The sequence below is a fragment of the Pezoporus flaviventris genome, unplaced genomic scaffold (genome assembly GCF_033815535.1).
Source record: "Pezoporus flaviventris isolate CSIRO_AGI_PZ_B2104156 unplaced genomic scaffold, CSIRO_AGI_Pfla_v1 ptg000002l, whole genome shotgun sequence".
Lineage (NCBI taxonomy): Eukaryota > Metazoa > Chordata > Aves > Psittaciformes > Psittacidae > Pezoporus > Pezoporus flaviventris.
The window spans coordinates 50,875,047-50,946,678 of record NW_026892550.1 but is presented as its reverse complement, the minus strand read 5'-3'; the positions used below and the strand labels follow the sequence as shown (position 1 = coordinate 50,946,678).

General features: G+C 41.7%; 2 protein-coding genes across 5 annotated transcripts in view; one reads left to right on the top strand and one right to left on the bottom strand.

Annotated features, from left to right (window-relative positions):
• The window catches only part of INTS12 (integrator complex subunit 12), a 17,053-nt gene extending 2,001 nt beyond the window's left edge, over nt 1-15,052 (top strand). Inside the window, exons 2-8 of one of the 3 annotated variants that reach the window (XM_061478044.1) lie at nt 2,008-2,114; nt 3,621-3,784; nt 5,751-5,900; nt 6,431-6,618; nt 10,375-10,534; nt 11,909-12,061; nt 14,102-15,052. In XM_061478044.1, coding sequence (XP_061334028.1) covers nt 3,629-3,784; nt 5,751-5,900; nt 6,431-6,618; nt 10,375-10,534; nt 11,909-12,061; nt 14,102-14,683 — 1,389 coding nt within the window. In that variant the 5' untranslated portion in view covers nt 2,008-2,114; nt 3,621-3,628 and the 3' untranslated portion in view covers nt 14,684-15,052. Of the gene's footprint in view, nt 1-1,712; nt 2,115-3,620; nt 3,785-5,750; nt 5,901-6,430; nt 6,619-10,374; nt 10,535-11,908; nt 12,062-14,101 lie in introns of those variants that run through there. The other 2 variants (XM_061478034.1, XM_061478028.1) reach the window with 2 other exon arrangements.
• Nucleotides 15,053-30,378: 15,326 nt separating this feature from the next.
• On the bottom strand, nt 30,379-70,513 carry ARHGEF38 (Rho guanine nucleotide exchange factor 38). 2 transcript variants are annotated; one of them, XM_061478009.1, is made up of 13 exons: nt 70,292-70,513; nt 60,093-60,283; nt 57,939-58,062; nt 52,934-53,081; nt 49,965-49,982; nt 44,924-45,123; nt 44,294-44,427; nt 42,526-42,630; nt 41,222-41,344; nt 36,559-36,879; nt 34,804-34,944; nt 33,384-33,582; nt 30,379-33,202 (listed from the first exon to the last, which is right to left on the bottom strand). In XM_061478009.1, exons 1-13 carry the CDS (start codon nt 70,485-70,487, stop codon nt 32,895-32,897), a joined length of 2,208 nt encoding a protein of 735 aa, XP_061333993.1. In that variant the 5' UTR covers nt 70,488-70,513; the 3' UTR covers nt 30,379-32,894. The 2 variants fall into 2 exon arrangements, with proteins under 2 accessions (XP_061333993.1, XP_061333999.1); XM_061478015.1 differs by lacking the exons at nt 30,379-33,202; nt 33,384-33,582; nt 34,804-34,944; ... (4 more) ...; nt 44,924-45,123; nt 49,965-49,982 and having other exon boundaries at nt 52,823-53,081.
• Between the last annotated feature and the right edge of the window lie 1,119 nt (nt 70,514-71,632).

Sequence of the window (71,632 nt, the reverse complement as noted above, 5' to 3'; positions counted from 1 at the left end):
GTCTCAGGAATAGGAGCTCAGAAATAGATGAAAATACGGTCATGTCTGAAAATGTAATGTGAGTAGATCCATTTAACTGAAAGTTATGATAAATAAGATAATACATGTGTAGGCATGCAAAATAATAGTTGTCAAATAAATTTTTTTAAAAAAGGGACTCTCACACCCTGGAAATCTAAGAAGTCTATTAAATTGGAAGGCCACATATTCTGCATAGTGCTCAATTAAGCTTATGTGTATTTGGCAGAAGACAATAATATGTTCAAGAAATGAGAGACTCAAAAAAGTTCATAGATGTTTTAAGAATAACAACCCACTAACATTTTTCACTCACAGTGATTTAAACCACTTAGTTTGCTCACTGGGAGGTTGCTCCATGATCGTCTATTGTAGGATTTTTCATGTTATCACAGATACTTCAGAGGGGTTTGTTACCTTATATTTGGTCTTGTCTATCCATCATTAAAAGTTCTCATATAATAGTGAAGAAGTGTCAGACAGACACCTAAGTTAAGAAAGATCATAGAATCATAGAATAGTTAGGGTTGGAAAGGATCTTAAGATCATCTAGTTCCAACCCCCTTGCCATGGGCAGGGATGCCTCAGACCATGTTGCTCAAGGCTGTCCAAGCTGGCACTGAACGTTGCCAGGGATGGAGCATTTACAACTTCTTTGGGCAACCCGTTCCAGTGCCTCACCACCCCCACAGTAAAGAACTTCTTCCTTATATCTAACCTGAACTTCTGTTGAAGTTTAAACCTGTTACACCTTGTCCTATCACTACAGCCCTTGAGGAAGAGTCCTTCTTCAGCATCCTTGTAGGCCCCCTTCACATATTGGAAGGCTGCTATGAGATCTCCATGCAGCCTTCTCTTAATGGGTTAATGCTTAGTTGCAAGAGTGTGTGCTTGAGTTCCTGTCCCTGCTCCATGAGTTGCCTTCATGTTCACTTCAGTTACTGCTTTGTGCAAAACAGTTCTCCTCTGGGTTGAAGGATTATAACACAGCTCTCTGATCTTAGAGCTGCATTATCTAACTGATACACAAAAAACATCATACTACTCACTTTTTTTCCTAGGCAACATTTAAATTACCTTCTGTATGAAGGTACCACTTCAACAGGAAAGTCAAGGAGTCCTCTTGCACAGAATAACATATGGCAGCATTGTTAAAACACTGTACTACAGCTCCAAGGCTATCAAGTTGCTATATGCTGACTTCAGTACCAGAAGAGCAGTTTTTGAATGAAAAGATGAATGAATACAATTCGGTCTTAGGTTTATAAGTGTCAAACCAGTGTTCTGGTCTGTAAACCTGGAAAATTCCACTAGCAAAAGCAATAAGATGACTTTTGTAGCCAGCCACGTAATGGTATTAGCCTTGTGTCAATTTACTTTTTTTCAGATTATGGCAATTTTAAAACACATCAATTTTAATTGATGTGTTCATCTTTCCATTAAATATACTTACCTTCTTTAACTTACAGTAGATTTTAATTTTAAAATATATGCCTAAACTGAGCATACTTGAGCTGTTTAATAAGCCCGGTTCCTTCCCTTCTCATGATAAATTTCTTGTGATATGCCAGTTATAACTGCAATAGCTTATGATATTATAATTCACCCTTAGGAACAGAGAAAGAATTGCTCAATTTGGTATGCAAATAAAACAAGAAATACTGAGAACCTTTTTGAAATTTGGGCTTTAACAGTTTCTTTACAATATATGTCTTTAAAAGGATAGAGCTAGAAATAAATCTGGGAAGTGTTACCGACAGAAAGATGAAAATGGAATTAATTTGCTTACACTTGCTGTCTAAATACTACAGGCATCCTGAATTGGCTGCTAATGACTGTTGAGGTTACCTGTTCCTTGCATACACAAATATATATTCCTAGAAGAAGGCTCAGAAAGGAAGCTGAAAGGTTGTTTGGTTTTTGTTTTTTAACAGGGAATTATTCCACATTTCTGAAGGTTTTTTTAATTCTACTGTTTTCATTCAGCAGAGGGTTTAGCAGAGTCCTAATTTAAGAAATGGAAGAGAGAACCTACCCACAGAACTCAGGAGCAGCAGCCTGAAAATTTATCAGAGGTAGATGCATTAAAAAAGAGGGTATGTGCTTTCCATGCGCATTGAATTCACTTCTTATAAACATCAGAAAGAGACTGTATTGTCTGCATGGGGCTCACACCACAGTCTCTGCTTGGTCATTGAAAAAGCAGGATAGCTGGTGTGTGGTACTTACTAGAAGTTCTGTGGCCATCAAAATGCGATTTGACAAGTAGCAAAGATGAAGGAAGAGAGAAGAGACTCTTGAGGAAGATTCGTAGCTCTCTGCTGGGTCCATTGATAAAATCCCTATGAAATCTGCTGTATCTCAAACTCCTTGATGTTTTCAGTCAAGCAGTTCTCTGGTGTCTTGTAAAAGCTCAGCGTGAGATAAAGGCTCCTGGAGACTTCTAGGGAAGTGCTGAGGGAGCAGGCTGCCACTGCTGGTGTTTTGGCCAGAGAGGTAAAAGTTCACTGCCTTGAATGTGAAAAGGAATTCATCAGACAAAACCTTGGAAGCTCCAGCTGAACAAGCTGTCCTGGCAGTTTGAGCAGAACTGCTTTTGAGCAGAACTAATAAAAGCCTTTTCAAGAATGTTTTCTAGATAACTGTATTAAAAAAAAAAAAAACAAAAAAAAAAAAACAAAAAAAAACCAACACCAACAGCAAACCACTGATGTGTTTCACATGGGATTTGAAGGGATTATTAATACCATTTATCAACCATTTTGGAAGAGGGCAGGAAACTTTTCTTCCCTCGTTATTTCTTAAATTATTGTTAATTCCTGATTGAGTTAGAGAGCTGTCTATCTTTGTAGGTCAATTTCTGATGTAAATGGACTACTTAGAGCTTCCACAGAGAAGACTCTGCAGTGCAGGCATCTTAGAGCTCTGGATAATCATTACTTGATATGAAAACCTGGGCTGTTACAAGGGGACTTGGGTAAATCACAGTCTGACTTATAAACTTTCTCACTGTTTCAGCTGAATTTAAAAATGGACAACATTTTTTTTTTCCCAGATTTTTAATTGTAATGTAAAAATCATACACTAGCTGGTTTATATATTTTATATTATATGTTACAATGAGCTGTTCTTTTCAGAAGTATCAAAAGTTATTTTTTCTTCAAGTAAGATTTTCCTTTGTAATTCTTAAATGAGCAACAAGCTAAAAATCACTGTATATGCAAATAATGTGAAGGAGAAGGGTAGTAACTGCTTTATTTTGAAGTTTACACTTACTTTACATACTTTTCAATATTCTGTACTTAAAGAATATTAAGAATAGGGAATATTTGTACCATTTATGAAAGTATGATGAGTTTAGTTTCTGAGCATCAGATATGCGAAAGAATGAGTTTGACATCATTTTGGATATAAAGCCAAATTCAAGTTCTGCAGCTCTGAGGTTCACAGTCGGTTATTTTCTAATGATGATAATTAATTCACCTATCATCCTTGCTGTGATTTAATATAATTTCAATTAAAACAAAAATCTGTGAGATAGTTAGCCACATGCTGTTTGAGTTATGCTCCATATAAGTTGTCATTATTTTTCCTTTCCAAAGATAACACTATGGCTGCTACAGTGAATTTGGAGCTTGATCCCATTTTTCTGAAAGCCCTGGGCTTCTTGCATTCGAAGAGTAAGGACTCTGCTGAAAAGCTGAAGGCCCTTCTTGATGAGTCTTTGGCCAGAGGAACTGACTCAAGCTATCGTCCCCCTCAGAAGGTATTGGTATAAGAGAGCATGTATTTTTTTGTATGCCTTTTTAAAGCTCTTGCTATTCCTCGTCTGTCTTCTATAGCTGAAAACTTGAAAGAGAATCAGAAATGAAGGAAAATATAATTATGGAATGTTCATCATTCCCCTTTTATGCAACATAATCCATTAAATTAAAGTTAATAGAAAAAAAAAAACAACCCTTCTTTACCTTTTTAGTGTACCAAGATCTGTACTATATTGTGGTTGTCATGATTTTGTAATAGTATTTTTTGTGTTCACTTTTATATCAGTTTTGTCATTTTTGTATGTAAGCCATCATACACACTAAGGTGAACCCAGAAATATGTATTTCTCCAGTTACAGTCAGAGCTAAAAGGTCTTTAAAATTCAGATTATTTATGCCACAGATAAATATGCAACAAAACAAGCTATTTATTGATAAAGCTGGATCTGTTTTCTTGAAATTCTGTTGATGAAGTCATATGAGAATGAAGAACACCAAATGGTTCAAAGCAAAAATGATTTGCAGGCTGAAACCATTGCCATCCAATGGATAAACATTATTTTTCATCTCCTGGAAATCACTAAACACCTGCTAGAGAGAATATTTGAATCTGAGATTAGTGTATGGAAATAACCAAGCAGGGACATCCTCATATTGCTACATATTGCCATATGGATAATGAGGTAGTGTTCTCCCTTAGGATGCCTAGAAGTCAGATGGGTATGTGCAAATGATGGTCTATATGCTGATATATTAGTAATATTTCATTTCTACATGTACATGGTTCCAAATAACTAAAAGGCATTATTACTGTTACAGCATACATCATGCTTGTACTGTTTGGTCTAACTCCTTTCTATTCAAATTGTTAACTCCCTGAAACCTAAACTGCAGTTCCTTCTAACACAGGTCTCAAAACTCTGAGGTGCCCTCTGTGTCAGAACTCAAAGAAGCATTAGTTTGTGGTTCAAAGAGGAAGCAGGGAGCCAAATCATAGTGCAGAGAGGCTTGGAAGCCAATTCTGATAATAGCTTGGCTGGTAATTGCCTGTCCTTAGGTGAGACTGAAGCTCATGCCAGAGGAAGAAATCTTTTGTTCTCCTCTTTTCAGTGTGTCTTCAGTATCAGCTGGGCTGCAAAGCTCAGAAATGGAAAAAAAGTACAAGAATTCCTTTCCTTGCATTCTTAGGTTGTAGGGTTAATTTATGGTTGACCATGAAATCCAAGAACAGAGTAAGGAGCACAGGATAACCACTGTCGAGTAGATGAGGAAATCCATTTCTGATTCTGGATGCAACAGGAAGTCAGCAAACTTGGTGGCGATGCGGCTGAAGCTCAGGGCTCAGGACCTGTCCCAGTAAACAGCAGGCAATTATTCCCTTCTTACCAGGCTGGGGGGGCTATGTATATCGGTGTGATTAATCACTCATTTACAGACTCGCTTGGTGCTTATCCGCTGCTGCCACTAATGCATCATGAATAACTATTGGTTTCTGTTGAGAGCTAAATTTATTAATCTGATAGGTGAATGTGGACTGAGATTAAGCAGAAGTCAATGTTTTTCGCCATGAGGGAATGCAGTATTGCTGTCTAGTGACATCAGATGTCAACTTAAGTTTTCAGCTTATATGGAATTTTGACCTGAGAATTAATTTGAAAATTTGTGTTCATTCTTTCTTTGAATTTTCAAAGCAGAAAAGTTTTCCTTTTTAATAATGTTCCAAAGAGCATCTGTTTTTGGAAAAGGAGTCCTTTTCCCTTGGAAGGTGACTGATAAGGGGAGGTTTTAATAATTGTCTGCAGCTTAAACACACTAAATTGTCAGTGTGATATGAAGACATTTAAGAAACGTTAAATCGATGATCATGTTGTATGACATGTTATTTGTATATCCTGTTTTCTAAGTAATTGCAAACTAGGAATTAATTGAAATGTAGGATTTACCTTCAATTTTTGTTTCTGTTTTTAGGAAGTAGAGCAACCGAAAGTATCTGTTACCAAACCTATTTCCAGTAAGCAAGAGCCTAAAGCTTCTAGTTTGCCTTCTGGCAACAACAATGGCAAGCCCACTGCATCAGAAAAGGTGAAAAAAGAAGCAGAAAAAAGGTCTGCTGATAAAGTAAGTAATTTTTGTTAAAAATAACTTCGTTAATAAACTTGAAGGCGTTTTAGGCAAAAGCTCTCCTTTTTAACCTGTTGACTTATCTAATGGTGCATAGTCTGGGAGCTGTGTTATCCAGTCACATTGCCATTTAGGCAATCCAGCAGAAGTCTTGTCATAATTATTCTGTGAATGTTTTCCCTGATCATTGCAGGTGGTTTGAACTAGATGAGCTTTAAAATGTCCCTTCCAATCTGAGATCCTATGTTTTAAATGTCCTGGTAATGAGAGGTTACTGGTATGCAGCAAGATGAAATGTGGGATTCCCAAAACTTTTTTAGAGATGTTGAGGTGAAGTACAAAAAGTGGACTTGAGCTTCTAGCTCATAAATATTTTGATGAAAATACATATCTGAGGAAAATGTTTTGTGTATGCTGTGTAAAGTACATCTTCTTATACTGCTAGCCTAATTTTTCCAGTAGTTTTTTCATTTTGATAATATCCATTAGCTTGTTGCATTTTCACATTCTCTGTGTGTGTGTTATAGATAAAAGGGGATTCCACTGAAGGAGCTGATACACCAAAGAAGCCCAGAGTAGAGAAGCCAGAGGCTCGTTCCTCTCCTATTACGGTTCAGACAAGCAAGGATTTGTCCATGCCTGATTTGTCTAGCTTTGAGGAAACCAGTGCTGATGACTTTGCTATGGAAATGGGATTAGCCTGTGTTGTTTGCAGGTCAGTCAACATTGCTTCATTGAAATTGTCACTTTTTTGTTCATGTTTGTATTAATACTTTCTGTAGTTTTTATTCTGAAAATCACTTAAGCACATATCCAAAATTGATAATACATTTAAGCAGCCTTCATGAATAAGAATGTTTTTTTGAAAATACAACCCTTAATGAGAAAACCAGCTTTTCTTCTTCAGGAAAAGGTAAGTGACAAATAAAATAACTAGACATGGTGCAAACCTATCATGACAAACACTAATTTTTAACTATTGGAAAACAAGTTAAAATATTAATGGCAATGATAAGCATTTTTAAACAAATCAGCTGAAATTAAAACCTTTTAAGAGGCGTTATTACAAGATCGGTATGTGTTGGTCCTCTTCGTAATCATTTGACTGTAGTTTACACGTAGCAATGTTTTTTTCAGTTAATAGTGTAAATACGTCTTGCAGTCAACACAGGTTCTTTTTACTTTTCAGTAAGGGCTCTAAAATTGGATCTTAGTAGCATTCCACTAACAATATATTTAGGGTTAAGAGAAGTGTAAAATACGCTTTTGAATATCCACCCTGGGATCAAATCACATTAGGCTTTGGTTTCACAGATTATTTATATCGTTGTATGTCCTCACTGCTGCCAAAAGGAAGAGTTTGGCTATCCCAGTTGTACCTCCTTCTCTGTCCTGTTTAGGGGATGTATTACCCACTTAGGTTTGTGATCAGCTGAATCAGCTTCTGGATCATCTCTCCACTTGGGTTTTTCAGTTGGTTTAGTTTTCAGTCAGTTTAGTGTGTATAAATGCTTATGCTGGCACATGTGTGGATGCAGCAATGGAGAGCCAGGACAGATGAACATTGGACTGAGCTTCGGGGAGCAGTATGTATTTTAGTTCAGCTTAAGTCAGTTAGGAAACTGTACTTCATAACTTTGTTCTTCACTCATTTCTATGGTCATTCCTGTTCTACAGATAAGGAGGTTTCTCCAATGCTTGGAGAAGAATTATTACAACTAGTTATACTGTTAACCAGTCGTGGACTGATGATATTTCATGTCCCATTATTCCCTTGTGTTAGCACAAATGTTTAATTTCTTATTATAGACATTGAAAAAGGAAGAACAGTTACAACATTTGAAGTATTAAATATTCTTGCAAATTCCATTTTTGCTGTGTCCTAAAGGGGCAAAGCCATGTTCAGCAGTACGTTAAAATGCCACTAAAACAGCATGCTATTAACTTATTTGGCAGGACGGGACAAAGAAAAGTTTTGTTTAGATAGTCTTGAGCTGCTGTGGATTATTAATTCTGCATCTTCCCTGGCAAAGGGAAAATGACAGGCATAAGGACAAATGCCTGCGAAGTACAAAAAGAAAATGCAATTACTGTGCCTAGCATAGCCAAGACTTTGCTTTAAAAAGCACCAGCAAGGTGTATGGTTCCATTAGCTGTTACTTACTCAGCATTTAACCAGGCAGCCAAAGGTGTTGCTTCTGGCTAGTCATGGTCACAAATTCATAGTGCTCTTGCAAAAGATACATTTATCCTGGCTAACTAAAATATCTCTCATTAAGCTGGTGCAAAAGGGAGAAGCACATCAGGGAAAGAAACAACCCATTATAGAGGGCTGGCAATAGCTACCCACCACTCAGTATTTGTTTTCATTTTACATGAAACCTGCTGGAACTGATGTCATGTGGTTTTCAGTCTCCAGCTCATGCTGGACAGGATGTTTTTGAAGTACTTATACTTCAGACTTTCCAAATCCAGCACGCTAGTTAGACAGTATTCCACTATTTACTGCTCGGCAGTCAACATGTGGGCTGTCTTTGGGGTTGGCAGTCTTAAGCTGAAATTATAACATCCCAGTAAATAGGAAATACAAAAGCACTTTGTAAAATAACTCAAGTATGAGTAGTATTTAGAAAATGGCATGTTTTAATAACTCAATACATTATTCAATCGTGAATAAAAACATTGTGTCTGATTGCAGAGTAGGTGAGGTTCACAGCAAAAGAGTTTATATTTTAAGTTGCTTAAGATGACAAATTAACAGGAATCCAGCTCTGGGTTCACAAATGCAAAAAGAGTGCATCTGGATATTAGCTATTCCTTTTCTATAGATGTAAAAACTAGAGAAATCAGATGTTTCTTCAAGATTTGCCAAGTGTGAAATGTATTTTCATAGTGATTAGGAGTATCAAATGTTGATGCCTGTGGTGTTTTTCTTCTTCATTTATACCAAGTTAGGAATAAGGAGAGAGAGAGTATTAAAATAACTCTAATACCTGCAGATCTTAGAAAAACAAGACTCGCCAGTTACATGTCTGCTCAGTTATAAATACTACATGCAATTTGCTGGTGATAGTGAGCTCTGTCTCTCACAACAAAAAAAAAACAAAAATGTCTTTTAGAAAGCCTGGTTTTGAAAGGACAACCTTATTTTTTATTAATACTGTTTTGTCTATTTGTTTTCTGAAGGTAAAAAATCATCAGGTTTGTTTCTCTGTTATCATATAATTTTAAAATATCTCCAGTTTAACTTGTTTCTGGGAATGAAGAGTTCATGTTTTTTTAATCAGTCTGGGATTGTTCTTTGTAATTTTAAAATAGGATGAGTATCTCCCCTTGAGACTTGGGGTTGAAACATCATTGCTTTGTTCTGACCCGGTTTACTTAGGAATAAGAAACAAACATGGCTTTTTGAAATATCCTGTGTCTAAAATAATGGGCCCTGGAATTTCAGAAAGGTTTCTCCCTCTCTTTCTATATAACCCATTTAAAAGAGAAATATTTCTTAGAAAATGCTCTAGTATCCATATGGACAATGCCTTCAGACTTCATTTTCCTGTTATATAAAGAAATAAGGGATTACCTTTCCCCACCCATGTACAAATAGAGTTTCCATGGTTACCTGGATACCTGCTCCTCGGGGATATGAGCAAAAGCAGCTTAGCAATTAAATAGCTTGATTTGTCATCTGAAATCATAAGGAAAATGGTATTTGGCTAATTCACAGACATATTCGCAGTCATGTGTGTATCACTAATTTGTCATTCATACAGCATGATTACTTTCACTAGAAGCCCACGCAAAATGAAGTCCTCATCAACAGCTTATATGTTTGCTTCAAGGCAGGACTGCACAGTTAATCCTTTCTATTCTATCTTTCCATGGTGCTGGTATTATCTCAAATTCCAAGTATCTCTCTATGTAGTAGGGACCAAAAGGATAGCTACTAAAATATCTTTAAAGTACTATACAGCTCAGATGATGATGGTTTTAAATCCTGTAGCAGAAAGCACTCTTAAAGGCTTGTAATTGAGAAATTATTTGTTCTCGAACTGTACTGCTGTACAGCCTATAGCAAAATTATCCAAATGTAGACTAGGCCTTCATATGCTAACATAATGAGGAAGTCAGAATTGGTATACAGTGAGGTACCCATAAAATGCCCAGGTGAAGTAAAGCATGTGAGACATTTCTAATACAAAAGTCAAGCAGGGAAATCAAAAGTGTCATCTACACACGTTTAATAGTATAGAAGTTTTAAATTTTCTTGAAAGAAATTACCTTAAAAAAATACAAAATTTCTAAAATATTTGTTGGGAAGAACTCGTGCGGTGTTTCATTTTTCACAGGTAGAAAATATAAGTGAAAGCAAATATTTTTTAGTTTTTGTCTTAAGCCTTGCAAAATTTGCAACAATTGGATAATCCTTTAAGTACTTTCTTCTATAATCTGTTCTCAACTATTTGCTCTGCAGGCAAATGACAGTTATTTCTGGGAATCAGCTAGTGGAGTGTCAGGAGTGCCATAATCTCTACCACCAGGATTGCCATAAACCTCAGGTGACAGACAAGGAAGCGAATGATCCTCGACTTGTATGGTATTGTGCCCGCTGTACCAGGCAGATGAAAAGAATGGTAGGAGTCAGTTTTTTGTCTTGCATGACTCTATTTGAATACAGCAGGCTATTTCTGATCCATGACAGTATTCTATGGGTTGCAGAAATCTTTGGAGGCATGTTGGAGAGCAACTTTTCTCAGCAGTGCTTCCCTTGCTGCAGCTGTGATTTTTAATGTAGCATCTGAAAGAGTATTCTGTAATGTGCTTCTTAAACAAAGCTTTTTAAAAAGCAGAATTTAAGAAGAGTGAAGTAGGATTATTTCCTACCTGCTATGCAGCAGTTTAAAACTTTTTTTTAATTTCAGGTTTTAGTACATGTCTACCAGATAGCCCTACAGGTTTAGTTTTCTTCTCAGCTTTGGACAGGAATGGTTGTTTTCCTGTAAGGCAAGACTGCAAATTTCAGTCCAACTACTAACACTCAACACAAGTATTGTCAGGCTCAACAACAAGCTGAGGGTAGCATATTCCAGGAAATAAATTTCTTTATTTTGATTGATCTGTATGTTAATTTCTTGACTAAACAGACTAATTATTCCTGATCCCACAGGAATCCCACTCATCTCATTAAAAGAAAAAAACATCAGAGTAAGAAAGCTTCTTTGGCTGCAGGAAACATTAAGTATTAGTTCACATGACTTTAGTTTTGACACTTGAAAATCAAGCCCTCTATACAGCAGAAAGTGTGTTCGATTTTGGAACTGTTCTGTGACAACTTAGCAAATTGTAACCTGTTGAAATGGCTCTACTAAGAAACAAGAGAAGGCATCCATGTAAGATCCTAGCATGGGAGTTACCGTCAGTGACTGAAAAACATGATTATTCTGATGATTGTCAGGCCTTTGAACTCAGAGGAGTGTTTGCCTGAGGTCAGTTACTGCACAGGATAGCCATTACAGCTATTCAGCATTTGCCTTCAATATGCCTTTTACTGTTTTTTCTTTCAGCATAAGTTCCACCATTTTACCTGCTACTTCTTAGCATTCTTGCAGCCTGCGTCTCAGTACTGCTGGATTATGCCTGTCCTCTTCAAGACCACTTGTCTTTACCTTATTTCTGTGAAAGCCCAGTGCTTTCCTGTTCCCTAAGTGCCAACACTGCCTCTCTTTCCATGCTGAAATAGCAAGTCCTATTCAATATCTTTTTTTGGATGGACCCCATCCTCAGTGCCATAATCAGGACTACCTCCACATACCCTATTTCATTATTTCTCAAGCACCATTCAGCTTGAAATTTTACAGGCTAGATTACAATTTGCTAATGTTCATGCTTTTTGCTGAGTCAAACCACTTTTTCTGTCAATGTTAACCATTGACCAAACAGTCAGTGTTATTGGGCCTGTAACTAATTTGGTTTGGGTTTGTTTTGTTTTTTTCCTACCACTTATACAGGCTCAGAAGACACAAAAGCCACCTCAAAAACCAGCTCCTGCAGTGGTTTCAGTTGCACCAGCTGTGAAGGATCCACTGGTCAAGAAGCCAGAAATCAAGTTAAAACCTGAGACCCCAACAACTTTTCTAGCATTTAAGAGAACAGAGGTCAAGGTAATGTAATTTAAATTTTCCAGAGGAAGAGTTTACATTTTACTGCATATATTATAATTTTTTCAATTATGTTATTTATAGCCCAGAAAGCCAGTCTTGGATGCAGTCTTGGACTGCATCAAAAGGTTAAGGGAGGTGATTTCCCCCCTGTGCTTGGTTCTCATAAGACCCCACCTGCAGTACTGCATTCAGCTCTGGGGCCCCTAGCATATGACAGACAGGAACCTGCTCAAGCAGGTCCATAGGAGGGCCGCAAAGATTATCAGGGGGCTGGAGCACCTCCACTGTGAAGACAGGCTAAGAGAGTTGGGCTTGTTGAGCCTGGAGAAGAGAAGGCTTCACAGAGACCTTGTGGCAGCCTTCCAGTACCTAAAGGGAGCCTGCTGGAAAGATGGGGAGGGGCTCTTTATCAGGGAGTCTAGAGATAGGACAAGGTTTTAAACTGAAAGAGAGTAGATTCAAATTAGATATTAGGAGGAAATTTTTTACTGTGAGGGTGGTGAGGCACTGGAACATGTTGCCCAGAGAAGTTGTTGATGCCCCTGTGGATACTGGAAGGCCAGGCTGGACAGGGCTTTGAGCAACCTGGTCTAGTTTCTTAGGAGTGGCAGGGAGGTCAGAACTAGATGATCATTAAGGTCCATTTCAACCCAAGCAATTCCATGATTCTATGAATTTTTCTGTGTGGTCAATTAACATATTCATATTTTGATAGTTTGAAGGTTTCTCATCATGATAATAGTGAACTTGGCAGTGCCTCATTAGTGGTTGGACTTAATGATCTTTAAGGTCTTTTCCGGCCTAGCTGGATGATTCCATAATAGCGAAACAGCTGACTCTGCAAGATTTAATTTAAGAGGTGTCTGCTTCTTACATATGTTGCCTCATGTTTCTGTTTCTCCAAGTTATTTAATAGTCACAAATATTAAACAGTCACAAATTGGCCAAAGCTGGTAAAGCAGAAGCAGTGTAATAAATAACACAGTAGTCTACCAAAGCATGACTCTTACCTAGGAAAACACATCTTTAACTCAGAATTAAAGTTATTCATGTGCTCAATGTTATGTTTGCCATTGCTCTGCCTGGATGCAAACCATCATGAATAGTATGATGGCTGTTGCTTAAGCAGTTACACTTAATGAATAACTTTTTTCACTTCCATAGTTATTTCTATGCCTAAATGGGTTGTAATAGGCTTGGTTTCATTTGTCATCTTTACTGTTTAGAAGCTGTCTGGATGTATTATGGAAGAGGTATTACTTGAATAGAGGAATTTAATTTCCGCTTTGACTCTGTTGTTTGGTGTAACTCTGGTGTAGTATTTCAACTGTGTATTATCCCCACCTGAAAACTGAGGATTATAGGGTTTAAGGTGTGGAAACTGCAGTTCATGTGTATAGGTCTTTGCAGAGAAGGAAAAAATTGTTTGCAATAAGTTTGTCATCTGCAATATCTGAATGGATGGACTACATGAAAAAGTCTAGTGCCTTTTTAATTCTATCTATGGTACAGGCTGCTAAGAACCAAGAGGAGGGGACAGAAGGAAATTAAAAAATTTAAACACTGCTACTTTGACCAAAAGACTAATAAATGCAGTTCTTAATTGCTCAGTGTCTGAATTTTGCCTGAGCATTTGCCATCTTATTAAAAAGTGACAGCAGGTAATGACAGTAGAAAGAAAATCAAAGGTGATGGCTTGCCTCCCATTTTTTACACTTTACAAATTTGAGCTTTTTGTAGTTACTTCAGTTAAACCATCTTTTAGAGTTTATGGGTGGATCACCCACATTGTATCCTGCAAACCATACAAGGAAGGGAAGAAAACGTAATACCGCCTTTATGTGGCTGGGAAATTAAAAGTTGGCCGTGCCTGGCATCCCTTCCTTTCTTGATAATACTTTTAACTGTAATGATCAGTGATGAAATATTATTCACTGGGTGATCCTTGGAAAAGAACTGCGACAGAGGTTTGATCTATTCCTGCTGTGGTGTGTTACACAAATAGATGCTACTATAATAAGAATGCTTTATTTATTCTAGACCTCAGCAGCAATTTCAGGGAACTCAGCCAGTACAAGTGTTTCCTCTTCAGCAACCAGTGGCCTTACAGGATGGGCTGCTTTTGCAGCCAAAACCTCCTCTGCCAATCCATCAACTGCCAAACTAGGATCAACAGCACAGAGCACCAGTGGGAAACCTGCAGCTTCTTCAAATAACCAGAAACCTGTGGGTTTATCAGGGTTGGCAACTTCCAAAACTGGACTAGGGTCAAAAATAGCTTCTGCCAACAACAGCACAAACCCTGGTCAGCTGAAACCTCCTCCACCTCTGACACTGGGGAAGACCACTCTCAGCCGTTCAGTAAGCAGTGACAATGTCAGCAAAGCGGGTCTTCCCAGTCCCAGCAGCACTGTGCCAAGCTCCAGCAGCCAGCTGAGCAGTGGGAATGGCAACAGTGGGACTGCAGGTAGCAGTGGGGGCAGTGCAAGTAAAACCTCAGCAGACACTGGTAATCAGTCAGCCTCCTTAAAAGGCCCAACTTCTCAGGAATCTCAACTCAATGCTATGAAAAGGTTACAAATGGTCAAGAAGAAGGCTGCTCAAAAGAAGCTGAAGAAGTAGTATGGCTGCTTGCTAATTTTGTTGGTTGTGTTCTGTGAAACAGCATCATTGGTGTTTTTCTTAAAGAAAATCCCCTGGTTACTGGACTGAAATGGTAGTCAAATCAGGGAAACCCAAAATCTGTGTTATACAGGAGGTCAAACTTTGATAATCCTAGTATTCCTTCTGACTTTGCAAATCTGTGAATTGAATATATTGGACGAATTCACGCCTGGCTTTTTAGCCCAAAGCACTGAAACGCGAAATTGAAAAAGTTGGGTATTTTGGAGTGTAAAAGAAAGAAAGATGTCTGTGGACTCTTACTAAATTGAACTTACTGAAACTGTCATTCTCAAATGTTACTAATAAAAGTACTGTTAACCTCAGAAATCATTGCTGCTTCTCTTTCATCTTGTTTTCCAGTACTTAAAATGCTTCAGCTGTTTAGAGTTGTCTATATTGTGTAGAGTTACCGCAAGTCACACAGTTCCCTAGGAAAAATTGTATTTTATTTTAAACAATTTCAATAATTAGCTGTTTAAATAGAGTATTTTAAGTGGCCTGGTTTGGTTTTTACAGTGAGAAACTTCATGTGTCACTTAGTTGCAGTTCTCTGAGGGAGGAGGATTAACAAGGGATTGTTAATCCTTTCTATTCCATCTTTCCACAATTCTGGTGAACCCCAGTCCGGTCTGTTCTTGAACACTTCCAAGGATGGGGCATGTGGATGAGTCTTTATAAGGACACTGCTGTCCCACTCTCCCTTGTGACTGGCTGGGGACACTGGGGTGGCCAGTGTCAAGAAACAGTGGGTGCAGTCCCGCAGCTGAAGCAGCCATGCTTCCTCTCTGAGAAATGCCACCCTGTGCCCACAGCTTGCTTCTCCAACTCTTAGGTGTCCCACGCCCAGCTCATGCACCTTGAGTTTGTCTTGGGTGGGATGTGTATTATCTTTGCAGGGTTACATATGCAGGAGGTGGGGGGGAAAGGCTCTCCAAGGAGACTGAACCTCCCATGCAGGAGGCAGAGATGGGGAGGGCTCTCTGGTCCTCATCAACCGTTGCTGTCACTGAGATGTGCCCTCGCTCCCCCTCAAAACCCCAGCAGCGCCCTGAGCCAAAGGTTAATGTTCCCATAATCATTGTGTTCCCCCATTTCTGTGTTGCAACTCAAAGAGAGGAAATCATAGGACGAGTGCTGAAAAGTTTCCTTTTCTATGCAATTGTCTGTGAACTCTGGAAACACAGGATAAATTGGGGCTTTGTCTCCAAAGAGTTCTTGACCTGCTGCTGCAACAGGACTGGCTGGTGCAGTACATGGATAAGATGTTTCAGATTCGGTCTGCTCTGGGTTTAGGCTGCTCCAGAATCTAGAGTTCTCTGACAAGCTCTCTGAAGGAGATTCTATTATGACATGTTATATTACATGTTCTGTCAGTGACGGGGTCACCAGAGGCCCCACATCCCACTCCCAGGCATGAAGTGAGGGATCATGGTAGCAAGACCTGTGCCAGGCCACAGCCCTGCTGCTCTCCCACTGCCTGACAACCCCTGGCCAGGCCTGTTCCACCATGGGCCCACTCCTGCTGGTGCTGCTGTTGGCGATGGCTCCCTGCCTGAGGCAGCCCACGGTACCCTTCCCAGGCCCCTGCTGCTGCCAATGGCATTGACTGGACTACATCTATGCTGCCCTGGCCTGCATGCCTCTGGCCACCCACGTCTGGGCCTTTTCCATTTGGTGAGTACCACATACAGTCCAACTGAGCAGACCCCCTCCATCTTCCCTGCCTTGGCTTTTCATTCCTGGTAGCCACTCCTGGGACACCAAAAGTGCTGTAGGATAGAGGGATTAAGAAAAAAAATAACCATTTCGGTCACACACGTGGTTACCAGCCTCTCCCTGAGCCCTCAAACAAGAGGTGCTGTTCAGGCTTTTCTGGCTGACTTCAGCAAGCCAATTACTAATGGCACCAGGGGAAGGCAGGTTGCCTCTCTGGCACATCCAGAGGCTCTCATATCAGTGTGGTCCATGCAAATTCATCCTCAGCTGCTGAACTGTGCTTGCATAAAGTACCATTTCTGTTATCAGGGAGGAAAATCAAACCCTTAAATAACTGGTGGGATCAGTGCTAGGAAAAAAATGACTGAGATGAAGGCCACCTCCAGTCAGGAGTGCTATCACAAGTTACACACCACTGCAAGCTAGTATCAGACAGAAACACCACGTGAGATCAGAGCCATTTAACATATGTGCTGCCAGTGTAAAAGCAAATGAAAGTAAACATGACGGTGCAAATGTCATTAACATTTTGTGCTCTCATTTTAACAGGGATTTATCTTTCTATAAAATCCATTTGCTTGATGAATGTGCTTTTGAGACAGTTCCTTTTCTGAAGCTTATATGAGTTACAGAAGTTTCTTTCTAGTGTATTCAGTGAAGTCTGTTTGCATCTAAAACCCTTTTTGTGCTAGAAAATCTTCCTGGTTTTGAAACAATGACTAAGTTTCTCCTGCTAAAAGACCTACTGACCTAAAGAGATCAGTGCATGGCTGCATGACCCACAACAGGATGAGAGATCATAGCATGGTTATCTAAACACAGCCATTTCTTGAAGGCTTGCTGTACCCTGGAACAGATAAAACGGCAGTCTCCTCCCTGTTCTACCTTGGATTCGCATATTGCCTACAAAGCAATACTGCTTCGCTCCAGCTTCCCATAGGAGAGACCCAATTAATTTCTGTTATTTTTTCCCCAGAAACCTTGATGGAAATCCCATCAAAGAGATCTGGAATGACACTTTCCAGGCATGGCATGCGATGCAGTTTTTACAGATGCTACAAGTATAACAAGGTCTAAAGGTGGATCAGAGTTGGACTCCACAGTGACAGTAGGGAAGAGCAGATTTGCTCTCTGGAAAGTACTGAATCCTACTACAGATGTCACCTGGTGTCTCCCAGCAGTCTGCAGCCTGAAAGCAGCTTTTTCCTGGCCTCTTTATCTTCTCCATTACTTCCTTGCACCAGCAGCAGGTTCCAACATCAGCAATGGGAGCCCAGAGGACGAGAAAGAAATGCTGCGGGGAGAAGAGGCAGGGTGAGGAGGACGATGGGGTGTGACCCAGCTTTCTATCCAGAAATATTTGCATTTAAAAGTAAAGGGTCTCAAAAACATCCACAGGAAGGAAACTTTCTTCTTTCAGTGTCTTGAGAAAATGTGACTTAATCCATAGTTGGTTCTATCAAGAAGCCCTTCCAGGCACAGTATCACTGTTTCCATCTGGACCTGAAGTGAGTGGGCAGCCAGTCTTCCCCACCAAGGGTTCATATCCATAAAGAAAAGGCTACAGTCTCCCTGCTCTCCTGAAAAGTGCAATGCTTCTCCCATCATACACTAAACAGGTGGCAGAATGAATTATGAATGACAATTCTTATAGGACTAGGCAAGAGCTTTGCCTGGCTGGATGCAGGAAAAGAGTAAAAGTTTATGGACAGTGGAAATGTAAGAAAATATGGAAAGTAAGACTCCAAAATAACACTGAAGTCCTAGTGCAGGGAAGCAAAGAGAAGGCATGAGCTGAGGACAGAAGGAAGAGACATTGTGTTTTCCAGAAGAAGCACTTCTGGACTTTCGCTTTTTTAGCAGGAGATTAATTTGGGCTTGATAAAGTTTTGTGAATCAGCCCTTCTGCATCTGATCCTGCCTCTAGCTTTCATCCCAGGCCCTTGCTCACATATGTAGCACTGAGCCAATTGTTTATCTTCAGGCTAAAATTTCCTGTGTTTGCTCTCCACATGGAAGGAAATTGTTTGGGGAGGTTTAGTATAAATTGTTCAGCCAAATTCACATCTGCCATGCACAAAAGTCAGCTGGATCCTTATCCACCATAAACCTCCTGACACCACTCACCCTGTAGAGAGGAGCTTGGAAAGGGGATTTCAGTGTAATTCCACTGTAATCAGATCCAACAGGCACAACTCCCCTTGGGCCTCCCTGATATTCAAAGGGTGGAAATGCAGGTGTGGCATTTTTGACAAGGTCCTGACAAAGCCCTGACAAAACACTAACAAAAGCCCACAAAAGCTTCCAGCCACAGACAAGAACCCTCAGACAACTCCCCTCATACATGGCTCTTGTCCCACCCAGGAGGACAAGGTGGTGGTCAGCAGGGACAGGGACAAGGAATTTCAGTCCTGAGCCCATGGGGGACTACATGACCATATGTGACCACAACTCAGATTCAACCAGGGTATAAAAGGAGCCCTGCCAGAGAGCCACTGGCAGTCGGTACTCCTTGGAGCAGTGGGCCTGCAGTCAGAGACTCTCCCCTTGGGTTGCGACGCTGGCCAAGGAAATTCCTCGAGGTTGAAAGCTCTCCCTTTTCAGGTGAATGATTGCACATTTTGGATCACTGGCCATAAACTTTAAGAGCCAGCAGTTTAGTGATGGACTCATGTGACATCCTGAATCTGTAGCTGATGTTGGTGGAGCTTTAATTGAGTTTGAACGATCAATTTTGTTTAGTCTCAGTTTATTTGTTCCATAGAATCACAGAAGAGTTAGGGTTGGAAAGGACCTTCAGGTCATCTAGTTCCAAACCCCCCTGCCATGGGCAGGGACACCTCACACTAGACCACGTTGCGCAAGACTCTGTCCAAGCTGGCCTTGAACACTGCCAGGGATGGAGCATTCACCACTTCTCTGGGCAACCCATTCCAGTGCCTCACCACCCCCACAGTAAAGAACTTCTTCCTTATATCTAACCTGAACTTCCCCTGTTTTAGTTTAAACCCTTTACCTTTTGGCCTATCACTACAGCCCCTGAGGAAGAGCCCCTCTCCAGCATCTTTGTAAGCCCCCTTCAGTTACTGGAAGTCCACCACACAGCCTCTTCTATGACACTTAGCTTAGTGTACTCGGCAGGATGTCCATAGAGGAATTGTTATGGAGTACTGGTGGGTCCCTTCTCCCTTAAGTGTACAGTGGGTGTAGGAGTGGTTCGGCCCACAGGTGCTCCTGAAGAGACTGGGACAGAGCTGTGCTATGGAGGATATGGTAAAGAGAGCATGTGTGCCATCTTGGGCTTGTGCTTGGTGCCAGCACAGGACTATTTTGCAAGGACTGACCTGGAGAAGCAGTTGGAGATGGACTGTTTAAAAGAGGAATTGAAAAGAGAAAGTGAGCGGATGTGTTTATTGAAACAAGGAATTGAAATTATGCTGGCAACAGCAAAAAAAGACCCCAGTGTTGTCCAAATTCAGAACTGCAGGCACAGACACGGAGGATTGGGAGGGGGAGACATGGGGAGATTCTGATGAGAGCAGTTCTGAAGAGGTGGAGGAGCTCAAGGAAAGGAATGTGAGAGCTCCTATTGCAACCAAAAAGGCACAGGTCCGCAGGCAGGAACCCCGAACAACGGTCCGTGCGGCTGCTGGTCGAGACCTGAGCTCAGGGAATTGCAAATGGTGCAAGCAGGGCGACAGGGCAGCGGCGGCTTCGTGGAGAGTCACCCTGACGGGGGGACAGTGGGTGTTGTGGAGAAAAAAGCGGGTTTGGGAGTCTGAGAGTGATTATGAGAGCAACACAGTGTACCGGTGGCCAGCCACCTCAGACACCTCCTTAAGGGATTACCAGACACCCTGGTAGTATTCATTCAGGCTCTTGTGGGGAAGAATTCAGCCACTGAGCAAGCCCGGCTCTTCTCACCCCCCATGCAGATTTTGACTTGGGCAGAGATGTCACACAAAATGGTCACCCGTGGGCACGAGACGGGCTGGGCTAATCCAGAGCGTGGCGTGGGCCGGTGCAGGGGAGTCCAACAAGGCCGGACACATACCCTGGCCCCACTCAGCTCGGCTGCCGCCATCCGCTGGGATCTCAAACCTTCCACAGACAGAGCGGGACGGAGTTAGTATTCAGAAAGACATTATCTTTTGTGAAGAGCATTCCTTCTAGGGCTAACCCCAGAGGCGCTTCATGTTCAACCCACCGATCACATCCAGAAACCGGTGGCATTGTCAGGAGGAGCGGTTTGCAGCCAGAAAGACACAAAGGCGACACCTCGCCCCCAGCGATGGCGCCTTTAACAGTTCACACCTTGGCAAGGGGACCTGAAGGGGTTAAAACCCTGGAAACCGCAGTTTGGGTCTCAGGCTGCCTGCTCGGCTTGGTGAACACCTGCCTATGGCCCGCTGATGAGGAGCCCTATGGGCATATCCCCGTGGGGACAAAGCGAGTGTCGTGGTTTAAACCCAGCCAGACAGCTTGTTCACTCACTTCCCCCCCTTCTTGCCCTCCCCCTACTCCCGGAGGGACGGAGAGGAGAATCGAAAAGAATGCAACACCCATGGGCTGAGATAAGAACAGTTTAGTAACTAAGGTGTAACACAAATCACTACTGCTACCACCAATGATAATAATGATAAAGGAAATAACAAGGGAAGAGAATACAACACCTCAGCACCAGCCGACCAATAACTTGCCCCCCCCAGCCTGACCAAGCACCAATCAATACCTCCTCCAACCCCGCAGACTCCCAGCCCTTCCGGCTAACTCCCAGTTACCTCCTGGGCATGACGTGCTGTGGTATGGAATACCTCTTTGGTCAGTTTGGGTCAGGTGTCCTGTCTCTGCCTCCTCCCAGCCTCCCCTCCTCCCTTGGCCAAACCAAAACATCATTGTTATCAGCACTGTTCCCAGGCTAAAAGTCAAAACACTGCACTGCACCAGCTACCAAGAAGGAGAAAAATGACTGCTACTGCTGAACCCAGGACAGCAAGTAAGTTTGGAAATTCTTATTTATTTGGGGCCCAGATTAGTGTTTTAAGTAAACAGCAAGGCAAGAGGTTGGGAATGAAACCAACAAGGAAAGCTATATAGTGGAGATAACTGATGTAGTGGAAAAATTCCCCATAGCTCAAAACCAACTCTAGCTACCAGAGAGAAGAGGATGACAGCTGTGGAAGTGGCTCTTAGTCCTCACAAAGAGAATATATTAGGATTTGACATGCTAGCAGGCAAGCAATGGTGTTTACCCAAAGGAAGGGTATGGAGTTTTGGATGCAGACAGGCAGAAGCCACTAATGTGAGGCTTTTGCAGACTGTGCCTGCACTACCACAATCTATACAACCTGTGTCTCTCAATATCCACTGCAAACTGCTGCCAACCAGGGCATCTCTGAAGTAATCAGTCAGTTATCAGTCTATGTGCTCCCCTTATAACTATCCAGTCTGGTGACTGTGTAAGGCCAGAGGTGTTTAACATTTCATTACAAGAAACTGAATGGTAATACTCCATCACTGACTGCTGCTGTCCCAAGCATAACCTCTGTAATGACAGCAGTACATGAGCACCCTAGATATTATGTTTTTATGGCTCCTCTAAGGGGAGGAAGATAAACCTGAGTTTGCTTTCACTTGGGAGGGGATGCAATACACTTTTAACTGACTCCTGCAAGGGTATAAACATTTCCCCACAATTACCCACAATGTTTTAGCCAAGTCCCTCCATACTGTAGAGGTGCCAGCAGGGGTCCACATATACCAATATATAGATTATATCCTAATTGGTGGAGACAATACAGAACAAGTGGGGCAAGAGGCTGGAGCCATCTGGACTCTAGTGAATAAAAATGGGCTAAATGTTCTGCCCTCCAAATGCCAAGGTCCCAGACAAGACATTAAATTCTTAGGGGCTTGGTGGCTAGCAAGAACTGTTGCAGTACCTGGTGATACTGAGCATCAATAAGGGACAAACCCTGGGCAATAAGACAGAATTGAACAATTGCTAGGTTCTGTGACACCTGGCAAACAGGAAAAGCTCACAGAAATACTTTACAATGATTAGTGGAAATTCACTTCTACTTGTGTTCTTGGCAGAGTTGCTCATGCTCCTCCTGACAACAGGCAGATTGGAAATGCTGTTAGAGTGCAGGGGCAGGGTCCCAGTTGCCAGCAGCTCTAGCTGCTGAAACAAGGGGTCTGCTTGGGAACAAACCTGCCTGCCACTAAATCAGAATAGCCCCAGTAAGCTTAGGGTTCACTGGTTATTTTTAAGAACCTCCCCAAATCCCCTGCTGAGAAACAGAATTCAACCTTTTCGATGACATGTTCCAGTTTTTTCAAAGGTAAGTTTTAAATCAAGGTGGGGTGTGTTTCTGTTTCAAATTGCGTTTTGTGACTAGTTCCATTTTCAAAGGTAAAATCAATGTTTTGATGCCAATGGCAAAACCTACCTTCTACTTGAAACCTCTCTGAGAAATTTGGAGAGCATAAGCACCCACTGGAAGTTTTCCAGAGATGTAGAAGAAATTGAAGCAAAACCATGGTGGCGTTTGTTATCTGTGTGTTACCCAAGTTGGACTTGGAGACTTGGATTGAGATGCTGTTTTTTTCTCCAGTAACCTTTCCTCTTTAGCAAGCTGACCAGCGGTAATGGCCTGCTGCCTCTGCCAGAAGAAGCACACCACCAAAACAGTGAATGCTGTTTCGACTGCAACAGCCGGTGCACCAACAGCGCCCCTGATGGTGTTGATGTGCACACCGAATCTGCCTAGCTTCCTCAGCAGGCTCCGAAAAAAAACTCCTGTAATGCACCATGTGTCAGAGGGGTTCTGGAATATACAGGCTCTGAAAATTGCCTGGGTCTCTCTGCCACCCTGCTCCCCATACAGAGGAGAGAGAGCAGTAACCCTGATCTCCTTGGAAGGGCATTAGGGAACACAAAGCGTTGTTATTCCCTCATTAGCTTGTGCAGTGTGAGCAATGCTGTCCTGCTCAGTCTTAATACAGGGTCAGTATCATCATTTTCAAAGCAGGGACAAGCTGGACTTACACAGATAGATGCAGTGAGGTTTCCAAGGTCCCCAGGTAACTAATTTTCAAACCAGATGTGGACAAGTAAACCTAATCTCATTGCAAGTCTAGGGAAAACAGGCTGCTAAGCCACCTATGGCTGGATACTCAAAGGTGTTTGCGTCCAATTTCATATTTTAACAGGAAAAAAGGCCTACATACCTTTGTAATCTGTCAATATTCTTGATCATGTCACCCTGCCTCTGGCCTTAAACTACCTGCAAAGCAGAATTGGAGATAAGGTTGTGTTTGCAGCCTTGGTGTAGGACTCTTGAAGACTTACTCTGGCTCTGCAGACTCAGCATGTGCCCTTTGAATGCCAGGGCAGGAATTCTCTTGGGCTTTTTGCATCACTCTGGGTCAAATTTTCACTTCTAGGCCTTCTCTTCCATCAGCAGAGAAACAACTCTCTACTATCAGGGACTTGCTCTGCCTGCCAATTGCTGTAGACGACAACCCAGAGGTGTTTTAATGTGAAATATCCTAGCTTTTCCTGACTGCAGGGAGAAGGGCTACTTGGGAAAACTGCCCAGGGACAAACGCTGTGTCTTTGGGTATGTGTCATCTTGTTGTAATTCCCTGAGGAAGGAAGAAAGAGCATTGCCAGAAGATAAATGGCCTCTAAAGTGTAAAAAGTGCAGAAGAAAGCTAGAAGTGTTTTCCAGCTTTCTTAAAGAGTCTTCATACTGTCTTGTTGAATATGGATGGAAAATAAGTGGTAGGCAGTATATATTTTAGTTAAAACCCAGTCCAATTGAACCACACTGTTTTGATGATGTGGGGGTTAGGGGGGAATAGAGGAAAACTAAGGAAATTGTTTTATATTTCAGTAAGTTAGCTTCCTTCCTGGCACACCTGGAGCACAGAAGACTTTTTGATTACCTAGGTATTCCATGCTGTTTTGTTATCATATTCACAACCTTGCATGTGTCAGAATAGTATTGGCTGCTAGCCTATTTTGGAAAATGAAGACTCTAGTCTCTTAATTTTTCTAACACAGCCTGTATGGTTATTGTCTGAAATTACTGCACTGAAATTACATACCAGGAAGGAGCAAAGGCAGAAATCTCTTTAGTAGTTAGTGACAGTGTTGGTCACTGTTCAACAGTTCAGATAGGTAAAAAACCCTTTTGCATTCCTGTCAGCTAGTTTCTAAGGGGAGGTAGTTGTTTGTTGACTTTTAAAAAATGTTTATTACAGAGTTTTGAAATCAGATGGAAAAGCTTTTCCAGCAATTTCTGTAGGAGACAGTAGATATATATGAGTGCATATCTTCATTCATGATACTTTAAGTAGCAAATGGATTCTGTGTAATCTAAAAGTTCAGTTACTTCCCCTTCCCCTCAGTGTTTTCTGTTTTAAAGGGAACACTCTGCTCATGCACACTTCCCCAGATCTTCTGGAAAAACTCTTTATTTGAAATTACTAGCAAGTGTTTGTTGTGGAACTTCTTTGAACTGCATGTTGGCATTGTGTCTGTCAAGGTTTGTATATAGATTGGTTTAAGCCTAAGGAGAAGGGTTGGATTTACAGATGCAATTTGGACAGAAGGACCAGGACATGTTAGAGACATAAGTGTCTCAGTTCCAGGAGCAAATTAAGCAGATGCTGTGGGATTAGTGCAGGAGAGAAGCTGTGCCAAGGCAGACTTGCACCCAGACGTTGGTGGTGTCCAAGCTGACTTGTATTCTACCAGCATCTTGGGTCCTCTGCTTAACTGCTAATAATACTACAAACCTGAAAGGGTGCTGGAAGAGAAATTTGTCTGATAGAGCCAATGCCAGCGGGCTCCAAGATGGACTTGCCGCTTTCCAAGGCTGAGCCCATCTCTGGGATAAAGAGTTTCAGAACTGGGGAGTGGGAAAGAAAACTGCACTCCAGAACAACTACAGCTGGAGAGAGGAGTGAGAACATGTGAGAGACACAGCTCTGCAGACACCAAGGTCAGTGCAGAAGGAGTGGAGGAGGTGCTCCAGGTACTGGAGCAGAGATTCCCCTGCAGCCTGTGGTGCAATGATGGTGAGGCAGGCTCTGCCCCTGTGGCTCATGGAGGTCTATGGTGGAGCAGATATCCATGTGCAGCCTGGGGAGGACCCCACACCAGAGCAGAGGGATGCCCAAAGGAGGCTGTGACACTGTGGGATGCCTGTGCTGGAGCGGCTTCTGGCAGGACCTGTGGCCCTATGGAGAGGAGCCCAGCTGGAGCAGGTTTGCTGCAGACCTGTGACCTGCACTGGAGCAGGTTCTTCCTGAAGGACTGCACCCCACGGAAGGGACCCACAATGGGACAGTTCATGAAGAACTGCAGTCCATGGGAAGGACCCATGTAGGAGAAGTTGGTGGAGGATGTCTCCTGTGGGAGGGACCCCACACTGGAGCAGGGAGAGAGTATGAAGAGTCCTCCCCTGAGGAGGAAGGAGCGGCAGGGACATGTGATTAACTGACCACAACACCCATTCCCTGTTCAGGAGTGAAATGGAGCCTAGGAAGAAGAGAGGGGTGGGGGGAAGGTATTTTTAAGATTTGGATTTATTTCTCATTATCCTGTTCTGATTTGTTTGGTAATAAATTAATTTCCCCAAGCCAAGTCTGTTTTGCTCATGATGGTAACTGGTGAGTGATCTCTCCCTGTCCTTATCTCGACCCACAAGCTTTCCCTCTTTATTTTCTCCCCTCCCTGTCCAGCTGAGGAAGGGGAGTGGTAGGGTGGCTTTGGTAGGCACCGGGCATCCAGCCAAGGTCAACCCATACAGATATTTGTAGGCAGGTAAAAGCTGCATCTTAGCCATCCTGTATTTTAAGTACGTATAAAGCTGATACATGCAGCTATTTTCCATACCTCTTTTCCCTTCTCCACAATTAAGATTTAGGCTAAGGTTCTTTAAACATCCAAAGGAATATTTTCATTTATTCAGGATTGCTTTATCTACCTGGGGACTTTGTATGCTTTTTCAACTATTATTTCCTGTGGAGGAAAAAAAGAAAGGCTTTGTCTTTGTAGTGACTGCGGCTTCCAGGGTGATTTAAAAATAACAGCAGAAAGAGGAGGAATCCAGAACTTCTATTGCTTTTCGATCAGCCCATCCTTCTTCCTCTCTAGCAGAAAAGGTTTTTAATGGTGGTATAGTAGGAAAAGACACTGAAGCAGTTTCATTAGCAAACAGAACACATATTTTCTTCCTAAATGTTAATCAGAAGAATGTTGCCTGCACTATGAATCAAGAGTGTGAGAGTAGATTTTTTAATGGCTAGAGTGCTCCTATGTAAAGTGTACACTCCAGCAGTAAAACGTGCTCCCACAGGACGGGTGAGGGTACTATCTGTGTCTTTCTTGCCTCTGCATATAGTTTTGCTTGTAGGAGTGCAGGGGCTTAATATGAACTGTGCAGGTTACTTTAGGTACATGCATGAAGTGAACAAGGGCAGAAAAAATTGATCTTTGTTTTGCAAGTTGTGGCAGCTAGTCCTGAGACCTCATTCAAGTGTATTCTGACATTTCTACATCTATAACACTGTAAGTTATCTCTTATTCACTTAGAATAAAATAACTTTATGCTATAACTTTTATGTGTGTCTGTCTTGTCCCTTTAATAAGGCCAAGTCTAGCTGGTCTTGCTGATATGACTGTATTAGCAAAATCTGCAATAGAGCTGCAATTTTCTCAGCAAAAAACTCTTCCACCGTTAACTTTCACAGCTTTGTAAATGAAATATGAAGTCTCCTTCTGTTGGTATAAAAATGTCAGTTAGGATTGTGGTTCTTTGAAGTATTGTATCATGAAGGATTTGTATCACAGACCTGGTCTTTTAAATCAAGTGTTTAGCTTGAATATGTAAGATGGGCACTGCTGAAAACCAGAGTAGATTGAAGAGAACAGTTGCTTTTTTGCTTTGAAGTTATAGTTAGGATGGAATTAACAACTATATTTTCAGGAAAGAAGTCTGTTCTACAGGATTGTTTGAATTCGCACATCAGATTGAGGAATCTATTGTAGGGCAGAAAGAAGGAAAGCCCTTCTGCATTTTGAGGAGCATACCTTGTATTTAGAAAAAAAACCTGGAAAATAGTCCTGCGATTTTCCTATCCCCAAATCAAATTGCTCTGTGATTTACTATAAAAAATAGCTATGTGAGTTTCCTTATCCATTTTATAAATTAGTATGGTAATACTTAAACTTCCACTTAAATATGTTTTTTCATTGATGCTCAAATTCCGACACACTTAGTAGTGTGAAATGATAGTTCACTCTGGTTCCGTGAGTCCTCCTTCTGGTTGGACTACGGGATGCTGGTGATGCCTGAATCTAAGAGGAAAGATCTAACTTTGTGCTATTTTAGTAACACCAGCTTTTATCTGTTACAACTCATCAAGATCTCTGGCTGGACACACAGTAAATAATGGTCACGACCTCAGGAGCAGCTAGAAAAGAACAGAACAGACCTAAACTGACATTTGGCAACTTGAAGCGTATTTTGAAACTTGCTCAGTATTTTGATAGTGTTTGACAAGTTCTAATGAACTGATAGATAAACTGGGATGTGTACTAGAATGCAACTTTTTACCTGAGGAAACTGTCTATTTCCTCTGCTAATTTTGCAGTGATGCTTTTTATAGTTCACAAGAGAAGGCCGATCTTGGATAGCATATAAAGCAATCTGCTTCTGGAAAAGGTCTTGTTTAGAAAAAAAAAAAGGAAGACAACTTTATAAAAATAGATTTTTATTATTATAATAAAAGAATATTTTTTTTCCCCCACTATTTTTGGACAAACAATATTGCCAGAGGAATATTGCCAGAGTAGTAGATCTACAGACACAAGAATTATGATGGCTGTGTTTCCTATTGCTGGTGTTAGGTCTGCTTCATTTATCCACATCTTTACAAGCTATCTTAAAATGACAGCAAAAGTGTGCTTCAGTGTCTGAAAGACATAATTTCTCAGTGAAGCTTCCTAAGATAAAAAGTCGAGGAATAATTCTTCAATCTGTTTTTGCTTTGAAAAAGTGAATCCTTACTTAAAGTTCACAAGCACCATCCAAGCAGAGGGAAGATAGTGAAGCACGCAGGTGGCAGAGGTCAGAGCCAGAGACACTGCTGTTCATCAGCTTGGACATTTTCTGGATTCTAGGTTATCAATGGCAACACTTAAAAATATTCCCTGAATGGAGAAGCACTTCAGTTTGAGTGGACCCGATCTTGGAAGTACTTGTACATTCTTCTTGTCACAACAATTCCAATAAGTAAAACACACATTTGAATAAATGCAAGATCGGTCCATTACACTGCAGACTGTCCCTGCTTCAATCAAAATAAATTATATTTGTCATTAATCACAATCAGAAAACTTGTGGAATACTGTAACATTCACTACATTAAAGAAACAGCTGCAAAAACACTGCATATTCTTAGGAATTTCTGGAACCTGTAACATAGCTTCATTTCTTATATTTGAAGCAGTGACTTAATAAAAATGTGTCTGAGCAAGTCTAACATGAATTTCTGCAAATCTCTTTAATACAGGAAGGCTTTAGATTCAAAGAGCATCTCTTACTTTTTTGCAACTGATGTTTGCATTCGTCTGTTTTAAACAAAAATAAAAGTTTGCAACATATCTGTAGTATCAAACAATAACAGCTAAAGCTTTGAATTTCTGAAATGAAGTAAATCAATCCACCTGGGAATGCAATAAAGTACTTTTTCTGGATCCCAACTTTTGAGGCTATAATAAAGTCATATTAATTATACCACAATATAAAAATCATTATGGGTCCTAACCATACACTGGGGTTTCATATGGCCTACTGGGAGTTCCCAAGTCCCACGAAAGTTCAATGAAATTTAAGTGGCCAGCTCCAGTTTATTTAATCCTTCATTCCTTGATACTTCAGGATACCTTTTGGAGAGCAGCATTTGAGTATGCTTTGAGACACCTTCACAGAGCCTGATTTTTCATAGGGAATATACTTAGCACTCAAAATCAGAGCTCTCCCTATGACTCAGAGTTCTCAGAGCTTAGGGCTTCATGAATCTTTTTTTTCAATTCTTACCCTTAATTAATTTCACAGTATAAAATACAAAACATCATCATTGTGCTTACATGATGGCATTAAGCCTATTAAGTACAATTCAGTCATTTCTAAAACTGTTTCAACTATTGCAAAGTATAGATCATCTCCAAATAAAATATTCTAAATTGTAAGACATACTGAAGTTTCTTGTGTGCATCTTCCCTGTAATCTTAAAATACAAAAGCCAAAATAGTGCAAGCTTGGGAGGGGAGAGTCTTTCAGTTCACTCTTCCAATCTGATGCTCCCTTTCCAATGTTTTATTTTCTTCATCTAAATAAAGGAAAAGCTCTCCTTAAGAAAAAGATACACCATTAATAAGAGGAATTAGAACCTTTTTGTTTGCTATGGAAATAGCAAGATTTAAGTGCATTAAGAGATGTACAATTAGGCAAAATAATGTGTTACCTATTGTCACTGCTCATTGGATGGCAATAGTTCAGAGTTTCACAAACCAGTTTCTGGATGTCCATCTCAGAGAACGCAAAAGGTTTCTCTATCATATGATTTAATCCAGCACAAATTTCAGGTTTTCATCTCTGTGATCCACTGCACTCACCTTCTGAGCAAGGCTGAGAACTTTCTTTACATTCTTTGGAAAATAATATGAAAATTTGGGGCACTAAATAAAATGAAACTGGGTTCATTAATGTAACAAAAGCTATTATTTGCATTGACTGCTCTAGCTTTTGTCATTCTTTCTTTGCTGATACGTTATTTCCCATCATGTCTAAGTAAAGTTTTTGAATCGTTTCATCCTCATGCCCCACACTTCAACTACAGGAAGTAGAAATTTACACAAAGGTTTTAGAACAATTTAGAACAACACCCTTGATCCCCAAACACACACTCCTCTTCCTCCTTAATTTTAGAAGTCAGTAATAAGCAATTATGCAGCAGTACAGAAAATACCTGACAGGAGTTTACCTTCAATCACACTGTCTGCTGCAGGCATAGTCCCTTTTTTTGTTTCCTTTTTTCAATGCTTAGCACAAGAAGGTCCTCACTTATCACAAGAGGACCTAGGCGCTGCTGTACTGAAATAAACTGTGATGAACACTCAGTTATTGATGGTAACAACACTGAGATGTTGTTCTATGACTAATTGTTGTTATACCACTATTCAACCTAATTCAAGTGTAGGGCACCAGCCTGACCCAAGGATTGCTGCAGTTGGTGAACCTAATGAACTTGACATTCGGATTCTTCCTTGGGATTTTTTGTTTTCTATGCTCATTGAGGATGCAATGTGAACTATATTAATTTGTTAAAACAGCCTTGACCATTTTGAAGATACTTTAGCAAAATACAGGGCTTTTGATTCTGAATTCTGTAAACAGTGAATCAGCTCATGGATACATTCTTCACTGTTCAATCTAATGTCAGACACTTTGGGAAGAATGATTTTCTTATTTTTCTGGCAGAGAACTTTCGATGAATCTTAAGTCTTAGCTTATTTACTAGACATTATGATCCCTGTAGCTGACCTAAGGAATCAGATAGGCAGTATATATTCATTGAAAGGCACTGCTTGACTTTACTTTTTTTATCTTAATAAATTTCCCAAGTCTGATAACACATGTTTCAATTCACTACTTGCTATAAAGCACTTAGTGTGGAGACATATGTGGAATTTCAAACCTGAGGCACTTCCATATTGTTGAAACTGCTTCCTACCATATGAAGTAGTTGTGTAATTCTTTTAAAAATTATAAATTTTGTTTCACAGTACCTGTTTCTTGTGCCCTCTCTTTCCCTGCCCCCATTCCCATATTTAACTAAATATACTTTCTGCCCTGGGACCAGCCACTGGTACACCACTTTTCATACGTTTTAAGTTGAAATGTTTCATACAAAAATAAAACCCATTTTCTTTTCCAACTCCAATAATTTCCACTGAGAAAAAAGTTCATTACAAAAGTGGCTGAGGATAAAAACAGACAATCAAAAAGCATGAAATCTAAGAAGTGTCTGCGTTCATTGATATAGTGGTTCAGGAACAATTAAGGCAGAACTACAGCATCCCTGAAGTCTGAATTTGTCCTTTTCCAAGGTTAATTCTCTTCATCTTGACTATTATTTGCTAAATATCATGGAAGAAAAACATGATTTTACCTGTAATTTGTACTTGCAGGTTTACTCTTGATGTAGGATGCTTTGACAAAAGAGAAAATTATGGGGTAATAGAAAAGCAACTTCTTCGGGATGTTAATCAGAATCAGTCTTCCTGTGAAGTGTTTCCTCCCTCAGGTCTTGACAAGGTGATGGCTTTTAGAGGATGGAGGTTCTCAATATCACCTGTGTGCTGTACCAGATACTATGGCTTCTGTCAATCATTTGTGAGTTTGTCTTGCTTGCTGCAAACCATGATAGATGATTATTCTGTCTACTTCATAGGAAAATGGCTCAATGGGCCTTTCTGTTCCTAAGCATATGTCATCTTCCCAAGATAATTGGATGGTACATACCCTTTTTGACCTTTTGCTTCTGCTAGCCACCATTCTTTATTGCCACTCAGGTCAGAAAACTGAAGTATCCTAACCTTCTGGTACTCTTGAAGACTGAGTTCCTGATCATTTCTTGCTTGAAATGCATAAACAGCATAGAAGGTCTGAAAAACAAAATCCACAAAAAACAATATCTGAATTCAGAAATGTAGCCACATCTTACTTTGAAATTGTGTATTAGTATGAATTCTGTATGCAGAAAATGTGTAATAATGTATACAAACCAGTACGGAACTATGTGGTCTGCAGTTTCTAGACACGCTACAATGAACAGGGCCAAAATCAAAAGTAAAATTGAAGGATCTGGGGAATTCTGCATGGGGAGGAACAAATCAAGCTCTGAGACCTCGTCACATTACTACACTAGTAAGCTTGTCAGCTCACACCAGGTGTCTGTTTCTGTCACACCAAGCAGCCTTGGAACTGGATGGAGAAATTTCCAGCAAGGTTTTGTCAGGGCGAACCGCCTTTCCTAAAGCTCCTGTACTCAAACGTGGCACCCGTCTATAACTTCGGTGCCTTGCTGATCAGCATTTCCACATCTTTCTTATCAATAGTAAGTGAAAAAAATCCCCCCAGCTGAGCTGTTTTGCAGGTACCTGCTCCACAGGAGAACCTTGACCTGTTGGACATGAGGTGGGGTGTGTATTCTGTAAGCAAGGACTGCGATTCACAGTTTAACTGATTATCTTTTCCTACCCTGTAGCTACTTAAGAAAGGCAAAGAACAGAGGATAATTGATTCCCATGTCATACTAACAGATTAGTGCCAGTTTTTCCGGTGTAAAGGAAAACATTTAAATTATAATTCTAGATTTGAAATAGGAACAAGAAGACAGGCACAGTGTGTACCATACATACATGATCATCCGTATCCTGAAAAGCATCGGTCCCTGTGCCATTAATTGTGGGATTTTTGCAGAATTGAAGAGATGAGGTGCTGTCACTCTTCTTGTGCCCTGGACTTCTTGTGCTGCTGTCAGTAGAGGGCCGTGAAGAGACAAAGAGGCTGATATTATCAAAATCATCACCATCAAAGCTGGTTTCTGCCATGTCCTTCTGCATTTTGGCTGGATTGTAAGGCCTCAGGAAGGAGGAATACACATACCCTTTAAGAACTAGATGCCAGAATGAAAAGAGAGAAAATAAGCAAACAGCAAGACACTGCTAAAAGCATTTCAAAACCAAACATTTTATGCAGCTGTCAGTGTGACAGAGGCAAACAGATGGGGCCAGAATGAAAACAAATCAATATCCCAAAGGGAAGCTGTTATTGGGATGTTTGTGCAAAGAACTTACTTCCTGTGTCAACAAGCCATCTGCTCATACTTCCGAAGGGGTCCTTTTGCTCCACAACAGCCACCAGTTCTCCTTCATGTAAATCAATATCAAATTCCTGTGTGGCATTGCACTTGCGCTTAGCTTGGTATAGCACTTCTGTGCTGTATGTAGACAGCAGCTTGGACCTGTGGTCTTCTGTTTGACGTGGGGATTCGAGCTTAAAATCAAAGAAACATTATTCACTGGAAACAATGCTGAGGCCATTTCTAGCGCAATACAGGTGCATAAAACCCAGTGTATGTTGCATGCAGCGACTGACCCTACATTTTTAAATACAAATCAAGGAGTTACTTACACAGCTATATGTAGCCAAGTGTCCTTTGCATATGTAGCAATGACCTGTGGAACTGCTATATTAATAGGTGAGCAATAAGGGGCAGATTTTAAAGAAACATAGGAATTGCACTAATTAAAGACCTCTTAGTCTGCCCTGCGCTCTCAAAGAGCTGGTGTTCTGTATGTGAAGTGTCACTTGCTTCATTGTTTTCCTGTAGCAATGATCTTGTAATATATATAAAATATACCTATCAAATATCTATGTAATATCACCAAAAAAAGCATAATGCAAAAATCAGCTGAGGTGTGCTAAGGTCACATAACAACTTGCATGGTAAGGCATGAGACAATAAAATCAGTAGTACTCAAACAGTCTGCTTTTTGTGTGAAATTACCTCGCTAAATAAGGGCAAGGTGCTATTAACTGCTGGTACCATATTCACTCAGGTTTTGGTTAGAGGGTAGGGAAGGAAGTGCTGCACATTAATGTGAACTTAATGCACCATAGGAGCAAAAGCACCTGTGCCTTGCTGATGATAAAAGGAATTCTACAGCTTCCTCAGCTCCTCCCAAAAACTTGAACTGCACTTGAGTTTTTATTTTACTGCAAACTAGACTCCTAAAAGCTCTGGAAGTGTCTGGTAAGATTGGGAACCAGGGGGACACAGATTTCCTAGTAAATTTCTGAACCTTCTGCTATGGGGGTGCATGTGGGTGCATATGTGTGTGAACACCACTACACATAGCCAGAGCTGAAGATGAGGAAAAAAATGTTCTGAATTAGAAGACTAAGATGCACTGTAAGAGTATTTAATAAAAGAAATAATCAAAGTTTACACATAGAACGTTAGATTTAACATGTGCTTGAAGACCTAAGGGTAATCAGAGATAATTTCAAGTGGGTTTTCAAGGTGGTAACATGAAAACAGAGTGAAAGATCTTCAGAAGTTACTGGTAAACGGAACAGCTTCATTGCAACAAGCTGATTCAGAGTCCCAGTAAAATCATCAAGCCCAGACCTCTAGGTGGCATAAAGATGGATTTGTTTCAAAAGTGACCAAAAGGGGATGCATCATGCACAGTTTGGATGTATGGTACTCACTGGAGAAGGGACAACTTTCTTTTTTTCCAAGCTCAATTTTCTCTCAATAAAAGTGGCGCTGCTGTTTTCTTTTACAAAATTCAGCTTGTGAACCTCTTCCATCAATTGATTCTGCACTTCACAGATGCTTGTGGAAGACAGCTGCAAACACAAAGGTGGGTTAGATCTCACAAACAAAATGGTAAGGAGATTTGAGAGAGCAGATCTGGTTTAAGGGGCTGAACCCTAGGAGCCAGGATATCTGACAAGTTACTTCTGTTTTCTGCAGAGACTATGGCATGCTAGGTCCAAGATGGAAAATAAAAAAAGTCATTATTGGATTTAAAAGACATACTAATTTAAGTTAAATCATTTAAAAAATAATCTAAACAGCGATGAAAATGAACAGCCTTGCTCTTATGCTACCGAGCCACCTGCTTTCAGATGCAAATGTGCATCTCAGCAGCTCTCAGGAGTGGCCAATATGCTGTAAGGCTTGGAGTAGCTTACATCACAGCTGTGTGTTTGTGCAACTGGAAGCTGTCACCAGGTTAAAAATTGTGTGGAAAGCTGAAGCTCTGTCTGTGGCACTGTGTAAGTGCTTTTGGTCTGTGCTAACCATAAATGTATTTGCTGATGTAAACAGAAAAAAAAGAAAAATAAGGTAATTTTGTAGGCAGAGCCTCACAGAAAACAATGCTCAATACAACAGCCTTCAAAACATTAAATAGTCAAATTACAGGGATGCAATTTCTTCATGCAGGAAAAACTTTCATTTTCCCATTAAACACTGCAGCTCTGTTTTGATCATGACCTTGCTTGCTTAATTTTTCAGCTGCTCCTGGCTGTAATGTGCTGTTCAAGGCTGATGGAAAGGAATACTCCAGAATTGCCTCACTACAGTGTGTTTCCTATATAGAGTCTTGCCCTGGTTCAGGTGAGTGGATCTGGATGTGCAGAAGGCATTGTTGCAGTTGCATTTCTCCAGGGGTTCAAGTCTTTTAGGCAAAAGTACAACAAAACTGACTGTGTGACTTTCACAGAAATTAACAATAATTTCTCAATGTTATTCTTCAGGAAATTATCATGATGATCTTAAAGATCTTTCCAACTTAGCTGATTCTATGATTCTCTGAGAATGCCCAGAAAGAGTAGTGTGGGCTGGAAACAACTGCTGCCCTTCTGTGTAGCTCACACAGGCATCTTTAATACCTTTGGCTACTAAGTGAAATGATTTGAACATTTTAAAAATGTCAGCATAGACAAAGCTATTCCTTACTGCCTAGAGATTTCTGCAGTATATTGGGTTTAAAAGCAACTTGCTTTTCATAGAAATTATTTAATCAGATCTGCAAACTTTCTGGCTTTTGCAGTCATCTGTGACTCTGAAGGTCTAGCAGCACCAGGAGTGTGCAGGTACTTTCTTAGAATTTCTCTTCCTGTGTTTTCTGGGCTACTCAGGGTAGATGCTAAGAATCAATGACTAAACTGCTAGCCTCTGCCCCCTTTTTTGCCTTACTGTAAAGTTCTTGTCAATACTATCGCTGTAACAGCTGCAACAGCTGCATTTGGATCATTCTCATTCAAAAGTCCAGGCCTGACAAGCTCAGAACTTAACCTCTACTGAGCTTGCAAGGGGAAAAAAAACAAACCTATATTCAGCAGAACAAACAAAATCAGTGTAGTTTGCAGGCATGTGTCCTTAATAACTCTAGCCAAATCATACAGAAAGAAAAGAGACGAAGTCAGAGCTACACCTGTTTCTAAGGTACTTACTGGAACAGGCACCACCACAGCAGAATTTGATTGAAGTGCTGCAGACATAATATTCCTGAGGAGGGTGATGAAGCAATGCAGGCAGTTCAGCAGAATTTTTTTGGCTGCTCTGTTAAATACCTGAAGTTCTTCCACTAGCTGTGCATTTAGAGCCTCATAGTCTTTCTTTGCCAGGTCCAGCTCTTCTCCTGTTGACCTCTGAAGGTAGCTGTTATAGTCCAACAACTTGTCATAGCGCTTTTGGATGAGCTTCTGGGGGCCTGAAAACAAGGCTCGCAGTGTTGAGAGAGGAGTCAAAACAAGCTTGTCCAGCTGAGCCATCTGGAAAGGTAAAAAAACACACCTACTTATTACTTTATTTATACACTCCTTCAAGCCCAGTAAAGGTTAAGCCCGATGGTAGCCTATCAAGCAACCTGTTAATTACTCTTCACAAAGCATTGCTGTTAGAGGCAGCTTCAAGCATCATCTATCATGACTTGGAATCTTCTTCATAACACTGCAAAGGAGAGGTAACAGTTTCGTAGCTTAAAATGTCTAGTAATAGTAGTGGTCCCTTGGAGTATGCAGCCTGTGGTGTGGCCCTCATTGTGTTCCCACTGAGGAAAAACTGGGCAAGTATAAGTGAAGTGGTGCAATGAAAGTGGGATTTCCCTAACTGGAAGGCCCATGCCAGTATACAGTCTAGAGGCAATGGAGTCTTGTTAAATGGCAGTCATGTAGCAGCTTTTTTTTTTCCCCCTTTTTTTTTTTCCTGGCGACAGCTGTAACTCAATTCCTGTTTAAGCAAACACAAACAATCAGTTGATTTGATTAAATTATGTTATGCTTGTTGGTTTTATCTCTGGTAATCAACAAAATTAGACACCTGGTAAAAAAAAAAGAAGTCTCAGACTTTTCCATTAGACTCTAATTGTCTCAAGGGATTAATATTGCATGAAATAAAATTTATTTTTGTAAGTCACTTGTTCAAATACAGCACAGGCTTGTAGTGAGTAAAACTCATCATCATATTAAAGCTCTTCCACATTCTATGTGAATTAAGCTGTTGGGTTGAATGTGAGCATAAAAGAGCATCTGTCCCTCTACCCTCCATAACACAGCACAGAGGACAGATCCATTTTGGCACCACAATTGCTCTCCCAAGGCCAAGATGATGCATACTGTAGAGATAGTCCCTTTATTTCCACCTGAAAAACCGGACTGTGTTTAGCAAATTTTTGATTGATGCATTAAGAAAACTGTTTTTCCACACTGCTGATTTCTGGAAGAGAAGAAGCTATTGTGGATTTCTGTCCTAAACTTTTCACTAAAATATAATGGGAGAGGAAGGTATTCATTATTGACAAATGCACAAAAGGAAAAAAGAATAATAACCTAAGCTCACTGCTGAGATCTCCATTGATAATAGCCTTTCAGGAGAACATGTGAAGAACACTGGGTTATTCAGTGAGAACATCTACTCATTGCGCAATGTCAGGACAAAACTTCTTTTAAAAAACCCCTTATACATGGGAGAGAGAATCTTTGTGATCTTGTAAACCTAAGACACAGAAATAAATAGATAACAAATAGAAATTAACATGGTTAATAGCATATGGAATTGCCTCTGCTTTTCTTTGATGTTTCTGAATATGGGGGCATCGTCCATACTGGACTCACTCACCACTGCAATGATAGAGGGGTATTATTCTGCACTTTACGAACTCATTCATTGTAGAGACATTGAAAATATCTTTCTGATTGTTGTGATTATTTTTTGAGATTCTTTTCAAATGTGAAAACTTCAAAGGAAAGGAAATACATCTTACTTCCCTGCCATTATCTGGGAGGATGTGGCCTGTCAAAGATCCTTCAGTTTCTTGGCAGACTCTGTTTCCAGTATTTTGGAAAGGACTGGATGGCTACTTTTTACTCTGAAAAGAACTAGGAAAGGGTAAGGAAACCTTCATCTCTGAATTTTTCCATCTTGAGCAGCTGTCCCATATTGAAGAGACATTTTAGGGGACTTCAGCCACCCTGATATCTGTTGGAGGGATGGTATGGCCCAGCACAGGCAATCCAGGGGGTTCCTCGATTGTGTGGAAGACAACTTCCTTCTGCAAGTAATAGAGGAGCCAACAAGGAGAGGTGCCATGCTTGACCTCGTGCTCACCAACAGGGAAGGGCTGGTTGGAAATGTGACTCTCCAGGGCAGCCTTGGTTGAAGTGATCATGAGATGGTTGAATTTGAGATCCTCAGGACAGTGAGAGGAGCGTGCAGCAAGCTCACTGCCCTGGACTGCAAGAGAGCAGACTTTGGCCTCTTCAGGAACCTGCTTAGTAAGGTTCCATGGGATACAGCCCTAGAGGGCAGAGGGGCCCAAGACTGTTGGTTGATATTCAAGGATCACCTGCTACAAGCCCAGGAGGGTTGCATCCCAAGTAGAAGGAAGTGCAGCAGGAAGGCCAGGAGACCTCCTTGGATGGAAAAGGAGCCGCTGAGGAAAATTCAAAGGAAAAAAGAGGCTTATAAAAGGTGGAAGCAAGGACAGGCGGCCTGGGAAGAGTACAGGGATGTTGTCCGGGAAGCTAGGGACCAGGTTAGGAAGGCTAAGGCCCAGTTAGAATTGACCTTGGCTGGGGATGTGAAAGATAACAGGAAGGGATTCTACAGGTACATAGCAAATAAAAGACAGACTAGGGACAACTTGGGCCCTCTCTGGAAGCTATCAGGAGAACTGGCTACACAGGATTTGGAGAAGACTGAGGTTCTTAATGATTTCTTTCCCTCAGTCTTCACTGACAAACACAAAAAGTCTTCACTGACCACATCACATGAGTCCTGGAAGGCAGACTCAGGGATGTGAGAATGAAGACCTTGGGCCCACTGTAGGAGAGGATCTGATTCGAGACCATCTTAAGAACCTGAATGTGCACAAGTCCATGGGACCTAATGAAATCCATCTGCAGGTCCTGAACGAGCTGGCGAATGAAGGTGCTAAGCAATGAGCATCATATTTGAAAATTCATGGCAGTCAGGTGTAGTTCCCCACAACTGAAAAAAGGGAAATATAACCCCCATTTTCAAGAAGGGGAAAATGGATGACCCGGGGAATTACAGACCAGTCAGTCTCACCTCTGTGCCTGGCAAAATCTTGGAGCAGATTCTCCTGGAAGGCTGACATGGACAGTGGGATTGAGTGCGCCCTCAGCAAGTTTGCCAATGTCACCAAGCTGTGTGGTTTGGTTGATACCCTGGAGGGAAGGAATGCCATCCAGAGGGACCTTGACACTCTTGTGAGGTGGGCTGATGCCAACCTCATGAAGTTTAACCATGCCAAGTGCAAGGTCCTACACCTGGGTCGGAGCAATCCCAGGTACAGCTACAGGTTGGGCAGAGAAGAGATTCAGAGCAGCCCTGCGGAGAAGGACTTGGGGGTGTTGGTTGATGAGAAAATGAACATGAGCCGGCTTCAGTGTGCGCTCGCAGCCCAGAAAGCCAACCGTATCCTGGGCTGCATCAAAAGGAGCATGACCAGCAGGTCGAAGGAGGTGATCCTGCCCCTCTACTCTGCTCTCTACTCTTGTGAGACGTCACCTGGAGTATTGTGTGCAGTTCTGGTGTCCTCAACATAAAAAGGACATGGAACTGTTGGCACAAGTCCAGAGAAGGGCCACGAGGATGATCAGGGGACTGGAGCACCTCCCGTATGAAGATAGGCTGAGGAAGTTGGGGCTGTTCAGCCTGGAGAAGAGAAGGCTGCATGGAGACCTCATAGCAGCCTTCCAGTATCTGAAGGGGGCTTATAAGGGTGCTGGAGAGGGACTCTTTATTAGGGACTGTACTGATAGGACAAGGGGTAACGGGTTAAAACTTAAACAGGGGAAGTTTAGGTTGGATATAAGGAAGAAGTTCTTTCCTGTAAGGGTGATGAGGCACTGGAATGGGTTGCCCAGGGAAGTCGTGAATGCTCCATCCCTGGCAGTGTTCAAGACCAGGTTGGACAGAGCCTTGGGTGACATGGTTTAGTGGGAGGTGTCCCTGCCCATGGCAGGGGTGTTGGAACTTGATGATCTTAAGGTTCTTTCCAGCCCTAACTATTCTATGATTCTATCTTAGTAGAGCCAGGCATTAGAGTTCATTTGGACCTTGAAAGCAATGACTATTGGAAAAACTATTACTTTTTTTTTTTAATTGCTATGTAATTCTTATAGGCTATATTCAGAATTTCCATGGTTTTCCTACATGAAGGATAGTAACTTACTTAAAAATGTAATAAAGCTGAGATTTGCACAGATCTCTGATTTCAGGAGCATGTTCATGAGCACAACAAAGACCACAAAAGTCAAAAGTCAATCTAAAACTACAAATGTTGATAACAAAAGTAGCAAATTAAAGATCTGCTGCTCTTGTCTGAAGCTCAAGTGAAACATGCAAATTTAGCGTAAAGATTTTCATTTAAACTCAGGAATTTAGCTTGATAAGTTTTCTTCAAAGGAAAACCCAGTGCACTGAATTTTATCATGTTTCTTACAGAAACTCAGCCAAAAAACTCACTCATCTTTTCCAAAGGATTCCTAAGGTTTTTTGCTCTTTTCTGTCCTAGTCTTCCTTACATAGACCACCTGTTTTCTCACACATACAGATAGCTGGGTAATGCTGGACATTGCATAAACTTACCAGGTCTTCACAGAGATTTGTTCTGTTGTTCCTTGTTTTCAAACAGTTGTTGACTTCATCATCTTTGTCTTGCAAGATTTCCTGCAGACCAGTTATATTCTGTGCAGCCAGATGTATAGAATCCTAATCAAGAAGGTAGTAGGAAGATGAAACTATTACGATCTGTTTTACTATACTGCATTCACTCATGCAAATGCTGTAATAATACTGATGGAATCAGAAATATTTTCCATCTCTGGCACCCATGCAGCTGCTGTGCAGTGTTCAGCCATTGTGGAATAGTTTACTGTGATAACATTTTCCTGTGTTTTGTCTGTTTTCATGTAAACTATTTAAGAATCAAGTAGTTAATATTCAACTGAAAAAAATACGCCCCAACCTCATAAATGTTTTGCTGGAATTTAGGTACTACTCAGAAAGAAGCCAGGTCAAGACCATGCACCCTCAAAGGCCTCTTTTGCGGGACTAAGTAGGACTACAGTGGTGTATTTATTTCACTTACTCTGAATTTTAATCTTAATGAAGTACACATCTATTTGAATAAGGAACTGTTAACACCGTTCAAGGCAACAACCTTTGTTGGCTAACCTCACTGGCCTTTCACTGTTTGCTGAACAGTTGCAAAACAACATGCATTTGCTACAAGCTCTGGCAGCTGGCTGTTGATCTTACCTACCTCTCAAGCAACCTGCATGTCCAGTTTGGGCACACTTACACTTTGAAGGGCCTCATGCCATCTACAGAGTTGGTAAGTTGTCCATGAGAAGGGGAGTGTTGCTAAATTACAAGCCAACCCACATTCTTGGAGAGGATAAAAGCAAAGACTTTTACTGGGCTTGAACATTCTGTAGATGTAATGCTAGTCCTCAACACAACCTAGCAACAGGCTAAAAGGAGTCCTCACAGCTGAAACATGCATTTTAGGACATTTTAATTCATGTGGCTGCACCTCAGTTCTTCCATTTTTAATGAGAAGCAGTTGGTGCACCACTGCAGCAGATGTGCATGACTCCTATGACAGCTTCACAGTGATTGAAAGCCATAACTGTGCCACCAGACAGAACCTTCTTTTCTGCACTGTACCCATGGGTCTCTATAGCGCCTGCTTTTCTAAGAGGAAGAATGGAAACTTGTGGGCTTCCAAATGTCTTTGCCACAGGCTCAGTAATGCAGCGGCAGCACAGCTCATTTATTTAACATTGTGATGTAGGTATGCCTGCTTGTAATTTGGTGGTGCCTAACCAGTGTTAAACTGGTCATGGACATGGCTGGTGGCCACAGATTTCAAAAAGGCCTGTACCTACCTGTAGATGCTGTGAGAAGAGTGCAATGTTCTTCACACACAGTTTCACAGTCTTCTCTAAACTTCGAAACAACTTTTCTTCCTTATTAAAAGTTTGATCTTTCACCTAAAATAGATATTTGCACTGTTATTTTGGCAGCCCAAAAGAGTCTGGCTAATGAAAAAAACATCCAGAGCACTGCTGGAAAAAACGCAAACTCTCCCTGAACTCCTCCCTTTGAAAACAGAATGATCGGCCCCTAATTCTTCCAAGCTCCACTTTTAATCCAAGAAAAGCCAAAGGCACAGGGCAACATGACTGAGAGTTTTATTTTTAATCCTTGTGGAAGCAGGGAGTTGCTTTATTAAAAGCACACTTACATTTACTAATAAAACTCCTCGTTTTCTGTATGTTATTACTCAATTTGAGGAAAGAATGGTGAAAATTGTTTCAGATATTTTTTATGTCATGGCATTGCTTCTCTGGGTACTTATGTGTGGGTGATGGGGAGATTTCCCCCCGGCACACTGTAGATGGAGCTGTTACCTCTAGAGCAACGAAATCTCAGCAGCTGGAAATGGGCTTGTACTAGTTTTTTTATGCTAGCTGAAAAAACCCTGAAAATACGTTTATTTCTGCCTACCTTTATTTGGGGAATTTGAGAAATCTCAAGTCTTGTTTTCAGTGGTCTTGCTGTAAGGGTCACAGCGTGTTTCAGAGATGTGAATTGGGAACTTTCTCAGTCTAATTAAGCAGGACAGAGGGCTGAATATTTAACAAATATATCCTGATTCACAAATTATTCTCAAATGTTTTAAGCTTAATTAAAAACAAAACCAAACCCAAAACATAAACCAGAATCTTCTCATGAAAAAGAAAGGAAGAAAAATCACAGCTCCTCTTAACAAAATTTAATTCCCTGTTTTTCTCTGATTTTGTAGCTTTGCTGGTGTCCCATTCTGAATACAAAAATTTCCCTCTGTACAAATAAATGAACAGAAAATATATATGTGGGTAATTTGCACCAGAGAAAGGGAGAAAACTGATAGAAAACAAACCAGGAAAAACCAGCACGTCTTGTAAAGTCACATCTAGAAAGGCAAGTGACCTTGTATAATCATCCATCTCATGCAGTGAAGTGCACTGGATATTATTTTCAAGGTCAGTTGTAATTGATTTTCTTTGCGACTTAGATTTAAGCTTTCCTGAAAATGTTTATCCTGCTAGGTTTTGAATTACAACCTCGAAATTATGAACGAGCATTTTACTTTTGGCAACCAGGACCCATCAGGCTTATCACAGAGTTCTTTGCCTCTGGTATTTTTTGATGGTTTCATGTCCTTACACACAGAGAGGCAAACCCCAGGGCCTTTCCTAATCAGAAGTATTGCTCATCTTCTTTGGTGGGTTCAGAACCTGAATGTTACAATGTAGAGCAAGGCGGACAGAACGCAGTCTCAGCACCCACAATAACTATTGCCAGTCTATCCTGCAAAGCACTGATCTCAGGCTGAGCTTCACAAAACTACCAGTCACTTCCTCTCTGCTGAAGATCAGAAGTCTGAGAAACTCTGAGATAAAAAAGGAAAAGGTGGGGAACACATTACGTTATTTTCTATTTCAATCACAAAGATCTTTCCTGTCTTCTGTGACAATCAGAAAATGACTTTATAAATGATGCAGAAAAAAAAGTAACACCACAAACACCATTTCCAACATGTTTTTTAAAAAAACCCAGTGCAAAAGCAGAACTGAAGCTGTCAATGCAAATCTGCAGTTGGATGAGTACCTGAGGTTCTCCCCCTGTCAGTATTTTCAGGTGGCTGGTGACCCTCTTGGATTTCTTGCTAATAGAGTGGATATTCAGTCGGGAAAACTTTTCTTTAAGGGTTTCATCATCATCATTCCTCTTATACTTCAGCACTGCAGATAGAGAATTTCATGACACTAATAATCTGTATTCGCAGGCCTTTTCACAGAGATAGGCACACAAATATGAAACCATTTGAGAGCAGACACTTTGATGTCACTTGCTGTAATCTTGTGTGAAAATGCTTGAGATGATGAAAACCCTGTTATCAATGCTAGCCTTGGGAAGAGTGAAGTTAGGGCTTCGACAAGGCATCTGTAAGACATTGCTATTACTGCATCTTAATTATTACCAGTGTTTGTAATTGTATTCTGGACAATGAACATGGATATAACATGAACCTTCACGCTTCTGAAGTTACCAGTCAGATAACATAGCTGACTAAGGACAAGTAACATTAAGGCATCTGTTACATTCTTGAAACCCAGCATACTACATAAGTTGGGTAGCAGCAGCCAAAACTGTTGTAGTGATATGACTGGAGCTAAAACCTCTCTCATAATCACCAAACCTACAAAGACAGAAGAACTTGATGTTCCTTTTCCTTACCTAAGTCTTTCCTCCTTTTAAGTTCATTAATGTTCACATTTATGTTTCTCATAGCAGAAAGGGCATCTTGTAGCACCTTATGGTCAGGGTGAGAAGCAGGAGTAGCATTCAAGAGTTCACAGAGTAACAAGGGGTATTTCATCACCCGTTGCACTGGTTTGATCATCAGGGATCCCATGTCCATTAGATTTGGCTTTCCTCTACAATTTATTAAAAAAATAAAAAATAAAAAATTGACACATAATGGAAACTCCTTGAAGACAAAAACTTTCCATTATTTCTGTCTAGTCATTGAAGCCACTGCCTTTTATATCCTTCAGCTGATCTTTCAACCACAGTGTCGTGGTTTAAACCCAGTCAGGTAACTCGTTCGCTCACTTCCCCCCCGCCTTTCTTGCCCTCCCCCTGCTCCTGGAGGGACGGAGAGGAGAATCGAAAAGAATGCAACTCCCACGGGTTGAGATAAGAACAGTTTAGTAACTAAGGTATAACACAAATCACTACTGCTACCACCAATGATAATAATGATAAAGGAAATAACAAGGGAAGAGAATACAACACCTCAGCACCAGCCGACCGATAACTTGCCCCCCCTCAGCCCGACCAAGCACCGACCGATACCTCCTCCAACCCTGCAGTCTCCCAGCCCTTCCGGCTAACTCCCAGTTACATCCTGGGCATGACGTGCTGTGGTATGGAATACCTCTTTGGTCAGTTTGGGTCAGGTGTCCTGTCTCTGCTTCCTCCCAGCTTCCCCTCCTCCCTGGCAGAGCATGAGGCTCACAAAGTCCTTGGCCAAACCAAAACACCTCTATCAGCTCTGTTCCCAAGCCGAAAGTCAAAACACTGCACTGCACCAGCTACCAAGGAGGAGAAACATGACTGCTACTGCTGAACCCAGGACACACAGAAATTATCAAAACCAGAGCACTGCTCTGCACCAAGTCATATTCATTACCACTTAAGTCAAAAATAAGATACATCTATTGGGAACAGGGGCTGTTGTAAACAAAACCCTCCTCTTACCCCCTCAGTAAGAAATACACACTGGGTCTGAGTTGGCTGTATTTTCAGCAACCTACCAGACTATGGTTTAGACATTACCTCTGAAACTGTCCAACTCAGTCTGAGGGGGTGTGTAGTACAACTTACACTCAGCAACACCCAGGAAGGGAGATGTAGGTGGAAGAACAAATAACAGGAAGTTTGAGAAATGTATCTGAGTGGGGTTATTGCTTCCTGGCCCCTCAGGCTTGAAATTGCAACATCTCCCTGCTGTGAGTAACTAGGATGCCCACTCACATCTTTATTGCAGCCTTTCATTACTTGAAAGGGGGCTATAAGAAATACTTTTTAGCAGGGTCTGTTGTGATAGGATGAGATGTAGTAGTTTTAAACTAAAAGAGGGGAGATTCAGGCTAGAGGTGAGAAAATTTTTTACGAGTGTGGTGAAACATTGGTGCAGGTTCCCCACAGAGGTCACATTCAGACTGGATGCGGTTCTGGGCAACCTGATCTAGCTGAAGGTGTTCCTGCTCATTGCAGGGAGATGTCATCTGAGGGTACCTTCCAACCCAAACTATTCTATGATTATATGATCTCTTGACTCACCACAGTGACTCTTAAGCTTTACTGTCTTTTACCTGTGGTTTGGCTGCTGGTAGGTTATGTATAATAATGCCTGGGCTTACAAAAGGTACCAGATCTAGCCTCAGGAAACACTGAACATACAGGATGTTCACCCAGGCTTGATCCAGCCTGCTGGAAGCCACTTACACAAAGGCAAAGCAGGCAGCTGCCATAGGTGGCAGAAGGATGAGGGTAGTTTCCAGCACAGGAAGAGCTCTGCAGCTCCAGGCTCAATCCCTGCTTGACATTTTCATTGTCTCTCCTCATAACCAGGCAATGCTCTAGCGCCAGTGCTGGCATGGACTACCTGTGACTCACAGACCTCCCTTTTGGCATGCAATGTCAGCTGTTGGTAACAGTGTGAAGGGCAGTAAAGCAGAGCAAGCTTTCCATTTGCAATCCCAAAAGGGCTGCTTAGGAGGGGAAAAGGTTGTTTGGTGTTAACTATGCAAGAGTTAATGCTAGGAAAGAAGGATTTCTGCATGTGGAAAGATGGAATAACACAATGTAGTAGGAGAGTACAAAAGCCAGGGAACAGCCACTTGGTTTTGTGGACTGACATCTATTGTTTTGTGCAGTAGAAAGAGTAAGAGAAAGCAGAAAAAAAGCGCTTCCATTTCCACTTTTATATGTATAAAAAGTACAAGAGCCGATCCTTACTGCTGATGAATTAAATAACAATTTGAATGCCTTTGAGAAGAGACATCTGCATATTTAAACCATCTCTCTCGCACAGGCATTATCTGTAAAAAAGTTCTGCATGAAAAAAAATTAACAGTAGATGCCTTTTAAGGCTTCTTGATGTCCTCAAACCTTCTCATCATTTCAATCCCCCTCATTTCCCCTGTATCCTACATTAAATAGAGAGCTATTTTCCCTTCTTTCAGCTTCTGGCAGCAATAATGAAAAAAAAAAAATCTTAAATTGTTATTGTTTTCTCTGAAAAGGCCCATGAATGCAAATCTATAAAAGCTGCCTCATGAATGGAAAAATCTTCAAGTGTCTTCTCTTTTTATAGTTGCACTTTGGACAGCTGCCCAAGTGATAAACAGCCCTCTGTTCGCGTATCTGCATGACACAGTCTTGCAATATGGTTGGAGAGATAGTAGGTTTGTTATAAGATAATGACTCCCTAGGGCACTCAATGCCAGAAAGTTCAGCTCATCTAATTCTCCCTAGCAAGATTAGCTGATGATAGCCACTGTCCCTGGACAGGCCCCATTTGCAATACCCCTCATTAGGACACACACGGACATGGGCAGGACACGGCCTCGCCACGCAACCGAAACAGGTGAGTAACGGCTTGTGACTTCTATTGTGCAGAAAATTAAGTTGATAATTCATTTGTGATGCTCCTTCAGCCGTCCCCCCATGTTACTGTGAATTTAGCAAGTATTCTAGGTCATACATTGCTGTACTAATCTCATTGTAAATTATTACTGTAGCTCTGCAGTACATGCAGCTGGCTTAGCTGCAGTGAGCTTCATAGCATATACCCTTCCTCCCTCATCCCAGTAAAACGAAATCACAAATGCAGGAAGATTCCTGCCTGTTTAAAACACACATGGTGGTGAGCTCTGCAAAGACAGGTGATTCAGGATTTAGTTTCATTTGCTGTCATTATACAGCAATTAGGTACAGTGCAAACACAATAGCCAGCACAGTACAGCAAAGCTGAGGCTGGTGTCATATTCAGCTTGGCAGTTTTGAAACACTGTGCAGGCATCATAGGCTGCAGCACAACTGAAAAGTCTCAAGCTTCATAGTTTACTGTGCATGAGTTCGTTTTAGTACAAGACACGTAGGGCAAACAATCCACTGTGCTGTACGACTCCCATGCAAACCCAGGGAATTCACTGAGACTGCACAGCTGTTAAGCCAAGCAGAATTTAACCTATCTATCTTGCTGCTAGCAAAGGGCAGCACTGTCTGATATTTATGTAATTGTTTTCTTGATTATGCTCGAGTGAAAAGCAATGTGGGAGCAGCAACATCACAGACCATTTGGGGTGAGTTAACACTGTATTTTACAGTTTAACATTAACCAGATTTGGGGGCTCAGTCCTGCCCAGGGGCTTCTGAGGCTCTGCAACTTCTAGGCTGAGTTGCAGATAGTGTTTCTGAGCGCCCCGCCATCAGCAGGGAAGGCAAACACCACCACATCAAGGGAGGCAGCCAAGCCAAAGGTGGGTACCACATTTAAACCTGTCTTATTGCATTCTGCACTGCTTTATAAACGCCAGTTTAAACTCAGAAAGTGAGTTGTATCCTACACACCACTGGAAACTTTTTGAAGGAGAAAACTAGGCATTCATTATGCAAAGCAGAGCAGCCAGTTCTATATGCATTGATGTCTCACATGGTCTTATTGTGACTCTGGATATTGTGTTCCTCTTGGAGCCCCACTCCTTGGGACACAGGAGTATACAGGAGTGTCCTTTCTCAAAACAAAAGGAAGAAAAGCTATTTTCTGTCACAGACTAAACTTTGAAAACCCCTGATACAGAATTTCAACATGCAAATCCTTCAAAGTGTATTTTACACTGATGTTATTTATTATGTGTGATCGACTAACAAATTTACTGACTTGACAGATGTTCCTCCTCTACCAATACAGAGCACACTTGCTCCTCTTTTCTCTTTTAACATTTCTATCTGGAATTGCAATCATCTTCTTCAGTTCAGCTAACCCCTCCTCTGACCTCTCCCTGCAGGTAATTTCAGGAGATGCTGCATTTCAATGATCCCAACCTGCTGGATATCCAGAAACTGTAGCTGTGATAAACTCTACAGCTTTTCAAAGACGTTGCATTTGGCACAGAAGTTTCTTAACCACAAGTTATTGGTGGCTGGGTGAGTATTCTGGCAAAGTGCTGCAATAAGCTGGTTCCTTTTCTGATGCTTTTCCAGCCACTGTCAGTGGGAAGACCTTATGGTGGACATCTCATATAGGGCTACCAAAGAGGTCATCGTCTTAGAAATAGCTTTACCTGTGAACCTAATGTGTTTTGCAGCAGGACTACAGAGGCCTATGCAAAATGGTTTCAGAGTGTTTGGATTTCAAAGACAAATAGCATGTTTTGACAAGCGCTCTTGTGGACCTCAGAGCTCTCGGAGCACATAGATAAGACATCAAGGTGATAAGAAAGGGCAACCAAATTAAGTAGCTTCATAAACCACAAGTTTTCAAAGATACTGCAAGTTAGTGTAGTAGTAATTAGAAAACTAGACAGGCTTAGGGAAATTAAAACTGAGATTCTTTATCACATCTGTCCCGGAAAAATCTATGGTTTATACTGATACAAAAGGCTCGTCTTCTTAAAATTTCTACATGCACAGTTTTAAGCGTATTGAAGATAAATTAACAATATTTTAAAGATTATTTTACATGTAAAAAAGGCATGGTACTTACTCTTCCTCATATATCTTTCTGCAAAAAAGAAGAAAACAAAACATATATTAGATTCCTCCCAAAAGGATTTGTACTGATCAGGGGCCAGATTCTCAGATACACTTCAGTGACACAGAGCAGCTGTAACTGGCCCGATTAACTCAGGTTTATGGCTGCTGTGTGTCAGCAGAGCTGCACAAAACAGCCAGAGGGTACTGGTGAATCTGGCCCTATATCTTTTTGAAAGGACAGCCCCAAATAAGAAAGGATTGTCAGAAACCTGGCTTTGGCTGTAAGACCCAGCCTTGTTCTAACACTGGTAGGAAGTTTGGGTCACTGTGCCAGAGGTAAGTAACATCAAGTCCTTAATATAAAAAAGTAAAATTAAACAGTAATTCTTACACTTTACATACATTCCTATCTACTCTCTTAAAATAGAAATGTATTTTTAAATGTCAAAGAATACATTTCAGACTTTCAGGATATAGACTCAATTAATCTGTTAAGTATTTTGCAGGCCGAAACCTCTTCAGAGTAGGATGGTGCTGATACATATGCTGGAAGAAGCAATGTTTCCAATTGAAGTTTGGAAACATGCAAGCACGCATATAGAATATTTTGCTTATTGTATGAATATGCTCAAATGTGGGGGAACTAAAATGTCACTCCATCTGTGCCTTAGGCTTACTTGGTATCACATTGTCAGTCACTGCCTTCTTATTGCCTGCACTCTTATCTCCTTGTCCACCGGTGCCTAACTGAGCATCTGGAAGCTGGTGCTTTCATTGATTCTGCACTGTCAGCACTTTGCATGCTTATGACATCCCTCTGCTCCTGTAATAGTTGACCAAGCTACTTCAGGCTGAAAGCAGAGCAGGTAGTTGCCAGCATCCTTTCATTTTTACCAGCTGCATTTCTTTGGCTAAGCTAGCAAACAACATCCCCAGTTTGCATAATCGCTGCTGAAACACAAGACTCCACAGAATTGGGATTTGCACATGACTCCAAGGCAGACACCTACAGTTTGGGATGGAATTTCTCCTCTTCAGTCAACAGGAAGAATAGGCATCGCAGCATGGCTAATTGAATCTGATTTGTCTGTACAGATGTGCAGAGATCCACTCTCAAATTGCTCCCGATATAGAAGTTGTTTTTCACATGGCAGATATTACTCATCTCAGAAACAGAAGCTCCTGCTGACGTTAGCCCATTTGAATTATATTTTTTTTTTAAATGGAACAATATTCTTTCCAAGGAACAAAAGAAATGTTTAAGTAAACATTGCTCAAGAATAGCTGTCGCCAGCCCCTGCATATATTGTGTCTCACAGTGGAAAACAGCCTACAACTTCTTTGGTAAAAATGTTGCGTAGCTTTCTTCCCAGGGCAAGAATTCTCCAATCTGTAGTAAAGGTTTAGATGACCAAAGCTATGCATTTGAGTATGCACTTTCAAGTCTTCCTATGCAATCTCTAGGCACCAGGAAAAAAAACACAACATAGTATGCACACACCAGTGCTTTTTTCATTAGTTCCTGTTCAAAGGCTAATCACGAAAGAACAAAACAAAACAAGGCTTCATTGTGAAAAGAAGGCTTTGCACTTCCTGCTAGCAAAGGCTATAATGGCTCAGCACAAAACATCCTTTCTCTTCACAAATCCCAGCTGTGATACTGGAACAGGAGCTCTTCTTGCTGGCTCTGGAATTCAGGTAGCACCATCCACCCTAGGATGTAGGGGGATGCTATCTTTTATCTTTATTTCTTTCCATGTCCCCTTGCCTCAGCAGCAGGAATGAATGAATGACAGTAGCGGTTTCTCTTGATTAGCCAGAAAAGAATACTGTAAGCATCAGCAAGTAAAACACCCCTTTAGGGGAGATATCTGACCATCCATTAGGGTGAAAGCCTGAGTTTGTATGAAAATCCATTTCCTTCAACTTCCAGGGTAGCTAAAACCTAAGTACTCTGCACATACACTTTATTACGTAATTAATAACTGGACATATTGCACAGAATAAGCCTTATTTTCAATATAACCTGTCTTCAAAGTGTACATTTCTTTTTTAATGCTGTTAATACTTTACCACTCTTCCTAGATTTCACTTTGCCGTACTTCCCATCTCCTAGGTCCTTACACATCTCTGCAGACCGACCACTAACTGGGGTGTGATTGAAATATCTATTGCTGATGAACACTCTATTATTTGTGGTAGTGTTACATCTCTCCTATAAGCACACTTTCCTGGGGCTGGAATTAGACCTCTGATCTGAAAGACCATGGCACATTCCCTCCTGACAGCTTGGGAAAGTGAGGGGGCAAGGAGATTTATGGGTGGGAAGAGAAGCACCCTCCATGGAGAGGATGAGCTGGTTCCTGTGGCTGGCTGCAGGAGGAGGATGGATCTGTTATTCTGCAATATCCCCACTTCTTGACACATTTCCCCAAGGGGCTGGCACTGAAGATGGTGGCACAAAGTGCTTTCCACTGGCGGGACCTGGCAGCTTGGTCAAATACTGATCACTCTCAAATACCCTTCATCATGAAGGGTCCAGCACCACACAGCTGCTCCAGATCCCTTGGGCCTTGCCACAGGGACCCAGATATACCACTGCTTGTGAATAGCTCCATTACAGGGTACTTAAATTCAAGGAATAGAATTGCTGAAGACAGAGGCAGCAAGTTTCCTGGCATCTGGGCAAGGTGTTACAAATAGCCCATGATATGATGCAGCATTTCTTTTGCCAGTATGGGGCACCGAAGCTAAGGGAAGAGCAGCCTTTCTTGAGCTATTTTTGGCCGTCTTAGAGAAAAAGAAATCTAATCATGGCCCCTGGCTTGTCATCTTTTCATGAAAGCAGCGTAAGCCAGAGCTCCCAGCAAGCCTCATAAAACTCCGGATTTACAGGGGACCTTTCATCTACATCCATTTAAAATGTTCCCTGCCAGGCAACTGACTATGGATGGAAATCATCATTTGAAAAGATCTTACTTTAAGGACTGTACACAGTCTCTCAAATACTGCTTCAGTTCTTCATCCTTTTCATAGGATTCCAGCATGGTGTGTGCATCATCATGGCGATAGCAGTAGATTTTATATGTGTCTTCTAGTGGGCCTTTAATCTGCAAGAACACTTCCCCTGTTAAGGAGGAAAACAAAGCATGTCAAGCCAGACAACAGCATCTTAGAGGGAGTTTTATTATTCCACCACATTAGCCGTGAGCTAAAAAGGCTGGCTTCCACTTTACTTCCCTTAGAAATGATCTTGTGTGTTTATGTGCATTATTTATTACATGTATTTCTCAGCTGCTCATCTTTGTCATAGCCAGGCACCATTATATCAGTGTTAATGCAGAAAAATTCCCTCAGGAAAAGACATGAAATCTCTATACCTTGCACCCTTTGTACACAGCCCCCTAATTCACTGCCCCAGCTTATTGCCCCTTCAGTGGAAACCACACAGAAGAGCTTGACTGCTAAGGAGAGATCATTTTTGTGTCATGGGCTGGCAGGGGAGATGAATGTCAGCCTGTTAATTTTCCTTTTGACTTTTTTTTTTTCTTCAACTGAATATGAACTTAAATGGGTTATAACAGGAATAATGACTCTATCTCCCATTAGCCATTCCACTTTTATCTGTTTTGCAAAATCCTGAAATGGCAATTGCTATGGCCCAGAATAGAGATTTTTTTCTTCACTTGGCAGAGGAACAACCTTCACCCCTCCCCTAATTGAATAAAACAACCGTGGATTACAGCCATTTTTATATAGTGTCTAAGGTTATATATAACTGAAGGAGGAAACCATTTCCATTTCCAGTCCTCCACGCCACCATTTCCCCCAAAGAACAGTTGGGAATTTTAGAGGCACTAAAGTAGTCCTGCACCCATTTCCCATTTAATTCTGATGCCTCTTCAGTCTAAAACCCCTGTGTCAGTTCCTGTGTATGTAAGAGATATTATGCTTCATCTCTTCTGCTGAGATATTCATTCAGTTCTAACACCCTTATGTAGCAGTGCCCTGATCAGCATCCTCACAAATGCATATAAGAAACAACAGCAATGGTGAGAACTCTTGTCTTGGACATTTACTGAAAATTACAGCTATGTGGCAACCTGTCCAATGTTTTATGAACATTCATGTTGAGTTACAGCAATTATTATTAAAGTTAAAAGCCAAACATCACATTAATTGGGAGCTCTCTATTCATTTACAGAGTAAACACCAAGCTGTCAGGCATCCTGCATGTTTCATCCTGACCAGAGTGGGCTGTTTCATAACACATTGCATTGAACTGCTCCTTCTTAAAGTGAAAAATGTTTCAGTTACCACAGTAACACAGCTCTGGGTTTTTCCCCTACCAGCAAAGGTTAACTGGGCTGTCTAATACATGTTGGTTTCAAGGTGCGAATAAGGGAACAATGCTGGAGCTAAAACCACACGAGTTCATTTTAGTTACTGTACTGCCACAGTCAGAAAAGCACGAGCATCCTATAGTTAATTGCTCTTTAGCTGTCTGTCTTCTCTGTCTTGTGCATAATGCTAATGCTCATGGATACCAACGTACATTGCATCCTGACTTTCCCATGAACTCTCTATACAGGCAATGTTATAGCAAAAGGGGAAACCTTAACAAGCTTTCTCTTGATCCTGCTCCCTTGGTGCCTGATTCTCAGAGATGCTGAGCTCTCAACATTTTTCACTAACTTTATGCAGAGCTACCAGTGTTTAGCACAGCCCGTACTATGCCTAGCCATGAAGTGAGGTTATGTTTTCAGTATCAAAAATAAAAACTGTAGACTTAGAGCTCATTTCAGTATATACTAGAGGCTAGAAATTCATTCTGTTCTCCACAAGGAAAGGAATGAGCAAGATCTTTCAGTGATGTATTGTGCCACAATGACAGATATTTTCATTGATGCTCAATGATGAGAAAAATAATGTGCTGATTTCACGGATAGGGATTTTTAAGAGCAGACAGATTTCTTAAGCCTAAAGCTCTTCCTGGTTCTGAGCCATGTGGACCAAATCCGATGAGCTTTGGGCATATCACTGTGGAAACTTGCTTTATGGACTAAAACCATATTGTATTTGGGCACAGCTTTAAAATAGTTTTTTGCAGACTATGACAGATGTAGATCTGCCTGATGCCTCATCTTAAGTGTGGTGATCATTAGTCTCAAAGAGAAAATCCTAGGAGGAAGGTTTGAGTGACAGAAACAGTTTCTCCCTGTGGCTTTCAGTGGTGCTATGAGGACAGCATAGGGAGGTGGAGGAAGAAGGGGTCTACTAGCTAAAGTCAGGGTAAGGTTACTAAGTCTTCATACTCCTCCATACACAGTATCCAGACCAGAGAGGAGAAAAAAATATAGGAGAGAACCAGAAAGGGCTTTTAACTCAACAGTGTTTAGCATCAGAAGACCAAGCACCTCAAAAGGTCCGTCTACATTAGCATTTTAGCTCAGATTAGGAGAGGGCTTTTGAAGCCAGTTTCTCAGGACCCCTGATCTCCCATCCTTGGCCATGCAGCAGAGCAGTCACAGACACACAAACTGGATCCCTTTGAGGATGGTAATTACCATAAGATGCACTCCAAGGGCACATCTTACGCAGTCCAATTATAAAGGGCATCTCTCAAGCCACAGAAACAGGCTACAGGCAATCTAAAGTACAACCTCTTGAAACAGGTAGTATGGATATCAGGTCCTCAGCAGCAACTGTTTCACTCTACAAGTCTGCTCCTATTGGAGATTACTACTCATCAATGTGGACATAGCATAAGGTATGGAGAACACAGACTAAAATAAGATGGGAATATGAGCAACCCCATTGTTTTAATTTCAAACCAGTGAATTAGCAGCTCTCTTCAACCTCACCATGACAGGATTGCCTTCCAAAGTTAAGATATTTCAATGTAAGTTGTTTAAATGACATAAACATGATAGAATATGATGGATGTGTTAAACATTCTCAGCCTACTTTTGCTATAGACTGGCTTTAACAACTTTTACACTGATTATGAAAATCCTGAGAACAAAGTTATCACCTTGATGTACTTTTAGAGGATGAGAAACTTAGTAACTTATTGCTAATAGTGATGCAATTATTCTTCCTGCTTTTGTCTCGGCTTTTGGAAGAACGTCTCACACCTTACTTGCCATCTTTTTCCCTGCCGTAAGTTAGACAACTCTGTGATCCATTATCCCATACATTTTTACAGTTCTTTGTCTGATTCTGGAGAAATACAGCCCAATAGATGGATGAAAGTGTTGTCTTTACTTCTGGATGTGGCAGGGAGCTAAAAGGATGATTCTCTTGGCTGAGAGAAAGGCACTTCCTGCTAGAATAGAACATTGCTTATTAAGGGTATGACTCATCATGATGCACTTTTACTGAAATACCGCCAAACAACACAGTGGCATCAAACTACGTTAAGCTGTTGCCTTGGCAAACCAGATTGAGACGTGCTAGGATTAATATTTTTCCCAAGACTCATATGCTTTAATACCATGTTTCTTAGTCAAATGGCAACCAATAATTTTTTACCCCATTATTTGCAAGAATAGGGGGCCTTTCTATAATATGTTGCCTGTTGTATGTGGTCAGTTTAGGGAAGAAAGAATCTCTCTGACATCTTAATCATGGCTGGAAGTTTTTTAAACTAGACTGGATGACTTTGCACTGAAGCAATCTAAGAAGTCGCACTTGACCCCTTAAGGTGGATCACCTACTGTCTCTGCACTGAAGAAGTAGTTATGGGGGAGCTCATGAGTGGTAACTTCTTAAATCTCTCCAGCTGTGCCAGAATGTCAAGTGAACAGATCACAGCCTTAACATTCATGGCCTGGCCTGCAGAATGTATGGCTGTCATGCTTTAAATACCCACAATTCCTGCAGATATGCCTGCCCAGATTCCCACAAACACCCTATCATATAGCTTTCTTGCCTTTACTATGTCCCTGTTAAGCACATTTAACCGTATCTTACACAAATTGTATTGCCAGTAGATGCATGTTTACAATGTTTACAACATTTGGGGTGGGGTTGTGACATATTTATTACTCAAAATAATTTTTAATGCTTTTCTTGACTAGTACAATTACAAGTATGCAATTTAAGAGTCAGTGTTAAGTGTGAGTAGAGTTAACTAGACAGTATCAAACTAGATGAGAAGGATACTGTGTTCAGCTCTGGGGCCCCAACATAAGAAGGATGTGGACCTTCCTGGATGAAAGAGCAAGTTCAGAGGAGACCACAATGATAATCAGAGAGCTGAGGCACCTCTCCTATGGAGACAGGCTGAGAGAGTTGGATGCTTGTTCAGCTTGCAGAAGAGAAGGCTCTATGAAAACCCTAGAGCAGCCTTCGAGAATCTAAAGGGGGCTACAAGAAAGCTGGAGAGGGACTTTTTACAAGGACATGTAGTGATACAACAAGGGAGAATGCCTTTAAACTGAAAGAGGGGAGATTTAGATTAGACATCAGGACAAAATGCATTACACTGAGGGTGGTGAGGCACTGGAACAGGTTCCCCAGAGAAGTTGTGGCTGCCCCATCCCTGGAAGTGTTCAAAGCAAGATTAGATGGGGCTTTGAGCAACCTGGTCTAGTGTAAGGTGTCCCTGCCCATTGCAGGGGGAGTTGGAATTACATAAGCATTAAGGTCCCTTCCAATGAAAACCATTCTATAATTCTGTGGTTCTATTACATTATTAGTAGGTGGCATAAATCAGTGATGCAGGTTTTCACTCATGGTAAACTCATTCTCTCCTCCTCAACATCCAGATGAATGAAAAAAGGGCATCATGATCATAGGAGTATCATAGAACAACTGGACAGGTTTCACATGTCATTTTTCCTATGTCACTCTGGATATCTTATAGCATGTTAGCCTCTGGGAGTGGTACTAGTTAAGTCTGATGAGGGCAGAGGACAGGAGAGTGTTATGTTTATTCTTTCACGTAGCTTTGTAGAACTCAAGAGGACAGTAAACATACCGATTATTTGCATGGGTGGTTCCACATCTGTCGTGGCTTCTTCCAACAATGACAGCAGTTTGGCTGATACTTGATGGACCAATTCAATGTTGCTAAACAAGCCATCCACGTCAAAGCGAGCAATCTAGCGGAATACAAATATTAAGCAGCTACTGATGAAGAATAAAGAAGGATGTTGTGTATTACAGACTTAATCTTGCTATGCCCTCAATGCTTAATACTCCAGGAAGCACCGCTTCTGCAAAACCTCATATAAACATCCTCCCTGTGACTTCAAGAACACATACACAGTTTTCAGATTAGTATAATATAGTTGATGCAGTTAACAAAGGGCATGTTATCAAGTGCTTTTAACCTTATTTTGAACTATTCTTAATCTGAAAGTGTTTACCTAGGAAGGAAATAAATATTATCACCTGAATACAGAAAAGATCCTTAGCTGGCTTTCAAATATTTGTTTACTTTCCCACTGAGGAACAGAATAGTTGACAATGGGTTTGATTCCCAGTTGCTAATAGAGGCCACTACATAAACTCAGACCGTGGCGCTTTGGTGCCAGCTACCAGGTACAAAGACTTCCAGATGGTGGTACCATTTTAAGTTAGTTGTTCTACAAACCCAAAAATACAATCAAGATCATACAACTTCCCCTAAAAAAACTCATTTATAATTCTGACTATTAGTATAACCTAAAGAGCTTCCTACAGAGCTTGGGCACACAACACTGACTTCAGTGAACTGCATCAATTTACTCCAGTAGAAAACTGGGTTCCATGTCCCTACTCATTTTAGAGCAAGTAAAAAATTTCCAGGCCACATATTTTTCATGCAGAAGTTATTATCTTGCAGGGCCAGGCAATAGTTAATATTCAGAGACAACTGGAGATAGCCAGTGGTAATGTGCTAATACTGAGAACAAAGGCAAGACTGATTTCCATCTATACTGATAGCCTTTGAATGTATCTCTCCATTAGAAACTGAATTGCTGACTTACATAGCAGCTTACCAGATGCCAGGAGGATCAAATTGCATGCCATTGTAACAGAATCAGAAATATACTTTCACTACTAATGCAGTTAATTTCTTTATAGTATTATAGGGGCGAAGATAGGTTTTATCCACTTGGAAATATGAAACAGATTCATTGCTAGGTCAATTTTCTAAATGCAATCCTTCTCTAAATACATTACAAACTTTCAATATGGTAGTTTATCTGAGAACTAGCCTTAAAACCATACAACATTCTTAAAAAATGCAGAGGTTATTAAATTAAGACTGTTATAATCTCTAAATTACTTTTCCTGTATATATCTAACACAGGACTTCTGACCTCCACTCCAGCACACTGCCTACATAGTATTTGGAACTATGCTGTGCATGGACACTTCCACGTGTTAATACAGTGACAAAGGACAGATTTGAAATATACATTTTCAGTTGGCTGGAAAAGTGCAAAGGAATACAGCAAGTTCAACAGGGAACACTCTGGTTTGGTGCTGGCCAGGCTGGGGAGGGAGTCAAGATGTGACTACTTCTAAGTGGGTGAACAAGTAAGCAGAAAAAAGTCAAGAACTCTTTAAAGTTATGTCAGCAGATGTCAGCTCTTCTGAAAATGGGTTGGAACAAACTCTGACAGAGTTTCAAGAAAGATAAAAGGTCTTGCAGGAGCTTAAACAGCACAGGCTTCAGCTGGCCCCAGCGTTCCCTGAAGAGACAGTGCCAATGTCATCTAAAGGCACTTTGGTCTCTATACCTATATTTTATCACCAATCTTGTAAGAAACCCTACATACAGAATACTTGGTTTAAGGTATGTTTAAAATAATTTTTATTCTATATCAGCAGCAGATATCATTTGTGCAGCCTCAGTGAATGCTATGTGGCAGGCCCCACAAATCTTTCTCTGGACAGCCTCTTCTATTCCCAGCTTTCAGCTGCACAGTTTATCTACAGCTGTAAATACTGCTGAGGAAAAGGTTCTATGAATTCCCAGCTAGAGCCCTGGCATGTCCCTTTCTGGAAAGCTACCACCGGACAGCTCCCAGTACCACGTCACTCACGCTGACACTTGTGCCTGCATTAACATTATCTGCCAGCAGAATGTGAGTGAGTTCAGACCTTGACATCACCAACTCATCCACCGCCCCCAGCTCACCTGCTTGTTTCTCAGGGGCTGAATCACTTCCTTGATGCAGAGATCCAGGTCGCTGATATAGTCCTTCTCTGTCTGCATGAGTTCTGTGATGATTTTCACCCTCTTGGCCATCATGCGTCTGCTGACTTGTTCTTCATCCTCCTGCAGCGAAGCAGCAGGGATTGTGGACCCCACCTGCGGGGCCATTTTTTCTGTTTAAAAGAGGGAGGTTTGTGAGGAGCATTGTAATCTCATGTGTTCACTCAGTTTGCCCTGCACAGCTGTGGGGGAATGGAAGTCATGCCTGTTGGAAAGTCCCCAGTCACCATGGAGAGCAGGAAAAGAAGCATAAGAAATTGCAATCCTGGATCACACCAATTGCTGTCCCATCTCCCTCCTCATGCCAAACACAGGTTTGACAATAAGGGGATTCTCATCACTGGCTCTCTTGGCTTTGATGTTATGTATGTCAGCAGAAATTTTCCATTTCCATTGCCAGCACAGGAGAGTCTGATTCTTGTCATACTGAAATTCAAAGACAGCTGATGCCCTTCTACTCCTTTGAAAAACACAGTCTGGGTCAGACATCTATTATGATTTGGAGGATGGGAGAAAGTATGTTCCTGTGGAAGAAGAAGGCTGTGTTTACTGTAAATAAGCTTCACTGGAATAACCTTTGCTCTGTACAATGTAATGTTGAGTCTGTTCATGGGAAGCTGAGGGCTGCAGATACAGGAAGACAACTTTTCAAATGAAGACAATATTAATAACAATGATGACGAAACCCGTAATTTTGTTTAAAAAGATTTAGTTGAAAAAGGCAAAGGAATTACAGGAGAATATGGAAAACCTTCAATAATCAATAAAAACATCTCTTGGAATAACAGAAATTATTTCCATACTTAAGACCTAGAATATCTGATTTATTCCAAATACATGGAAATGCAAGCGAGACTTCTACAGACAGCTAATTTATGTATGACACAGGACCTGCACATAACCTACTTATCTGTAATGATGCTCTTCCCTTTTGCTGGTTCATAAGCCAGCCTGCAGACATTCACATCAGCTGTTAAAAGGGCACTAATTTTTTTCTGTGTACACTGACAATCTGTATTTTTCATTAGGAAACACCCCCACACACACACACAAATAACATCAAATGAAGGATTTCAGAGGTTATTCTGGTGTTTTTCTGCTAGCCACAAGATGGTGCAGAGCACCAACAAAGATGGACATATCATTACTGTACTCAACTCTGCATTACCCAGGTTGAGCTTTGACAGCAAGGGTTTTATTGCACTTAGCAGCAAAGGGTGGGAATCTCTGCTGAGGATCAGACAGCTATGCCTTCATGTCAACTTCTTGCAGGGAGCACACTGTATAATGGGGCAATAGCAAGCTGTATCTGATGCTTTGCTCACTGATAGCCAATACTGAATATACTGTAGTTGTTTGAACTGATTGTCAAGGGTAAAGGCAGGAGCGCACAAGTGAACATAGAACAGTGCACAGCTCACCCAGACAACACTGGCCAAGGCTGTAAACAATAACCTGGAGCTGGACTTGTGGGAAAACCAAGCAGCTTTCAGAAGATGGACAGCTCTGGGATGTCTTTAGCTAAGAGGTGTAAAATGTTATAAATCCAGTGTATTGTCATCCCAACCCCTTCTACAGCTATGCTGACTGCTGATATTCAGAAAGGATAGTTTTGTTATTAATGCTTCTCCATCAGCTTTTCTGGTGAGACTGATGTGACCACAGTTATTGTTTTAAATAGTGGCTTTTGGGGCTGCACCTCTGCCTCTTTACTGATAGTTCTAAACAGCGAGGACAAGAAGCCCAAACAAACCAGGGGAGAGGGGCTGTATTTTCAGCCTTTTTTGTATTTAGATGTACTTTTTACCATTTTAGCCTTGAAGTCTGTGTATAACACTGGGAACATTTTGTCCTCAAGTTTGTACACAGACAGTAAAATGAAAACATCTCCCCTCTGCAAAGCTTGAGCTATCAAATGAATTTTAAACTGAATCTTGTCCTAGCGAGTCTGTGCTGGTGTGAGGGCACGTAATGCACAGGAGCTCACTCCTGCAGAGCTCATGCACCAAAGGTGCAGTGTGCCAGACAAATCAGACTCTGTCCTTATTTTAGTCAGGAGCGGAGCAAAACTGGTTACCAGTATCATTTCACAGCTCCTTCTGAGCAATTTTTGCTAGGGCTGCGGAATGAGACCACCTTGCCTGCTGCTTATGCACTAAAATGGCAGGTACTTGTTCCTCTAGAAACTTACAGTACATAACCACACTTATAAATTCACAAGGAACCACATGAACAATCCATTTCCATTCCAGTTCTGTGCCAAAATCAGCATTTTTCTCAAGATTGGGTGTGAAAATGTTTGTGTGTGTGTGACTGTGAGAGTTCAGGGTGACTCCTGAGAAAGTGCAGAGAGGACCAGACATCCTGGAAGACCTCAGAACTGTCATTTCATCTCAGATGCAGCACTGTTACAGTATCAGATGGAATTTTAAGGTAAACACAAGATGATGTGCGAAACAACTTTGTAATGTTTTATACTGGTGGCAGGGGATGGCATTATATGAGCAAAATAAAGCCACTCTATCCCACTTCAGGCTTGAAGTCACAATCCCTCAAGAGGCTGTTCTTTCAGTTTATGTCATTAGATCACCCTGATCAAATCTGATTCCTGAATTATGTCAGGGTTCATCTATTATCCTTATTGCATGATAGATAATAATGCCAGGAAAGAAAAACTATTCTCAACAGGAAGAACTAACCATGAGAAATACCAGGTAGATGCTGTTTCCTTGTAGAAAACATGTTTTTTAATAAATGTATCCTTTTGTTAAAAGTAATATAATTTTCCATTTTCACTCAATATGTTCACTTTTTCATTTCAGGCATGTCTGTCTCTATAGAATGCAACAGCAAGAACCTGAAGTGATGATTACAGCCAAAACCTGTGATTTCATGTTCAGCTGATTGCTTTTGACCAGTTTGAGAATATTAGTAGCTGCAGAAATCCTTGTGGAATAAGTGAAAGTTTAATGAATGTACAAACAGCAAGTGTATACCTGGAATATAAGCAGACTTGTTTCTACCTGGTAATATGTACCAGCCCCAGAACGGTTTCAGAGAGAGGATTAGCAGGAAGAGACATTGCTGAGGATTAACTGTTACGGTAAGAATTTGACTCATTCATCCTCAGAGATACCAGGTTTAGGAAAAACTGTCTGCTGAATGGTTTATTAGACAGCTGTTTCTTAAGGCCAGTTTACAGGAAACTAATTGGTACTTTTAGTTGGTATAAGAATGTCATTTAGAAGGTAATGTTTGCAATTGTTGCTTTGTAATGTCAGTTACCTGCAGGAGTTGCCTCTCTGGAGGACTTTGCTTTGGAGAGGAAGGTGATGACTGGCTTTCTAGCTGTGTATTGAAGTGCACGGCTCTAGTTGCATTCAACAAGAGGTTCACTATGTGATGACATGGACAAAGCAGCCACATGTCTTAACAAAAGTTTCTTGCAAGTGTGAAGTCTAAAACCATCCCCCAGATGGAGACATCCAACAATGCAGAATAAGAGCATGGAGGGAAAGAGCTTGCCCAGTGCAAGTGCAGTAGCTCTCTTCTAGGCTATTGGGGGATCCACAGCAAGTGGCCAGATGAGCAGTCATAGCAGATTTGCAAGATCAATGTGTGCAAATTTACCTGACTTTCCCACCCAGAGTGAGCAGCTCTGAGAGGTCTGCTCTATCCATCCTTCCTCCTAGGTAAAACGCTCAGGTTAGACATTATGTTTACTCCTGGGGATGGGACCCAGGTCTCTCCCATCCAGTGGTTTCCCTCTGGAAGTGAAGATAGTGGTGCAGAATATAGGAACAAGTACAGTGATGTCAGTGCATGGAGTGAGTAACAGGCCTTTTCACTACTGAGGCAGCATTTGGAGGATGCCAAAGAAACACCAAGTTCTACACTTGCGCTGTGTGGACACAGGGATTTTGCCTGACACAAGAGAGCCATGAAGGCACAAGTTATCAAGGTATAACAAACAAATCACAGCATTATTGTTTTCATGTGTGAAACCTGAACCTCATATCACCCTGGATAAAATTACTTGTCTGTGAAAGCAAGTCCTCAGATAGCCTATACCCTCAGATAACCTAGCTATTACACATGGGAATATACACTGGCTTTTATCAGCTGGATTTGGGAAACGCAGGCAGTCAAGTTCAGAGACTGCTGCTGTGGCAGCTTTCCTCTCCTTCCACACATCTGCTTGTGCCATGGCCCCAGCTCTGCCCCTTAACACTCCTGCTTCCACTGTGGCTTTCAGGAAGGCAGTGGGGCACAGGGACTTTGCGATCCTTGGAAGTAAGAGACATGGAAATGGGACAAGCAGTGGGAGAGGATGGAGTGTCCTGCTCTGTGTGGGAGAAGTTTATCACATGAGTTAATACACAAGGAGTTTTACTCCAGATCCCACTCCCCTTGTGAGGGACCACTTCATAGGAGTGTTGTTATGGTTTTACACCAGAGTTGTTACAGTACAACAATACGGTGCAAACATGGTGCAAATCAGATCTACTGTATTCCAAGTTGGTCACTGAAATACAAAAGGATTGTGAGAGGGTTGTGGAAAATACAGTTTTTCCTTTTACTCAGAGCTGCACGTAACAGCAGCATTGTTCAGGAGTGGGTTTGTTGCACAGGGACTGTGAGTTCCACATGCAAAAAGCCCCTTTTTTGAGCACAGGAGGAGAACACTGCAGGAGCAGACTGACCTTGCACCAGTCTTCCTAGGCCATAGGTTTGCTCGTAAAACCTGCATCAGAGACTTCTTTGCAATTAGGTCATTTGATCTTTGTTCATTTCTCTGTTCCATAAGGTACAGAAAATATTTATATTCAACGCACAAGTTCTGTTTTCAATTCCTTGACAGCAGACCGCTTTAATTATATGTGTGCTGACAGGACTACAGAGAGATCCCATGTGACCGCACTGGAAAGGAAGAAAGCTTATCATCAGGTGACAGAAGAATGCCCTTATTGTTAGTGTCAGTACTTACAAATAAACCTTTCCAGTGTGTTATATACTGGTATAACTATACCACTCCTGTGGCATTGAGCTTATGTTAATAAAGAACTGAGGAAGGGCTGCATCTGAACCACTTCTCCTGGGACACATGCACCTCAGGATTTGGCACAACGCAAAGTATCCAAATTAATAACATGTTTGCTAATATGATCAGAGAAGGATCTGTAAAGCTCCTTGGGTCCTAGTCTTCACTCTTTTACCCAGTTGCTGTTACTAGTCATGCTGCAGTAGCTCCTGAGAGACCTAAGCCTAAGGACTTGGTTGTGTGTGCAAACACAGCAGCACAAAATGGATTCTGCTCTGAAAAGATGAGCTTGCTTCCCAGCCTGGCTGCCACTGCAGTAAGTTCAAGGAGTAACTGCAGCTTTATTGCCATGCAAGTTAACAGAATTAGATCCTCTGAGCTTAAATTTGCACAGGAGAAAAAGGTATTGGTTAGGTTGTGATTTCTCATCACAGGACACACAGATATTTTCATCAAGCCATCTCCTGCACTTCAGGAAATAATCTGGACTTTGGCCCTCTACTGTACTTCAGCAAATCAACTGCTCCAAAGATCAATACATTTTGCAGTGAAATAGGATACTCTCTGCATTGTGGTCCATAGAAAGTTAATCAGTAAGTACAGCACAAAGCAAATAAGGAACTGGGAAGAGGTGTGGAGGATCTGTACTCCTGGTGGGAGATGCCAAGGAGCTGTGTGCATCAGCAGTCCATGCAAGAAAATTGGTGTACTCTGCGGGCAGGGAGGAGGAGAGGATAAAGGAAGGTTCTCTGCTTGTAATGGACTGAAGGGGGATGAGCTGCTTCTGACTGGGCTTTACTATACCAATGGATAGCAGCTTTCCAGGAATTTGTATAAGCTTGCAGGGTTTTGTGTCATTTTTGGTGTTGGTTATTTTTTGTAACTACATTAGACACAGGCAGAATGTCAAATCTGACGTTCAGACACAAGCTCTGAGTCAATATATTGTGGCAGCTGTGTGATTTGAATCACTGTCTATTACAGGTATGTCACTGATGTATTTTAAACTGAAGCATGTGCAAGTCATTTAACAGCACAGTTGGCCCATTCAGAGCTAAAGTTATAAGGGAGTTAATATGATTTGTAAAACAAGGAGTAATTTCAAAGTATGCATGGTCACATTGAACACTGCAAATGGGATCTCTGATGCCTTCTGGAAACCCACCATTTTCTGTAGCTCATTTTTCACAGCAAGCACAAGTTTGGTATATGATTATTAAAAAAATCATAGAATTATAGCATTACAGAATGGTTTGCGTTCGAAAGGACTTTAAAGCTCATTAAGTTCCAACCCCCTGCCATGGGCAGGGACACCTTTCCCTAGACCGGGTTGCTCAAAGCCCCATCCAACCTGGCCTTGAACACTGCCAGGGGTGGGCAGCCACAGCTTCTCTGATCAACCTGTGCCAGTGCCTTACCACCCTCACAGGGAAGAGCTTCTTCCCTATATCTAATCTAAATCTACCCTTTTTCTATTTAAAGCCATTACCTCTTGTCCTATCACTTCATGCCCTTCTAAAATGTCCCTCTCCAACATTCTTGTCAGCCCCCTTTAGATCCTGCAAGGATGCTCTGAGGTCTCCTCAGAGCTTTATCTTCTCCAGGCTGAACAAGCCCAGCTCTCTGTCCTCATAGGAGAGGTGCTCCAGCCATCACAGCATTCTCTGGACTTGCCCCAAAAGGTCCATATCCTTCTTACACTGGAAAATAGCAACAACCTGTCCCTGTGAACTATGATCTGCCCTTTTTGGTTGACAACACCTATCCCCATGAAACATTGTATCTTAATATGCCCTGATCTTGCAAACATCTATGTGCAAATAATGACACCAAACAACTCTTAATAAAATATATAGGTATTCACAGCACGGCAGCTTTAGGTTAATTCGAAGACTGATCCCAACATTAATGTAATATATAGATATTACTAGTTACTTTTACAGCTGCTACTGATGGATTTTCACTGTAGAAAAGAGAGCGATTCCTACCAGCTAAACAGCTTCAGAAAACAGAGCTGCTAAATACCATTTTGTGCCACTGCTTAAGGATAGTAGCAGGTTCTTCATTCCTCTTGGAAGGATGTATGTGCAGGATTTCCTAGTGAATGTAGAGCAGAGCACTGCATAGAAATATCACAGAAACTCTGTCTTAGCTCTTATAATGACCCTTAATGTTATTTCTGCACCCACCACAAATGCTAATCAATATATCTCCCTTAACCCCATTCTTCCCTCTTTAGAAAAGTGATGCTTCTGTCCAGTTGATGCAGAACTATGAAAGAAAAATATATATGTATGGCTTGATCAAGGTATTCCTGGACTCATCCAGGATTGCAATTACAACCTGAGTTGTAGATGACTGCATGGTTGTATCACAAACCTGCCAGTTGATAGCAATCACCTTATTTTCCCCTATCTAAAATGGGGCTGCAGACAATTGCTTATCTCACAGGATGAGTTGAAATAAGTGAAATAATGCTTGCCAAGCTCTCTGAGAATATAATGGTTACTTTGCATCTTATTTCCTTTTCAAGAAGAGTAAAGCCAGGAGGTGTTGCATGACCATTCACACCAGATAAGGTATTGAATAGATGTGTCTGGTATAATAAGTAACCATGAAAATGCTTTCTTGTGTTTTTAATGAATCCTTAATTTTAAAGTGAAAAGCAGTCACAGAAGTTTGCACCTTTGACAATGCTATTGTGGTCATGTTGGGGGGGGGGGGGGGGGGGCGGAAATAGCCTGTTTTCTACTTAGGGAACTTTTTTAAGCACACAAAGGGCTGGAAGGCCCTCAAGAGATGTTTATACCATGCCTCACCATGCACAAACATGCTGCAATGCTGACATAAGCATTGGGGCGTAAAGACACCTTCTTTCCCATGCTCAGCCAGGGTTGCTTGCCATTACCAGGGATGGAGGTCCTGCAGCCTCTGACTCTTGCTGTGGAAACCTGCCCCACACACAGGAGATTCCCCTTGGCGAAGTTTGCTCTTGTTGCACCTCCTTGGCTTACATATCCACATCTGTGCTAATACCCACCACAGCTCTGCAGCCTGTGTGTTAGAAAACATATGAACAGGGGACTAAAGAATGGAGGGGAAACTAAACACAGAGTTTTCCCTTCAATTCATATGGGAAGCAAGTGTAGATTATTACCATGTGTATCTTTTTGCAAAGCATTTACCATTCCAGGGTAATCAGGGAGTCCTAACCTGGCAGAACTGTTTATGTCACCAACAGAGCAGTTGGGATTTTCTTACCAAGAACGGAGAACTCAAAAGCTTTGTGCCAACAAAACCACTTCCCTCACCTTGGAGTCAGCTGCTTCACATCCAAGTGCTAGTGAGAAAAATGAAGAACATAAAGGCATAGAACCATAGTACATCATAAACTGCTGGCAGGTATTACATTAGGTCTGGGATCCATGATCCAAAACTTGATCCAGATCAGGCCTTGGCACACAACCACATTTCTTTCCATTGTAACTGTAAATACACTTCACAGGAATTTCTACTGACTTTGTTTTTCACTCTGAGGACAGGCAACTTCTAATCCAATATAAAGCCTGCAGGTACCTTGTTAACTCATCACCATTTGTGTTGAGCATAAGTGAGCAAGCAGAGCAAGCTGATACCAGACCCGTGTTTTGCAATAGGTGGCCACGGCAGCCTCAGCTGGTGGCAGGAGCTGTAAAGCTGGATTTACTGTCTCCTTGGACCGCTGCCATAAACATAGCCTCATGCTCTGCCATGACTACCTAGGCTTCCCCGCCTCCTTTGCTCCAGATTTTAAACAGGAGACGTTAATGGCTTCAATACAGCTGACACAGGACAGAAAACCTGTCTTTTTGCTGGATACAGCTCTGATAACCTTGACCTCACCTGGGCAACCACCTTCACAAGTAAAGAGCTACTGTTTTGGTGGGACATGTGCCAGGAGCTTGCCTGACCAGCCACAGCAATCTGTTTGTGCCCAGAAGCACCACGCTGATACCTGCAGCGAGTGCCTGACTTAACTAAAATTTTTTCCCTTCTCATCGATTAGCTATCACAGGAGGGAACAGCATAATCAATGGGCCACTCTGTTGTTCCTAGCCCCCCCAGAAATCCCATTACTTTCAGGTTTATTATTTTATTTTCTGCTTTTATTGTCTCTCTGAAGTAATGCTACTTCCTAATTAAGTGTGTCAAAACCATAATACAGCAACCCAAAGTATCTTTCTGTTTTATCTCCCCATAAATGATTATTGCCACAATAGTGACTGTCACGAGGCAGTTACATCACTATTAGTAATAAATATTTATATTACAGCAGTACTCAAACCCCCCATTTGTGATGGGGCCCTGTTGTTCCAGACCCTGGAAACCCACAGAAACTTGTCAGTTTGTGTTCCAGAGCACTCCCAGAGATAGCCATACACACTCTTCATGTTTTTCTTCAATTTGTGGCATTGCATTTAAATTTTGACTGACAGGCCCAGTACTGACATACTTTACCAATTTGGGGTCCAGATGCAATTTGGTTATTTGGAAGAAACCCTCTCCATAGTGGTGTAATTTCAATCAGCATATCCATCAAAACATGTATTTGGACATAGTTCAGTTTAAGCTTGCACAATCTGAGCAATGATAAACATATTATAGATCATGGTATTTTTAACTGAAAGAAAAAGTTCCCTTGGTGCTTCTAATTACTTAGCATATACTCCACTTGATACAACAGCCAAAAAAAAGATAGGATAGAGCCACCATATTTCCATATTACTGTTAGCATTGCAAATGCGTTCTGATGACGAATGAGAAAGATCCCGGTTGCATACACATTTTGCAGTAAGACCCCAAACCCTTCAATTGCATTTTACATCCTCTCTACTCAACATTATTCAGAAAAAAATAGGGGAGGCATTTCCACCGTGGAAGTGGGGGGCTAGGGTGAGAGGGGACAATTTGTCACTGTGAGTGCATGGGGGCAAAGACTGCCATTCCCTTCTTTAACTGGAGGCTGTAGCCCGGAGATCATCAAGATATCCCAGCCCAGAGCATCCCTCGCAACCAGGCACCAAGCATGCTTCCCTGGTACCTTGTAATTTCTGGCTGTACTCTGTCCTGTCAGACTGACTCCTCCTCAAGGTGCTATGGTCCCCAGGGTCGGCCGTGCTCTCCATCACAGGCTCTGTCCTCCTCCTCTCCCCCACGTACAGCTTATTCCTCAGCAAGGCCAAATTCCTCTTCCTGCTCCCTCCACCTTCCTTCCCTGGGCAGTCCATGCTCGTCATGGCCAGCCTTGCTCAGTGGTGATGGTGGTGGTGGCGGCAGGGGGTCAACAGCTTGACTTTTATGCTGGTGAACCCGCTACCCAGGTGAAGGCTGGCTGCTCTGGGCTTGATTTTGGAGCAGGGCTGCCCAGGCTCCGCAGGGCACCTGTACGGAGCAGCTCCACCTCCGGGAAGCTGACGCCCCGGGCGGTGTTTGCATTCACCTGCCTTGTGTGCAAGGACGCCTGGCGGGGCCGGTTTCAGAGCCAGCCCCAAACCGCAGCCATTCACGGCCCCTTTCTCTGCTCCAGGGTGCGCTTCTCACCCCGCCGCGGGGGCCGTGCGTTCCGGCACCCTGAAGCGGAGGCATCCTCCCGGCTTTGCCTGCGCCGTGTGCTGGCAGGGGGATACTCCAGTGCGGCAGGGCAATGCCGTGCTTTCACCTGATGCCTTCCCTTTTGGACACCACCTCTCTCTGCACTGTCGGGGCACTGGAGAAGCAGAGGGCAAGACAAATGGGAAGGGGAGGCCAGCCACCCCCTTGACACTCTGCCTTTCCCAAAGGCTAGTGCCTAACCGGCAGCCCGTTCAAGACCCCAACTCCTCACATACGGAATTGCACCTGCCAGACTCCCACCCCACCGAGAGGCGTAGCCTCTAGGTTCCAACTGTAGATTAATTCCTGATCTACAGGTTTGAAGGGAAACCCCAGGACAATGAAGAAAAAGGCTGAGAAGGAGATGAAAGCCCCTCCAGGAGACGGGAAGCAGTGTGGAGCTGCAGCTTGCCTCAAGCCAGGCTCTGTCCTGCTTTACACTACACACACAGAGGCAACATGAAAGCCTGCCAAGAACCTGTGGAGGCTGTTGGAACAAATTACCACACTCTGATGGCTGAGGAAGTGGACACTAAAACACCTGTTCGTAATACCTCTGGATCAGCCCCTGGAAGAGATCTCATTATCCTGTCTGTTAGCAAGGGCCTCTGGCATGCATGCACTGTCTAGTGATCCTCTGTAGCGCCAGTCTAATCAAACTCATGTTAAAACAGCAGGAGCTGCTGGCATCTAAGCTTGGACGGGACTTACCCTGGGAAGAGCCCCAGCAGCCATCAGTAGCAATCACTGCCACGGCTGTGATACGCACCCACTGTGGCCCTCCCTGCCC

What these genes read in the sequence shown, in the direction of transcription:
- ARHGEF38 (XM_061478009.1), bottom strand. Translation starts at nt 70,487, where the DNA reads ATGACGAGCATGGACTGCCCAGGGAAGGAAGGTGGAGGGAGCAGGAAG. An exon ending in ACCACCCATGCAAATAATCG is followed by an intron (nt 53,082 to 57,938) that starts GTATGTTTACTG and finishes CCTCCTTAACAG; the next exon opens with GGGAAGTGTTCTTGCAGATT. An exon ending in TCTTCTCACAGCATCTACAG is followed by an intron (nt 41,345 to 42,525) that starts GTAGGTACAGGC and finishes CTTCTTGATTAG; the next exon opens with GATTCTATACATCTGGCTGC.